The 60,948-nt window shown below is 36.1% G+C and overlaps 1 protein-coding gene and 1 non-coding gene across 2 annotated transcripts; one reads left to right on the top strand and one right to left on the bottom strand.

Moving 5' to 3' along the window:
- Window positions 1-8,012: 8,012 nt before the first annotated feature.
- Window positions 8,013-8,087, bottom strand: TRNAS-GGA (transfer RNA serine (anticodon GGA)). Its single transcript has one exon. It is a non-coding gene; the product is annotated as a tRNA-Ser (tRNA).
- Window positions 8,088-20,159: 12,072 nt separating this feature from the next.
- LOC149069958 (prolyl endopeptidase-like) lies at window positions 20,160-58,795 on the top strand. The gene is made up of 19 exons (XM_089250156.1): window positions 20,160-20,540; window positions 26,100-26,227; window positions 27,577-27,672; window positions 32,623-32,791; window positions 33,700-33,801; window positions 34,734-34,870; window positions 36,512-36,624; window positions 36,722-36,867; window positions 37,457-37,561; window positions 40,764-40,868; window positions 41,139-41,216; window positions 43,146-43,259; window positions 44,214-44,362; window positions 45,843-45,959; window positions 48,117-48,212; window positions 48,336-48,440; window positions 55,217-55,376; window positions 57,459-57,527; window positions 58,541-58,795. The coding sequence occupies exons 1-19, from the start codon at window positions 20,328-20,330 to the stop codon at window positions 58,604-58,606; spliced, it is 2,268 nt and encodes a 755-aa protein (XP_089106282.1). The 5' UTR covers window positions 20,160-20,327; the 3' UTR covers window positions 58,607-58,795.
- The last annotated feature ends 2,153 nt before the right edge of the window (window positions 58,796-60,948 follow it).

Raw genomic sequence — 60,948 nt, forward strand, 5'->3', positions numbered from 1 at the left:
GCTACTCGCACTTCTTACGCGCATAGATAACGATAAGAACGTCTCCTGCACATTTCAAAAGATCCGCTCAATTTAATTTAGCTCCGTAATGCGAATTTCCTACGCATTTCTAGTATGCAAGCCTCCTCTGCTTGTCAAAGGGTTCATTTGCATTCTGTGCAACAGGCAGAATCTTATCTCCTCCATTGTAACGGGTACCTTCTAGGCCAGAGGATGCGATGGTTCGCCACATTTCTGGAGATGCAAGTTTTCTCAAGCCTCCTACACATTTCTTGGAGTCCATAAACTTTCCAGCAGGGATACGACGACCTGCCACGTGTTTCAAGGAGTAAGCGCGCATTTTCTGCGCATTTCGGGGATTACGACAGTTTTTTTACGTATTTCAAGGGGTACGCATATATCAGCTTTGGACAGTAATATTTCTACTAGTACGAAAACCCTAGATGCATTTCAAGGGGGTATACGCACTTTCTGCGCAACGCCTCCACATTTCAGGATGTCCGTCTTTCGCATATGTAGAACGTTTCTGACGTATTTCAAGAAGTACGCGTTTCTCTAAGTCCGCACACTTTCTACATCGCCTATCTAGGGATACGATTGTCTTCTGTGCATTTCCAGGGGATTGGCGCATTTCTAGGATTACGCTAGTCTTTTAGGTATTTTAATAGTGGCATGTGTGTACATTTTCAGCGCATTTCTTACGCAAGCCTTCCAAGCATTTCAAAGGGTACGCACTCCTTCTAAGCATTTCTAGTATGAAATGCATATGCTACATTGCTAACGCAAGTACCCTGCGCATTTGTAGATTGTAGGTTACTTGAAGCTTAAAAGGTCGGTGAAAGACTGGACTAATGGAAAAATTGGAAAAATCCTCTCTCTGAAAATTATATACTTATTAGGGGAAAATAAATAGGAAATCTCTTGTGTGGCACCAGAATAATAGGATTAGCATCAATAATTCTTCGTATGGAGATAATCCACTTTTGAAGAAATGAGCAATGCGATCGTCGAGACGCAGGAGAAAAGTGTTCTGATTTGTCGACCGGAGAGATATATCTATGAACATAAATCTTTAGAACCATTTTTCTTGTCACAATAAAAGAGACAAATTTATAATAGCCTACTGTAAAAGCATTACTGAGAACAATTCCAAATAATCTCATATAATATTAGAATTCTGTTACAGGTATAATTTTATTTTCCAAGATTTGCTTACTCCGACTTATTTTGTCTCATAATATTAAGGTTCTATCTTATAATTAATCAAATTTCCCACATATAAAATTTCTGAAAGCATTCACAGAGCATTGTTTCTATAATTATACAATGTAAGATGCCCAGTTCCTGGTCATTATGTGAAAAGTTCTGTGTCAGAAAACTCGCGACTCTTAAAAGTAGGGCATTTACGCCGAAATATACACCCACCAAAAAAAATTCATATATATATATATATATATATATATATATATATATACATACATACATTTGCATATATACAATGGATCCCACGTATAATGTTCCCACTTGAAACGTTTTCCCGCTGAGTACGACCAGGGCCGCAACTAGATGCTTGGTCACCAGGGGCAAATGAGCATTTTGGTGCCCCCTTGTAATGTTGAAGGAGAGGTCTGAGAATATAATTTGCGCCCCCCCCGGTCCTTCCCCCGGGGCACGAGATCCGCTTCCTTCCTCCCCCCCCCCCCAGTTGCAGCCCTGAGTACGACTTATTTTCGTGGCCCAAACTCACAAATACTCATCAAGATTGCTCGTTTAAAGCGTTTTCCCTGTATACAATGTTTTTTCATGACGGTGTTTTGGAAAACGCTATAATCGGGTTTCCACTGTGTATACAGCAGCGGTTCTCAACCTTTTCTGACTCGCGGAGCCCTTTTCAGTGAATAATTTCTCTGGCGGAGCCCTGTTCAACTGGAGAAGAGCCCTTTTTAGTATATAATTTATATGGCGGTACCCTTTAGGCCTCTTTTTTTGTTTGTTTATCGAATTTATTGATTTATTTTATTATTCTCGAGTGGCCACGGAGCCCCTGGGAAGTGCACACGGAGCACCGGTTGAGAACCACTGCTCTAGAATACTTTAAGACATTCATTTTTAAAAATATTGTTGGTGCTTTGAAAATCGGAAGTGTCTTATGTGGTGATGCGAAGCTCAGGTATAAAAAACTAAATTCTTCATTCAGCTTTGTTCCTTATAAACTGGCCTGAAAGATCAAACTTCCAGTCCAGTAATTTTTTCAAGACCCAAGGAGACATCCCAAAAGATCTCCAAACAAGCGGACGACAGGTATGATCGTAAAAAATGAATTTTTCCACACTCCACTTTATAGTAATGTGCTGCCATCTAATCTCAAATTTAAAAGCGACTCTTGTGGTGATAATGAAGTTCAAAGTAGAAAAACTATATTCTTTATTCCGCTCAGTTCCTTATAAACAAAGCTCATAAACTGAACTGGAAATTCAAACTGAAAGTTCGGTTATTTTATTTGAGCATAAGGAGACCTCCAAAACGAAGAACCTCTTAATGAGCAGACGACAGACAAGAAGTCGGTTCCCTACAAGTTAAGCTCACAAACAGAACTGGAAGTTTGAACTGCCAGTTCAGTAATTTTTTCAGGACACAAGGAGACGTCCAAAACAAGTAACCTGGAGAGAAGCAGACGACAGAGATTCCGAGGCTTGCATCGAGCTTATATTACTGGAGGGAGCATCCAGCCACCGCGACTGCAGCGACATCAAATGCAAGGAAATCACGTGACTCGGTGAGAATAAAGTTCCCGCCCGGCAATTTGCACATAGAAATGTACAGTTCGGTCTCTAAATATTGGGTTTCAAAGATTTAAAGAAAGGATAAAGAACTCATATAAAGGTGAAAAAAGATAAAATTATTTATTTCATTAATAATGGAATCATTTCTTGAATTTTTATTCGTTAATTCTGGAATTATTTCCTTTATTAATTATTATTTCTGGAGTAATTGCTTTCATCAATTCTGGAATTGTTTCTTTCATTGATTCTGAAATTATATCTCATTAACTCTGGAATTGTCTCTTTCATTAAATTTGGAATTATCTCTTTTTCATTAATTTTGGAATTATCTCATCGATGCTGAAATTATTTTTTCATTCATTGTTTTAAACTCCCATTTATGCCATAAGAAAATAACGGGGGATCGTGTTTGTTTTCACCGAGTCACGTGATGTTTCGACGAAAGATGTTGGGGGACAGTTCTCAGTATAGCCACTATATAAGGGCCCTATCCTTCAACAGTCGCCTTAGTTCTCAGCACTGCCAAGGCGGAGACCGCTGATGTCATACTCTCTCCGGTTTTTATGTAGAAAAAAAATAATTATTTCTTTCCACAAAAACATTCGGACAATATGGATGATCGAATAAGTGAAAATACTGATTATGTGGTCTTCAGATAGGGTCACCAGATTCAAAACTGAAAAAAGAGGACGCCTGGTAAGAACCTTATGCAGTGCCGTCTTAACGTATGCTTCCCCCACCCCGGGCCGTGCCCGAAGGGCCTCAAGAGAAGAGGTGCCTCAGAAAAACGAGACGTAGTTGAATTTTTCGAGAATTTTTCAGGTAGGTTCCCCCAAAAAATCCCTTAGCTCGGGGCCCATGATGCTCCTAAGACGATCCTGCTTGTCAGCCCCCACCCTTGGGGAAGGGGGGTCATGGAATTCCAGTACTTGATTCCTTTACTTCTATTAATTTACATTAATTAAACAAAAATAGGAATAAAAAATTCGAAAAATGATCAAAGTTATCGAATTGCAACGTATATTTGATAAAGAGATGATGAAGCGCTTTAAAAGTATGACAAAACTTTATGTCTGTTCAATATGGTTCGAGCCACGATGAAGTGTCAGCAGGTGGACCATTATTGTTAATAATGGCTAATTATTATTAATAATTTATGAATTTTGTAAAATTAATTTAAATGTCATTCCCTCTCAATGGATTGTGTTCGATTACGATCTAGACCAGCGGTTCTCAACCATTTTTGACTCGCGGAGCCCTTTTCAGTACATAATTTTTACATCGGAGCTCTATTTGACTCGAGGAGCCTTTTCTGTATATAATTTTTATGGCGGAACTCCGTACGCCTCTTTTTTTTATTTATCTGTCAAATTTACATATTTATTTTCCTTGAGTCGCAGCGGAGCCCCTGGGAAGTGCACACGGAGCACCGGTTAAGAACCGCTGGTATACAGTATAGAATGGATCTCGTTCATAACGTTACCACATAGAATGTTTTTCCGCTTATACGTAAATTTATTTTTCGCGGTCCCAACTTTTCCGCTTAAAACATTTTTCCATGACGTTTTGTTGTGAAACGTTATTAGCGGAATCCGCTATATGCAGTGTTTATGAAAATTAATGAAGCAGATAATTTCAGGATAATAAAGTTTTGAGAATCACAGTTAAAAGTCACAGAATTGATCAATTCAATACTTTCGGAATCGTTAAGAGAAATATTTTCTGAATTTATGAAAACTCGAGACTAATCACAGAAATAATGTTAGCATTAATGGAAATTCCGAATTGAGATGAATTAAATAACCCTTCAGAATTAGTAAAAGAAATAATTTCAGATGTAATGAAAATTTCGAATTAATTTCAGATGTAATGAAAATTTCGAATTAATTTCAGATGTAATGAAAATTTCGAATTAATGAATGAAACAATTTCAGAATTAATGAAAATCCAAAAAATTGGGGAATAACATAATTTAAAAAGGAAGTGAAAAAAATAATTTCAGGATAAAAGAAAATTCCGATTTAATGAAAGCCTGCAATAAAATTTGAAGTCCACAGTTTGACCCAGAGCTCCGTTGGCACACCCATTAAGACTCCGCTTCCAAAAAAAAAAAAAAATTTGCATAGTCACCATACGGTGCCCTAAAATACTTATGTTGCCACTAAATATTTTGGATATAAAATCTAGTTGAGCATAAAAAAAGCGGCAGCAATTCCCAATCCCGTCGTCACAGTAGTGGTTTCCTATGGTTCCAGATGCGAATGCGAGACGATCTCCTCCGTTAAAAAGTCTAGCAACAGGCCTACAACGGTAAAATCTTCAATCATTGCATTTCACTGATAGTTCGTAAAATATATAGCAGATGGCAGCACTATAACAAGAATTAGGTGCACATCAAGGACACGCTCATTCCAACATGTACCAATTCCTTAGAAGTTCCGCAGAGGATGTGAACGAAGTGGATGCGTGGTGTAGTAGTAATTCCCAATCCAAATTTACACGGAATCCTCTATGATTATGAGACTCTTCTATGAAACCAAAAAGCAAGCATTTCTCCAATACAAATATTTTTATACATGCACATAATTATATCTAATATAATTACAATTCTATACATATTACATTTTGTAATAACACCATTGAAAAATTTTACCCCCAACTGCTACGGCGGAAGCCATGTGGAAAAGCTCTTGCTAAACCGTGAACCCGCTCTTGCATGGTTCCGGGAAAAGAGCACCAGTTGAATTTAGGATGCCACTGACATGTTGATAGATACAAGTAATAGTAGGACATAGAAGACATAGGCCTACATTAAAAAAATATCGTAATCCGTGATTAGACCAGTGGTTCTTAACCTTTTTTGACTGGCGGACCCCTTTTTAGTGCATAATTTCTATGGCAGAGTTCCATATAGAATCTTTTCTATTATTCATTCGTCGAATTTACTGATGTATTTTATTGTCCTAGAGAGGCCACGGAGCCCTTGGGAAGTGCTCATGGAGCACGGGTTGAGAACTCCTGCATCATTAGATATCTCCATTCTAACGTCTCATAAGGGGTCATTGAAGTATTACGTCAGCATCGATAGGGGTGTCGGATTTGTGACTTTTGATGACAAGGGTGGAGAGGGGATTTGAATGATGTTTACGTCATCAACCACTCTTTATAAAATATGAAATATTCTTAATGGCATCTTTACTGAGTGTGCCGGAAATGAGGAAAAAATCTTTCTCGGCCTGTGGACCACCTAAGTGCTCTAGGAATGTGCCGCGTTTCACTTAAATGATCCGTAAATACGCCATGAATCTGGGAATGTGCAGTCCAATTATGTGGGAAAGGCAAACAGAGTTATCCCGTTTCACCAATACCCGTTTACCATACATCCTGTTCATGGTCACCGTACTAACTAACTAACCTTTACTTTTGGGGACTTTTTGGATATAGTTATGATTTGGCTACTGTTATTAGAAACCCCGAGTCCCGATGTGATCACATTAAGCGGTGAGGACTGCAATTTTCTTCAAGTATCTAATGTAAGTATCTCTCTCTCTCAAAAAAAAACCCACAAAAGTTCCTTAAATATCATTCCACCCAGTCTGTCCTATCAGTGAAATTTACGAAGGGACTGGAAAATCATTGCACAATCAGCGAGGAGCAAAGAAAAAAAAAATGAAATACACAACAGCCCATATCTTCACACATGAAGCTGAGAATTTATAAAGCTGGTGGGAAACACTTTCTTATCAGTCATACACCCATCATAACATCCAGAGCTTATGGAGTTCGTCAAAAGGCACATTACCATCAAGATTCGAGTCCGAAGAAGAATATCATCATCCCACGAACGTGGATGGACTCCATCAAAAGGATATTGCAGAGCTGATGGCAATCATTATATTTAGTTCAGATTTATTCTCCTCTCATATAAGCTGATTCCTTCGGAGATATCCCGCAGTAAATTTCTTTGGGCTGTGGCGGCAACAACGACATCAACAGCAACAAAAAGAGAGAAGAAGAAGAAAAAAAACACTTATAGCCTTTCTTTTTCGTTTCAAATAGATATATCTTTGACTGTCATCTAGCATAAAACACCATATCAAGTTACTTTACGGGGGTCGGATCCGAATGTACCGCGAAAGAAGCCTAGCCTTGCTCATATGTGCCACGCTTTGCGCGTCACTAAATCACTTCTGAAACCTCATTTCGAGATGACTTTTGTGACCCGTGTTGACTCTTTCTTCGGTTATTCTAGAGACAACAAGGAGAAGAAGAAGAAGGAGTCGGCAACTGTGTGTACGAAAAACAGTAAAAACCCGCTCTCAAGTGCTTCAAATGTGACAGGAATCTACATCATCGCAAATTGCTTGGATCCTTCATACACACACCTCGTAATATATTTCTATATTTTTAGTACGGAATGGGATGGCGGTGCCCTCTAGCGGGTTTCTGGTGTTCGAAGGAAGTGAATGATTCACAATGATTCTTTCCCCGTCGGTGCATTTAAGGGTGGCGCAAAGTCTTTAAGGGATGATAACAGTTTTTGCCATATTTTTGCCAGTGGCAAAAATTTGAAGAATGCAAAATTTGAACTTTTAATTATGAAACACACACACACAAGTTCAAGCAACCTTAACTTTACTTTACAAAGGTGAAATACTTAAAATAGGTTTTTATGCCTCTGGAATCAGCTGTTTTCCTCTCAATTAAAGGAAAATGTTGAAGATAAATATAAATAACCATTTCTGCCAATCAGGCTGCCCATAAAAGTTATCAATAAAACACGTCGTTTCTTGGTGAAACCCAACAACATGAATGATAACATAGGAGTACATATAAATGAACATAGAGCAGTGTTTTCGCTATAGCATTTACCCAAATATCCCCTTGGTCAAACACAGAGGGAACCAAAAACCCAGACTCTACGCTGTAGCTGCTTATATTTTGCTTGCATTTTCATTATAATTTCTGCCTTTATTCTAAAACACATTCTTCGGACCACCTTTTGAATACTACTAATTTAAGAGATCTAGAAAGGACTAGTTTTTAAGTTGTGTCATAGTAAAATTAGAGTGTAGAAAATTCCTAATATTGATCATTGTCATCGACTAATCTCACATTCATATTGCAATTTTCAACGTCTTGTTAAGATTTTTGTTGAATTTTTTCTTTTCGAAGGTTTTAACAACTGGATGTTGCGAAGATATATTTTGGAAAGAGAGAAAATTCAACTGCCCCTAGCGGGGAATCGAACCCACGTCCTTTCACTTTCCGGGTGAACGCCCTAGACCACTAGACTACAGAGGCACCGAATCTCTCAATCTTTCCTTGGAGCTCGTGTACACTGAAAGGGACCGTACATGGACGGCCGGACCAGACTTAGGCCAAGCTCACAACTGCTGACGCTGCCACCAGATGGCGACTTACACAAGGATGACGTCACTCTCCGCTATCATACGAAGGTTTTAACAACTGGATGTTGCGAAGATATATTTTGGAAAGAGAGAAAATTCAACTGCCCCTGCGGGGAATCGAACCCACGCCCTAGACCACTAGACTACAGAGGCACCGAATCTCTCAATCTTTCCTTGGAGCTCGTGTACACTGAAAGGGACCGTACATGGACGGCCGGACCAGACTTTCTTTTGTTCGGAATAAAATTAGTTTTCAAATTAAGAACAAACATTATGGTAGCTTGCTATTTTAACATTGGCTGATGCAGTCAAATCTCGATAAGTCGAATGTGCAGCAGCCGACAAAAACTTCGAGTTATCGTTAGTTCGACTTATAGGAAATTCCGATTTCAGAGTGGGGAAAAAGAAAAATTTATCAAAATAACTGTGGTATTATGGTATGGTATTAGTAAAACATTTCACACTACTGGAGATGAAGAAGTTCGAAAAGATAAGTTACTCTAATTTAATAATATGTAATTATGGAATGAGAAATTTTTAGAAGGAAGCTATACAACCGTATTATGGAAACAGACACATACATGGTACTCGTATAAATAAAATCATTATATAAATAAAAAGTGTAAACAAGCTAATTTTCTGTCAAAAAATGCAGTGTTTTTTTGACTGCCTATCTGTTGTTTTTTCGTGAAAAACTTATTCACATTTTGTGAGCGAACAAATGAATCTGCTAAATTCTATTACTAAATGCTGAGTTCTATCGCTAAATGCTAAATTCTATCGCTAAATGCTAAATTCTATCGCTAAATGCTAAATTCTATCGCTAAATGTTATCCTTTGTTAAATGCTAAATGCTAAATTCCTTTGTTAAATGCTAAATGCTAAATTCCTTTGTTAAATGCTAAATGCTAAATTCCTTTGTTAAATGCTAAATGCTAAATTCCTTTGTTAAATGCTAAATGCCAAAAATTACACTTACTAAATGCTATTATTTAAATTTCTCTCATTCCCAAAAACTTACGGGAAAAAAACTTTGAGTTAAGGGAAAATTTTAACACTAAAATGAATCAAAAACCATGCGCTTAAAGAAAAACATCAATAATATTTATACAAATATGAAAAAATTGTGTAAAATGTATTAATGAAAATCTTATTTCTAACGATTGATAATTTCATAACATCCATAATACGTAACATGTATTTGTATTTTTTTTTCAATTTTTTGCCATTTTTACCAGTTTTTGCCTGGTTTTTTCCCCTTTTGCTACTGTCCCGGACGGCAAAAACCCAACCCTCAGGCTAGGATTGAATTAAGGAAGAGTCGTCAAACGTGTAGGTACATTTCATAAATATCTTGAGAAAGTGTCTGAGAAAAAAAGAAAATAAATTTGAATCTAGTCAACTGAAAGAAACTGATCAAGAACTGAAGGAAAGGGTTTTTTTCCCCTTTATACGTTTGCCTTCACTATAGGAGGGCCATTGCAAAAGCAGCTGCAAACGTACATGGATCACAGCGAACACTACGAATCAATTACGGAAATGTTTGTCAAACAAGGGAGTGGGGAGAGAATACCTTCCAGCATGCGCAAAAAAAAAAACAATGACATAAAAATCGAAGTCCCGATAACAATAAACGAGTTTTTTTCTCCCATGTTAGGGTATTGGTTTTTGTTCCGCTGTTTGCAAAAGTGATAACAATTCCCGGATGATAACATTATTCGTGATTTTAATGAGCGGCGTCGACTGTAGCTTCAAAATACACTCTCTATAAATTGAAGTTTGTCAGTTCCGAGCCCCGTACAGCTGTAATTATTCATCAGAAAATGTGGAATTTCAGGAAAGTCTTAATGACGAGCAGGGGCAGCTCGAGGTAAAATTTTCACCGGCGCGACGCATCGTTTCGGCGCCCCTCTGGCGTATAAGCCGTATCAGTTAAACGGCCGTGAAATCTCGGAATGTGTTCCCAAATAGATGAAAGTTAGCAAAAATTACCGCTTTCTCTGTGCGCGAATTGTTCTTAGTCCGGGATTACACTGTAAAAGCTTTATTATAGTTCTTCCATAAAGCTTGAGAAAAAAACAACCACAATAAGCCTATTTCTTATATTCTCTCGAATGTAACCGATAAGCGTATTGGTTCCATTTTTCAAGTTTTATAAAATATATTTCATAGAACTTTTGTAGTGCTGTCCCAACCTTATACATTCTCAGTTTGAATTAAAAATAACAATAATAATAATAAATATTTTTTTTTCGTTTTCCGCAAATATTTTTCTTCCGCCCTTTCCACCTGTAGCGGCGCCCCTTGTGGTTTTTCTGAGGCCCTACCTGGTAAACTCTGGAGAATTTCAACCAGTTATAATTTTTGTGAGGCCCTCGGGCCGTGCCCGACTAGGCCCATGCGTTAAGACGGCACTGCACACACCTAAAGGCGGCGTATCTGTTTCGACAGCATCATGGGCCTCTGGGCAAAGGAATATTCCGTCTTCCGAGACCCCTTTAGTTAAAACCTACACCGTTCAATAAAACACCATTAAAAAAGCAACCCATAAACAGTGCTGTCTTAAGGCATGGGCCCATCCTGGCTCGGCCCGGGGGGCCCATAAAACACGTTGAATGCATTAAAGTGGTTTTGTTTTCGTTAAAAAAAAACAGTAGAGTTGTTCTTTGTATGCACAGGCGTTCCATCTTTTGTAAATAAATGTAAGTACCAAGGCTGAGCCACTGAGCTATAAGTAAAGTTTACTTATAGCTCAGTGGGCTGAGCCCCCTATATATTCTAGAAACCTTGTGGCTGAGCCACGACCACCTAGATAACCTAGTTATATAGGAGGTCGTGGCTGAGCACACATACGTAGGGTTAGGCTTACCACCCGTTCTCCTTTAGTTAGGAGGATATGTCCTTTTTTTAATGTCATTTCAAGCGTCCTCCTGCGTTTCGGAAAATTCTTTCTTGTCCTTTCCAAGTTTCCGGAATAAGTTTTATTTTTTTTCTGGGGAAATTTTTTTTCTTACTTTGAAACATATTTCTTCACTGATATGAGTGTTTTGTGTTTTTTTTTTCTTCCCCACATGCATTCACCAATAGCCGTCGGAATCCCCAGAATTTTTTCTGTTTTTAGTGTTTTTTAGCCGTGCTGTTTTAGAGTTGAGGAAAATTATTGTTGTGGCCGGCTTCATTGATCGGAATAGTGGCGCCATCTATTGAGGAAAATTACGATAATTGATGTCATTAAAGGTGCGTGCGCAAACGTCCTCCTTTCTCAGTCTTCGGATCTAGTAACCCTACTCATACGAATGGGCGGTGATACGCGGGGGGGGGGGGGGGCATTGCCCCTCCAGAATCAAACGTGGAGTCGGCTGATCTAATGTATGTGTATAGATGAATTGATATCATCATCGTGCGCCCCAGCAATAATGACCTTGCCCCCCCCCCCACTTTCAACTCAATACCCGCCTATGCTCATACGTCCTCTTTTTTAAGTTTCTCAGAATCTATAAACCCTACACAGTGGATCCCGCATATAACGTTCCCGCTTAGCATGACTTATTTTAGTAGTCTCTCAACTTTTACCAGTACTCATCAAGTTTTCCGGTTGAAAGCTTTTTTCCCAATCACAACGTTCTTTTATGTATAATGTAGCAGTTATGGTTAATTGGCTATGGTAATGGGGCCTTAACAGTTTTCGCGGGAAGGGTATGGACATCCGACAACTCATACGTTGTTGTAAAATGTACAGGAATGCCGGAAAATATCCGCAAACCGAAATATATACACATATATAAATAATTTAAATGTAAATTAACACAAAAATTAATGGAAATTTTGAATGGATGGAAATTGGGAACGGAAGAAAATTTTAAACTAAGGAAAGAAATAATTTCCTAACTAATGAAAATTGGGACATGATGGAAGAAATAATCTGGAAACAAATGAAAATCTAGAGTTAATGAATCAAAAGTAAAAAAAATTATTGAAAAAATATACATACATCCACAGAACACCTAGAAAATTCAGAACTAAAGAAATAATTTTAGATTTAATCAAAATTCAGAATCAGTGAAAGAAATAATTCCAGAACTAACGAAAGATATAATTTTAGATTTAATGAAAATTCCGAATCAGTGAAAGAAATAATTTTAGATTTTTAATGAAAATTCAGAATCAGTGAAAGAAATAATTCCAGAATTAATGAAAATTCAGAATTAACGAAAGCTTTCGTTAATTTGGGGTGCTCTACTTGATTTGGGGCTCTGGGGGTCCCTTCGGCCAGTAGCGCATTTATTCACATTGGGTGGCGAAGTCCTCTTCGCGAGACGAATAGTTTTTCGTGATAGTATATAATGTGTGTTATATAATCATCGGGAGGTGGGGGGCATCATTTGCCTTTATAAATCTCATAATTATCATTTGAAATTATCATGATAATGTAATTAACCTAAATACTTAATTGCTAGAAAGAATAAAAATTCATGTACGATTCATTGAAAATACAGGGAAAAAAACGAGACGTATTTTTTCTCAAAAGTAGGGATGAAAATTATTGTTAGGAAAATACAAATAGAAAAAATACTGTCAAAGAAATTATTGAAAAAAAAAAATGTTTTTCACAAAATACGGGTCATATGGTGACACTTTAAGCGTAATAATTGAATTTCAATACTTCAGTATGGAACTCGTGCTGTCATCTATTGCAATCCACGCTACTAAAGAAACCGACCTTTTCGACACTAGAGGATAGCATAAAGTACTCAAAATCATTAGAAATCTGAAACATGGATTTGTTTTTTTTTTTCCCCTAATGAATCACGCATACTAGTTTTTTATCTGTTTTTAAAAATTGATAACGATTAGCATTGTAACAATTTTTTTTGTGGGAGGAGTAATATTTTTGAAGTCCAAACCGTCTAATCTAGTCAAAAGAATGCCAATATCAACAAATCAAGCATCTTCCCACATTAAATCAACACCAGCTAGAGCAGCTGAATCAACACTGCTCCAGCTAGTGTTGTCTAAATGCTCATGCACAAGAAGTAGCTCCGAATGTTGGTTGGCGACTGTTGATCGGCGCAAAAATTTTTTACTGGCGACCTGCAGATGTTTAACATTTGAAACAGCACATGAAACTCGCATTACGAAGGTTGTTTGACGGTTCAGTTCCAGTGCCGTTTTAACGCATGGGCCCACTCGGGCACGGCCCGGGGGCCTCACAAAAATGAGATCCGGTTGAAATTTTCTAGAATTCACCAGGTAGGGCCTCCGAAAAACCACTTGGCCCGGGGGCCCATGATACTCTTAAGACGGCCCTGTTCAGTTCCCTCTCAAGCTTCTGAAGTTCTTTTTTTTATCTCCCTCCCATATTCGTTTGTGTTGATGATCTTGAATTTATTTTTCCTCACCGTAATTCTTTTTTTAAATCCGTATACACAAGTTAAAATGCGGTTCATTCTTAATGCTAGTATAGGGTTACCAGATTCGAAAACTGAGAAGAAAGATGCCTTCACCACCTACTCACTCAATAACGTCACTTTCCCCAATTTTCACAATATATGGCACTACTGTTCTGGCAATTAAAACCGGCCACAACAATGAAAACAGAACCGCTAGAAAAAGCAAAAACAGAAAAAATTCTCGAAAATTTGACGGATATTAGTGAATGGAAAAAAACCCGACAAAAACACTCATTATATGTCAATGAAGGGCATTTGTCATATGCATGTCAAAGTTGAAAAAAAAATTTCTAGGAAAAAAAATAATAATTTCGGAAACATGAGAAGGAGGCCAAAAGGACGAATTTTGCGAAACGTAGGAGGATGCTTCAAATCACATCAATAAGAAAAGAGCATGTCCTCCAAAAGGAGGACGCCTGGTAATCCAATGTTAGTTTAGATTCACTTGTTCGCAAAGGTATAGGCAGAACGCAGAAACGATCTTTGGGTTGATGGTTTGAAACCCCGCTCGCAACAATAGTTTCCTACCCCCCCCCCCCCACCTCTCCCTCTGAAAACGAAGTTTGTGTTTTTCGGAGCCCTTTAGAGGTCGGGTCCCCGGGCACGTGCCCGTTGCGCCCGCCGTTGAATCCGCCTCTGCCCCCCCCCACCCCATCAGAAAAACTAAAAAGAATTACAAACCGATTCCATTATATATATATTCCAATTTTTTTTTATATTTCACTTCCAATCACGAGGTGTACGGGGTTGGGGGGGGGGACACAAACAGTGTCGTCTTAACCCATTTCTTTTTGACTGACGTTGCATTTCGCAACGCTTTTTGTTTAATTTTTTTTTTTTACAAATACTTTTCATTCAAATTTTTGTATTAAATGGGCATTTTTGTGAACGAGGAGGTCTAATGAAGGCCTATAGTATTTTTTAAAATTTGTTTACAGTAAAATTTGATTTTTTATGATTTTTTAAAAATGAAATTTTCAGAAATTTTATTCCGATGATTTTTTTCTGTCTAAAAATTTTTTTCCTCGCCTTGTGGCAGGTGCGGTTGCACCGGGCCCCCGTGCTTTGAGAAGGGCCCCACCCTCACACAAAGTTATTGGAGTCTTTTACCAATTCTTAAATTATTTCTAGCATTAATTCTGAGTTTTTATCAATTGTGGAATTAGTTCTTTCGTCGGTTCTGGATTTATTTCTTTTATTAATCCGATATTTTCCATTTATTCTGGAATTACTTCTTTCAGCAATTACTAATTTTTATCAAATCTGGAATTATTTCTTTCATCAGTTATGAATTTTCATTGGTGCTGGAATTATTTCTCTCATTTGCTCAAAATGACCTTCAGCATTGAATTTTCATCAATTTTTGTGCCGATTTACATTTGGTTATGTGTTAGAAATTTTTTGTATGGATATTTCTCAGCATTCCTGTACATTCTGAAATAATAGATGCCGATTCCCCCCCGTAAAATATATAAAATCTGGGCCTTTTTTGTTGCCCAGAAATAGTTGAGATGCACCTGGCCACAGTGCCGTCTTAACGCATAGACCCGCGGGCCTCAAGAGAAGAGGGAACCTCACAAAAATGAGAACCGGTTGAAAATTTTCAAAAATTGGTCCGTTAGGACCTCAGAAAAATCATTTGGCCCGGGGGCCCACGATGGCCTTAAGGCTGCTATGCCCGGCCACGCTATAATTTTCATAATGAAAATAGATTCACTAGGAAACGGAGTATAAAATTTGCGTTGCTGCAAGCCACTGAACATAGTCGCGCAGTAGCGCAAATACGCACAAATGTCGACTATTTGCGCTTATGCTCGAACCGTCATGACAAAATCTTTTGAATTCTCTCTCTCTCTCTCTCTCTTGCATTCTTGGATCAAAAAAAAAAAAAACCTACTAACCAAGCATTCGGTGATAAGTCTGATTGTAATTTCTAGTCTCTATGTAATTTCATCTGAAGAAATTGCCGATTCGTCTTTGCACGTGCACAGAGTTGCCAAATTGGCGTTTTTCCCGCAAAGTTGGGCTGGTTGTTTGAAAAGGGTTCGGCGCGAAAATTATTGTACGGTTATTGCCAACAGTGAAGGGCGTAGCCAGGGGGGCCTCCCCCCCCCCCGAAATGTGAGAAAATGACCGAAAAAAGGGAAAAAGATGGCCAAATCCATTGTTCTGTCACTTTGGTCCTCCCCCCCCCCCGAAATGAAAGTGGTCCCCCCCCGAACGAAATTTCTGGCTACGCCCCTGCCAACAGTGTTCGTAGGAAATTTCTCCCAATTTTTCTTCTTCTTTGCTTTTGAGAGCAAATTTTTCTTATTCTTCACTGCCCATCTCATCTGTTGTTACTTCCTGACAGGTGGACGGGACAAAACTAGAGGGCTAAGCGGGTAGTTGATGGGCCTTTAAGGCCTGTGAAAATCTTTCCGTCGCGGAAAAAGTGAATGAGACCCCCTATGGGTAGAGATCGGGGTGAGGGGCAAGAGGACATTGCTCCCCCCCCCCCCAGCACGAAAGATGCATATGGGTGATCTATATATAAATGCCCCCAGAGCTACAAATATGTTCCGCCTATCCCCTTTGCCTCTATAGGGTTCAAGATCATTTGGTTTGTCATTCTTGAATTTTTTGTGTTCAAATTCGTGGTCACTAAATTTTGTAGCCCTGCACCAAGAACTGAGTTCTTGAATACTAATTTAACGTCCAAACATTGGCATGTCTTGTTCCATCTATCGGAAGACAGGAAAATGTCTGTCATCAGAAAAATGAAACCGATTATGCAACAGCTGCTGACATCTAATATTAATAAAAGAGAAAACAAACTGATCATTTAGTGTCATCCTTGAAAACCAGATGGCAGTAAACTTCCAAAAAAAATATTTTTCACACTATGATATCATATAGGTCAGAGCCGCACAGCTTTCGGGTGAAACTACACCAGTCAAAACCGATCATATTTACATCAGTAATGTACCTATGTCCATGGAGGAAAGAATAACAGGAGGTGACATCAGGAACGAAAATTGAAGCCGTTGTGGCAACCCTATGGGCTGACGAGTAAGCCCAAACAAACCGCTCTTTTCCCTATACTTAACATGTGTTTTGCCGGATCGAATTCTTTTGAAATATTAATAACTAAATAAATTTAAGCACCATGACCATTTAATGCGCCTTCAGGTAATCTACATGATCCAATAAAGGGGAAAGATAAAACTTTATCCTTGTATAAGGGGTTTTTATATTTTTAATTTATTTTTGAAAGGGGAAGATCATTTTTCACTCTCAACTCGTCATAAGTTTTTAGTTCAGTGCCTTCAATTCATTTTAAAAATTTGATGCATCACATTAATGTCTATGGGAATATGATTAATTAAAATAATATGAAGCTGCAATAAAATGCAATTTCATAATTTTTTTCTTTTAACTGTTTATTTTGCCTTTTTGTTTCGTTCATCATTATCATAGATCCGGGACATTTCGAAAGTGTTTGAGGCCCGTGGGCGCTCGTCTTAAGCTTTACATGAGAAATTTTGATTTCTGAATCAATCCTGAGGTGCTCGAGCACCTTCTGACAGGACCGTAGCTAGGATTTTTGGCACCCGGGGCAAACAGCATTTTGCCGCCCCCGTGCCTCAAACATGGGCGGAGATCCGGGGGGGGGGGGCAAAGGTGGAGTCGACTGATCTAATGTATATATGAGCTGACATCATCATCATCGCGCCCCCCCCCAACAATAATGACCTTGCCCCCCCCAGACTTCCAAGTCAATCGCCGCCTATGGCCTCAAAGTACTGGAAGTGCTCGAGCGTCGTCCGCCACTGTGTATTTATGGTTTTGCTGCCTGTAGGCTGTACAAATTTCGCCACCCTTCTTCCGTTCCACTCTCATATTCTTGAATACGTATCACTGGAAATATATGCCGCCCATCCGAACTTTCCGCTATGTAGATGTATTGAGAAAAAAATATTAAAAAATAAAAAACTTTTTGTTACGAGCCGCGATAAGTCATCTCTCTGGCCTATAGTGTTTGTAAAAATAATCTGGGCTGTTTTTTTCCCTCTTCATTTTGTACCAATTACTTTGCTTTTAAAGTGGTATGTGTACGAAAATTTAACACAAAAAAGTTTCGAATTGAATTTGAAATATAAAATTGTGTCTGTGTTCGAGTTTTTGCCTGGAATGGAGAAATATTTCTACAATATTTTAATATAAACAGCTGAAAGGCATTATATATGCTAATGTTTTGCATATATAATGTTTTTCGCAAAACAAGTCAGATTTTTTCAAACACCGCTTGTTAAGTGTCTTTAAACATTCTATTTCTCTCAGCACTGAGGTATTACATGTTTTGGCATAATATTTTTAAAATTAAAATGCCGAGAAGAAATTTTGTGGCACAAGATATGAGTAAATTTTGGTTATTTTTGCAAAAGGTTCCATGTTGTTGAAGTTAATATTCGAAAACAAATAACAACTAAAATTATAAAAGCTCTCGTTCAATTGTATAAATATATCCAAAGAATTTGAGAAAAAAAAATCGAGTTCCTAAAGTGAATAGTAAATTTTTAAATGATTTTTAAAAACGGGGATGTTTCTCATAGGAAAGCATGGGAAGCCACGGTTTGTTTGGGCTTACTTGGTCCCTTTAATAGAGCGATCACTGGCTTCATCTGGCAATCCAGATTCCCCATGGTTGCGCTGGTGGCGTCACCTGTTATTCTTTCCTCCATGACCTATGTCTATAGATAATTTCGTACTTGTCAGAGTACGATATCTGCACAACCATTGGCAAGTTTTTTCTTCAACTGGCTCTTTTCAATGAAAGTTTGTTGCATCGCTACCGCATCAGCAATGTCGTCAGAAAAATTCCATTTGGGATTGGCAGCAAATCCAAAAGCGGGCCACCCATGGAGGAATGAATAACAGGAGGTGACATCAGGAACGAAAATTGAAGCCGTTGTGGCAACCCTATGGGCTGACGAGTAAGCCCAAACAAACCGCTCTTTTCCCTATACTTAACATGTGTTTTGCCGGATCGAATTCTCTTAAAATATTAATAACTAAATAAATTTAAGCACCATGACTGTTTAATGCGTCTTCAGGTAATCTACATGATCCCATAAAGGAGAGAGATAAAACTTTATCCTTGTATAAGGGGTATTTATATTTTTAATTTATTTTTGAAAGGGGAAGATCATTTTTCACTCTCAACTCGTCATAAGTTTTTAGTTCAGTGCTTCAATTTATTTTAAAAATTCGATGTATGACATTAATGTCTATGGAAATATGATTAATTAAAATAATATGAAGCTGCAATAAAATGCAATTTCATAATTTTTTTCTTTTAACTGTTTATCTCGCCTTTTTGTTTCGTTCATCATTATGATAGATCCGGGACATTTCGAAAGTGTTTGAGGCCCGTGGGCGCTCGTCTTAAGCTTTACATGAAGAATTTTGATTTCTGAATCAATCCTGAGGTGCTTGAGCACCTTCTGACAGGGCCGTAGCTAGGATTTTTGGCACCCGGGGCAAATAGCATTTTGCCGCCCCCGTGCCTCAAACATGGGTGGAGATACGGGGGGGGGGGCAAAGGTGGAGTCGACTGATCGAAAAAAAAATCGAGTTCCTAAAGTGAATAGTAAATTTTTAAATGATTTTTAAAAACGGGGATGTTTCTCATAGGAAAGCATGGGAAGCCACGGTTTGTTTGGGCTTACTTGGTCCCTTTAATAGAGCGATCACTGGCTTCATCTGGCAACCCAGATTCCCCATGCTTTCTCAACGGAGGCGCTGGTCGCGTCACCTCCTGTTATTCATTCCTCCATGCGGGCCACCACATGTGACGAAAAAATTCGGACGACTTTGACTAGCGATTTTAAAAAATATTATATCTATAATATGCTGCCATCTGTAGTGTAAAAACTTACCGACAGTTTTTCGTTTTTTCTTTAAACACTAGATGACAACATAAATCCTACTTTTTTTTTCGCATACTGTTGAAATCCAGTAATTAAGTTCTCGAATTACTCCATAGGTAGCAGCAAAAGCACTCATGGACTTCAAATCACAGTAGTACAATGCTGACCATATGAAGTTCAAATACTTTGGGCTATTTTTTTTTCTTTTGGCTACTTTTGAGTGAAGTGACCATACGTCCCGTATTTCCCGGGACAGTCGTGTATTTTCTGTTTTTTTGGCTGTTACGACTTTTTGGCAAAAGTGTCCCGGTTTTTCCCGTATTTTGCACGAAGCCTACTTGAATTTTTATTCTTTATTGAAGTCAAAGATTGATATTATTTTTCAACTTATAAATTATATTATGATGATTACAACTATAAATGAGAATGTTAATCTCCCACATTTGTCTTAACGAACGGTTTTTTTCGTGGAATTCATTTTAATCCATTGCAATTAGCAGTAATGCTGCATTTCCCGCCATTGTGATTTTTCCGTTATTTCAACAATATTTGGCAATTTTGTTCGGTTTTGGTGTCATTTTTGGCGATAATTGGCGATGTGCCGTATTTTGAATCCTAATTTCACGTATTTCTCTTGAGAAAATATGGTCACCCTACTTTTGAGGATGATTTTGGCTGGAAATATTTTACGGATCTCTTTACTCCACGCATGCGCATTGAGACAGGTGTTTTACTTTTGTGAGACACTCGTGTGTACTGTGCCGGCGGTGTATGATTAATAAAGTATTTAGCCGCAGTTTGATATTTGTCGTCAGAAATTTCCCATCGAGGCCGTTTTGCGGGAGGAAAGCGTCGCCGTCTAGCGTTGGACGAATACAGAAGAAGTCGTCTGCATCGCCCGGTTGCGAAATGAAAACTCCGCCGTTCCAGTATCCATCCGTTAGACGTGACGAGTCAGTAGTGGATGATTACCACGGCAAAAAGGTGAGAAATCGTATTTAATAATAAAAATATTATTACTGTTGACGCTCGTTATAACGACGATTCCACTACAACGACCAGCAGGATAAGTTTCAAATGATATGTCATAGAACATCTGTCTGTATACAATGTATTTGTAATGTACCTCAGTATGTTTCATTTTCGATATAACTATCCTTCGTTTTCGACGGGCGGAATGAATGGGGTCGTTATATCGAGCGTCGAATGTATTAAGTGATTGTAATTTTTTAATGTTCTGATAATTGTGTTTCTTGAATACGAAAAAAAAAAAAACTTGAATCTCCAGGGTCACAACTAAGATAGAGCAGGCAAGTTTGGTGCCCTGGGCGCAAATTTCCCCCTTTAAACTCTCTTTCAACATTACCGGGGAAGGGGCAGTGCCGTCTTAACGCATGGGCCCACCCGGGCACGGCCCGGGGGCCTCAAGAGAAAAGGGGCCTCACAAAAATTAGATCTGATAAAAATTTTCTAGAATCTACCAGATAGGGCCTCAGAAAAACCACTTGGCCCGTGGGCCCATGATCCTCTTAAGACGGCCCTGGGAAGGGGCGATGGTGGTTCTTAAATACGTGCTTGCCCTGGTTGACCAAGCATCTAGTTGCAGCCCTTTGAATAAATTTTATGATACATATCTTTAGATACATACAGACAAGAGCGTAGCAGGGGGAGACTTGGGGGTCTGCCCCCCCCCCTCTGAAATATGAGAAGAAAATGACAGAAAGGGAAAAAGATGGCCAAATCTATTGTTCTGTCACTTTAGCCCTTCCCCCCGAAATAAAAGTGGTCCCCCAGAATGAAATTTCTGGCTACGTAGCTGGATAATGCACATACAACGCCGCAACCTATAACAGGATACAAACAGGGTCAGTCCTAGAAATTTTGCCGCCCCCTTGGAACGACTATCTGAAAGGAGCTCTTTCTTCTCATCTATTACCTTCATACAGTGGTTGCCAAAGTGTGGGTTGCAACCCCTCTTCCCCGGGCAGAAGGGTGGATCGTGCTGATGATGTAGAGCAGTGGTTTTTGCCACCGCTGCAATGGTCGAGTGGTCATAGTGACGAACTCGCATCGCGAGGTCCCGGGTTCAAACCCTACTGTCGCCGTAGTGGTGGTCGGCTGAAGTTTGTTTTCTGTGGTTCCCAACTTCAAGGTGCAAATGCAAACCGATCTCCCTATTAACAAGTCTCGCTGCAGAGAGCAGCAGGACTACAACAATAAAATCTTCAAGCATTACACTTCACTCATAGTTTGAAAAATATGTGGTACATGGCAGCACTATAACAAGCATTGCACAGAAACAAGCTTCACAACACACACACACACACATTCCAACATGTACCAATTCATTAGAAGTTCTGCAGAGGAATATGGACGAGGTACATGTGTGGTTTAGTAATAGTTTTTTTTGCCACCAGCTCCCTTGCCATGGCAATATTTAACCACCGCTTCCCCCAGGATAGTCTAAAAAAGAACTACCATTCGCAGCACTATATAGGCAATACTACCCCAGGGGTGTAAATTTCACCCTTTTAAACCTCTTTTTCAATATACATAAATGATAGGTGCGGAAATGCATGCCTGCCCCAGCTGACCAAGCATTTGAGTCTGTTCAAGACAAGAAAAATATAATATTTTCAAAGTATAGTATGAAACCCGCTGCAGAAAAAGGACAAAGCTCACAGCTTTTTATTGCACTTTGTAAGAAGAGGAGTCTGTGTCAGACAATTCCGATAATAGATTGAAGGTGTATAGCCGTGGTTCTCAAATTTTCCTCACCTGCGGCTTTCTTGCCCTAGTCAATTTTGATCTATGGCTCCCCAGAATAGTCTAAAAAAAAACACTCCAAGGTTCAACAACGAACAGGCACATATAGATATCGCGAGCTCCCCTGCAACGTCGTTGACAAAAGTTAGTGATGTCCCCTAGGAGCTGTGATGTGCCCTTTGAGAACCTTTCTTTCAAACTGAGCACAACTCAGGTCTATCACCATGGGCAATTTATTACCTAGTGAGTTGTGCCAAAAGTGTAAGTGTGTGTACCTAACACTCGTGAGTATGTATCTAGTGTTGCGTCTGATTTTTCAGTTCTGCCTGCCATCTATATTTCAGAAAAGAAGTGAGTGAAGTGCGACTTCATGTCTGGTGGCAGCTCTGTGTTTGGATACATAGATAATTAGATTTTTTTCTATAGTCTACACGAGTAATCCTAGAACAAATGTAGTTATTTTAATTTCATGCATTAACAATAAAAACTTTCTAAAATGCAGTCTTTGATTATTTGAGTTGGAAAAGTATGGGGAAAAAATTGGAAAAGTTATTTAGCCTATAGAGGGCATAGTAACTTTTTCGGAGGTGTACGTCGTACGTAATTATGCATAGATTTTTTTAGGTACCATTCAAGGGTTAAACTATTGGCAGTTGAATATTTTTTCTCAGCTAAGTGGACTACGACCAAGACGGCTAAACGAGAGGTGCACAGCCTCCGGTCCGTGAAAGATGTTATGGTGAAAAAGTATCAGTAGTAAAATTCTGATCATATTTCCTTCAGGAAAAACATATCGGGATCTATGCTGAGCCATCACCAATTATCGTCAAAAAAATTGTCAGACGTAAGTAAATTATCTAAGGACAGCCAAAGAAAAAAAAACATTGCTGAGGGAAAGTAAAGATGATAATTAGCTCAAGAAATTGTCAGACGAGCAAAGTTGCTAACAAAAGAAAGAAAAACTGTCATAGGTGAGTAAAGTTGCCAAGAGTACGGTGTGGAGAAATGCATTAAAAGTGAGGATAAATCGCCAGTGTGGAGAGAAAGTCTACTTCAGCTCACAATCGACGAAAATGTAATTCATTTAAAAAAAATCAAAATTTTGTGAGGTGAGAAAAATGTCAGAAAGCATGGCGAGAAGTTACCAAGAGTGAAACTAAGTCATGCTTTTGGACCTCTTGTCCTTTTTCCTTTCCTTTGGGGACATCCTTTTTAGCTTGTTTGCATTCTTTCTTCATGGGTGGCCATGGTTGGCCATTTTCTTCCATTGGTATTTTTTTTCTGTCTTTTTGTTATCATCCTTTGGTTTCTAGGTTGCCATTTCCTTTTTTTACTGTTGATTATCATCTGAAGGTGAAGTCATTAGTAATAATAGGCTTTTGTGAAGGCTTTTGATAGGCTTTTGAATCAATTCATTCAGTTAACATTTTACTGCTTTTCTTTTTTTTTTTTCTTGTCGATACAATGTATCATGTAATATAACATTTTCCCAGTATGTTAAATTCAGTTTTTCTTGTTGGAATATCTCATTTTGGATTTTGTCACCTTATAATGATAACCTTGTACATGTCAAAAAGTCATTTTCAAGAAAAGATTTATGTAACGGTTTTGATTATAAGGGGATGATTTGTGTTCTATCAGGTTGTACATTTATATTTGCAATTTTTATTAATTTTTGCACACTAGCAGTTATAGTTTTTATTTAGCAAGCATGTTTTAATTGAGTCCAGAGGCTGTTTTGGACCAAATGCAGAGGTTTTTTTACCCTGACCATTGTATTATTAAAAGGGAGTCCTGGGATTTTATTTATAACGCAGAATTTTTTTTCTGGAATCATGTTTTTATTTATAGCCTGTTCATTTTATATGTCGATCCATTTTCAATCCAGTATCTACTTGACTGCACACCAACTATGGTTATATATTGCCATTCAACAATTTCCAACCAGTGGAGTTCGGTGAGAAATGAAGGTGTGCCATCTCTCTCTATGGTTAGTCGCCTCAGGCTTGGTAGGTAAAGAACTTATTTTCAATGTTCTGACCTTGGATTTGAACCTGTGGACCTTGTGTGACAGCAACCTTTGTGGTGGAACATGAGCATCTTACTACTGCACCACTGACACTTATTCAGTATCTGTCTACGACGATATATATTTTTAATCTTGATCCATTATTGAGATGAAGTAAGAATGTTGTTTTGTTTGTTATTGTTTTGTCTTACATTTTTTTTAACAGCCATAGTATTATTTCTTTTTGGCAATTTTTTTTTCCATTTTAAAGAAAGATGTCGAGACCGTGACTTCATTGTGGTGAGGTGACTTATACTTTCGCACATTTTTCTCACCAAAGAAAAAAAAAGGCAACACATTGCCAGAAAAATATTGTGCAATAGCTGTTCTAGACAAGGATGTTTAGAGATGTCGTGAGTTTGATACCCTTTTCATCCTTGTCAGAAAATTTTCTGATGCAGAGGTACAACAGAAACTGCGGCAACGTGACTACAGTAAAAAGGTTAATACTGGAGGAAGTCCCATACACCGCGGGGTACGCACACCAATCTCTTGGCAAGTCAAAAAACAATATGTCAAATTCTGCTATTCGGCAATAAATTGTAGGCCCTGGTCTAAATTGGCTCTCATGTGCAGAAAATCATTGTGGTGGGACAAAATTGATCAATTATGTCGATTAAGTTTTCTAGATATTCTCTGGCTAGTGAAGGAGCTGACAAACAAACAGGCTCCATCCAACCCAATGATTACAGTCTAATTACACATAGATGGTTCAATCTTGAACCAGATGTGTAAGCATCTCATATTTCCCCCTTTTTTTATTGTCATCTTTTTCTTTTATTGTGAGCCAAAGAGAGCACCAGCAATTGGTAATGAAAGTAGCCCACCTATTAACGTTACTTGCACTAGCAGAGCAAGAAGAGTTTTTACTATAGAATGTGCAGTGAGCCCCTCTCCCCTCCAAGATGGGCCTTGAGTACAATATAATCTAAACTTGGCTATGCGCATATATTTTGAAACACATTTCCCCTTCACTAGACTTTCAAATCAATTCACAATTACAATATATTTCATTTTTATGTCATCCTCTATTTATTTCAATTCTTTTCTTATTGTTATTTTTTTTACACGAAGCAGCATTCAAATGAGATGATCAAAACCAGTTTCATCAAATAAGCACAAAGAAAGTAACCATAATGCAAGATTTTTTTTTACTCTCCGAAGGGAAAGGCTAAGGCTAACGGATTAACCTTGATAGTCAGCTGCAATTTGTAACATTGCTTTAACTGGGGTAAAAATGTAAGACCCGGGAAATGCAAGCCTACGTTGCAAATTCACACAAAAAGGTAGCGCTTCTGTATGTGTCCATACCCGTGTTGGGCTTTTTTGAGCCATTTCCATAGTAGTCTGAACTCCAGAACTTTGCCACTGGACTTATCCCGTTGCAGAGATCTCTTCCACCCCAGCTTCGTGGCAAAGTCTGGAACATAGTAGTCTGCAATCTGATACGTTTTCAGGGACCAAAATTTTGCCATCACTGTAGCTTTAAACTGAAAAAAAAGAAAGAAAAAAACAAAAACAGAAATCCTGATAATTGTAAAGGAAGTTTTTCCAATACAGTTCGGTCCATGCATTGCAAAAGTGATAACATTGTCCATTCTAATAAGCACAGTCTGTTGTATATGCATGGAAACCAATTTTCCTTCTTCTTAAATATTAGTGTTTCAGTGTTATTGAATAATAATTCTATTCCATTGTGCCTTTTGAAGGTCATTGACCCCTACCGTTGGTTAGAAGATCCTGATTCGGAAGAAACGAAAGCATTTGTTGAGGCTCAGAATGCAGTAACTGTACCATATCTGGAGAACTGTCCATACAGGAAGCAGCTGAAAGAGAGGTAAGTCATGTCTATATGAATATTTCATTTTTATAACCTTTGAACAAATGCATACAGTCAAACCTGCTTATAACGTTTTCCCGCTTAGTATGGCATATTTTCATGGTCTCAACTCTAAGTAATTCTCATTAAGATTTTCCACTTGCAACGTTTTTCATGACTTTTTTGAAAAATTTTATAAGCGATATTGACTGTACACCTTATTTACTCACGCATAGGTTGAGGTATGATTTTAGAGATCAAAATAATGAAAACCAGATTTATTACTGCTAGTCTTTATTTCATTTATTCCCATATAATGGTATAAAATGCAAGTATTAAAGCAAACACACATTTCCTAGCTCTATCATCTGTCGTCTATATACTAGAGCCTTCCTGTTTTTTTCACCCTCACATGTCCTCCAATCCATGCAGGGCTTTGATATGCAAACCATGTGACCCACTTCTAAAGATTGGCCCAGCAGTAAGCTATAATTGCACTGTGTGGTCATATCTGGTGGAAGTTCGTTTTCTGAAATTTTCTTGAATGCAAGCCGGTTTCCCATTTGAAAAGTTTCTCCACAGATTGCTGGCAGACCTTCAACACGATACTTGTGTAGCATGGGAAATTCAAGCATTTATCTTTTCTTCGAAATATGGAACACTGCAAAACATGACTGCACAGCAAGCACACAAAATAAGCACATTTCTGACAACCTTAATTATGTGGATGCATGCACAGACTCAGAACACACATTCCAGCAGAATTCGGCAGAAGAATGTGTACAAGGTGCATATACAGTGAAGTAGTAGTAGTACAATTGCAGCCTGATATAGACAGCTAAAAAAAAATTACGCAATGAATCCTTTGCTCTCTCAAATAGGATGACTCAGGTTTTTGAAGCTGTGAAAATTTAATAGAAACCTTGTCCTACACTCAAGTAAATATAGTATTCAAATTTCACAGTCTATTTTTGTCTTCAAAAATCCATAAAATTTCTGTGTCCAGTCTCGATCCTTCAGTGTTCATGGCAATATTTAATTCAGGCTCTTTGATATTTATGTTCAATTTTTCGATATCAAGTTCATAATTTTTAAAATTAGAATAAGTTTTTTAATGTGTGCATATACAGTAAAACCCCTCTTAAGAGACACCCCGTAGATGCTGTCACACCTCCTTTATGGCCAAATAATAATATCCCTGTGTATAATAAAAGTACCCTTTCGAATTTAGGTACTCCTTTTCTTTGATTAATGGTCACCCCTCTTTTATGGCCAAATTTTTTTGTCCCACTGGATGTCCACAAAAGAGAGGTTTTACTGTATGTTTTACATTCTGTATTTAGTAGCAACTTCATTGTTATTTACAGGATTACAAAGTTGTGGGACTACCCTAAGTATGGATGTCCCAGAAAAGAAGGAAAGTGGTATTTCTTTTCGATGAATACAGGCTTACAAAATCAGAGGTATTTAGCATTACTAAAGTATTTAATGATAAATGTGGGCTCACACTAAATATGAGCAAAAAATAATTTTTACACCGGCATGAAAGTTCAAAATTAAGCCTTTAACGCAGAGCAGCGGTTCCCAACCTTTTTCAGTCCGCGTACCCGCACCCCCAAATCCTCCAGGCATTCCATCACCCTAATCTATGTCACCCATTAAAGATTCTGAAAACTTCTCCAAAAAAATTGTATGTTGAATTAAATTGTCTATCTTTACATAATATAGTTTTTTATTTTTGAAGTAAGCAAACAAACACAAAGATTCGAAGAAAAAAAAAAGTATTTGGGCCTGTATTTTTAATGTATTTTAATGCCCACAAATATTGCTATACTATACAAAAACATTTCTATACTATTTTTTATTTACTCACACAGTTATCCAATGCTATGGGTTAGAGTTAATACTTACCAGGGTTGGTAAAAAAACCGGTTTTTTTGAAAAAAACCAAAAACCGGGTTTTTTGGTTTAAACCAGTTTTTTGTTTTAAATAGTATTAACATTAAAAACAATGAAATTTCTGAAAAATCATTCAAACTTCCAATAATTAACGAAAATAAAATGTTTATTAATGTAATTAACACTATTCCCATGCTAATTAATCAATAAATATTTATTAAACTGTAACAAAAACCAACTTTTGCCATTTAATTATTTTTTGCTTAAATCAATGGATTACTGTGTAATTGAAAATTCTTTTAATGTTATTATTAATCATATAATATATAAAGGTTTTTCTCCAGTTACTTTCAGTATACTTAATTACAAAGCTATTTTGTCAAAAGTAATAAAAATTAGGTGAATATAATGCATTTAATGATGCATAAATAATGCAGATTAATTAACAATGATTTACGATATACAGGGTGATTATAACTAACGTTCTGATTTCAAAACACAGTAAAAAAAGAACGATTGTCAGAATGACTTGAAAATTGACATGAATATTCCTGAAAAAATTCAATTTTATTTGATAAAGGGGAAAAAATACTTAAAAATGTAAAATTAATGACATCATCCAACATGTGGGAAATTTGCTCGCAGAATGGAAACGATAGCCAGTCAAGGCAAAATTATAACTTAATTATAGCATTGCACGAGTCCATAATTCACGGAAACATCACAAAAAAAATGAAGTAATTGAACAAATAACTACAATTTACTCAAAAAATGTTAAATATGTTGTCCACCGCGTGTTCTGGCTATGAGGTTGAAAGCACAAAAATTCTTGTTCAACAGCAGAATCGGAATATGCCATGGTCATAATGTGGATGTGCTTGCAATTCAGCTTTATTAAACCAAGCGCGCCCCCTTTCCCCCGTTCATATTCCTGAGGAATGAGGAACTTCTAATATATAGGGAATGTGCTGGAGATTACAATTCATCAAAGTTTGCAATCTGACCACTGTTTATAACATTTTGAGGTACCCCCACAGCCAGTAGTTGCAAGGGTTAAGGTGCGTCCTGTCAAAATGGGTCTTCAGCAGCTGCTTTGCTGGTATTGCAATGTGCATCTTGATAGAAGTTCTATCCACACACTGACGCTGTGGAAGTGCCGAAATGATGTGGTTGCGCAAAATAGATTATACTGCTGGCCAAGTACAGCATCATTTACTTGCACATTTTGCACTTTTTTCTTTTGCGAAAGAAACGTCCATTGCTTCAGGAGTATCCATGCAAATTTTCAGGTCATTCCGATCAGTACTTATTGTATAGTTTTGGAATCAAAACTTAAATTATAATCACCCTTTATATAGCTGATTATTTTTTATAAATCTGTTACTACTATACAGTAGAACCTTGATTAACTGGGCTTAACAGTGTGTGTGTGTGTGTGTGTGAGAAAGTATAAAAAAACAACTATTGAATATTAAGACTGGGAGATATACAGTAGGAGATGTGCTACTTCTTATGGGAATGAAAATGTATGTGAGGTAATGTAACAACTAGTACACTGGTCTTTGTCCTTTAAGGACAGCTGGTGTCTTTATTGGATTATAGGACCACCTGCCCCTACCATGATGGTGTCACTACTGTAGCTGCTTCTTTGTGAAGGGAAAAAGAAAGCCTGTGAGATATGTAATACACCACTACATTTAGATGTGTGATGCAATCCTTATTCATGAATTTGCTAAAGATAGAGCATCATAATGTAGCCAAAGGTTAGAAAATGTTGTAAGAATGAGAAGTTTTGGCTTATGTATAACTTTAAATGACTAAGATACTTCATATGAAAAATATATATATATTCTGGCCACTTTTATGAGACTTTTTGAAAAAAACCACTTATAAAATCTTATGTCATTTAAAGATATACCGTCAGAATGTACCCCAAGAATATAAAATGAGGTAAAAATGAAACATTTTGGCTAATAATGAACAAATATGGTATTTTTCAGGGAAAAAAAATGATATTTAGGCCACTTTTATCTGATTTTTTGAAAAAAACCAAAGTGGTTTTTTTAAAAAAAAACCAGTTGGTTAAAACCAAGGTTTAAACCAACGTGGTTTAAACCAAACAACCCTGATACTTACAGAGCTCATTTTCTAAATTCATTTACAACAGAACACATTCTGTTCTCTTCTCACATTCTTCTCTACTTTGTTGTTCTTTATTCTATTTGTCTAACAGCCTACTTTCTGCAAAAATTATTCTCCAATGGCGTTATTTTATCAGGATCATCCCACATCGCAGAGGAGAGGTGGCCTTTCTTGCATTTGCACCTATACTATATTTAACGTCTAGTATTTTATATTAAAATGAGCATTTCTAAAATTTGTGCTACCAAAAAGCAAATAATACACAAGAGCTTCTTTGCATTAAACTCAAAAGAAATCAGATTTTTAGCAGTGGTAGAAGGTAGAAAAAGATTTATATAACAAAGAACATAAATTTTATATAATGCTAGTAATACTCTGTAATATTATAGACAAGACGTTATTTTATAAACAAAAAATTTCAAATCAATTCAATGATTAGTTTAAAAGAATGTTTAGAAAAAAACTAATTTTTTCTAAACATCCAGTGATACTATTTAAATCTCATTTGGGCTTGAAGGGTTAATGAAAGTCTTGTAGGGTCCCATTGGCCCACCCGTTTGGACAGCACTGGGAATAAGTTGTATTTTGTTTTGTCAAATAGTGCTTGATCTTGTGCACACACACACACACATTTGAGAGTAATCAATGAAAATACTTAAATCTTCAGGACTTGACAAATCACAGGTGTTACCATGCCAACCAAAAAAAAATTGTATTGGCACCTAAAATTTTACATGTTTACTAAATCTCAGTCAGACAACACAATATTTTGAGAATTATGTATGCGTGTCTGCCAATGTAGAAAGAACAAATCACTAGTCCTCAGCAAAGTTGAAAAAATATTATTTTGGACCATTTTTCTTGAAAATAAATGTGCCTGACTCCTAAGAGATTTGGCTAATGCCAAATTTTTTTTCTTGATTTGTTAAACCTTGTCTTAATCTCATAATCAGTCTACTTTTATTTCCATTTATGATAATTCCTGCATGTATAACAGACAACTGTGCTTTTTTCCTCTGGCGTTCTTTTTGAAGAAAACTTTTTTTTCTGGTGTGTACTAAATGTACAGACAATGCTCGCAGGGGTGGGAACTCTGCGCCAATTGCGCCAAAACTAATATCTTGCGCCATCCTGCTCCAATAGCGTATTTTCGCATTTTTCTGCACCAAATAGCAAATTTTGCTTCAGTATGCCCGGAATTTTGGAAAGGACGCCAAAAAATTTTTGTTCCTGCTAGCCACCAAACGTTTCTTTACGAGAAGAGCGTGTTTTATTCCACTATACTTAAACTATCGGCCCCTGATCGGGCTTTCCATCGCGAAACCCCGATATTGTCTGTGATCGTGGAACTGAAGATGGCTTGCAATGCCTTTCAGCTTTAAAATGCAAATTCGAGTGTTTCCGTTTAAAAAAAAAAGTCGTCACTGGAAGCAGCAGAACTTACTGTAGTCGATTGTCATTGTGCTAAATCTCGATGTTTCGTGAAAAAAATTTTCATTCCGGGAGTAAAAAGTGCATGTCCGCCGAATTACGAATGTTAGTTTAGAAACTTTGCAGAATATCGCCAATGTTGCCAAATAACGAGCGTTAAATCGTCAATATCGCCAAATAACGAGTGTCAGATCGCCAATCTCGCCAGATAATGAGTGCTGAATCGCCAAACATCGAGTTGATTCTTCCGAAATTCTCTCCTATTTTGCAACAATTTCTTTCCGAGTATAAAAAAATTAAAAACTTATAAAATTTTTTTAGCTCATTTGAAGTGCTGCTGTTCAAGGCAGCAAATAGTGCCCTCAGTAAGCAAAAATCATCTTAAATAGACGAGTGCAAAAAATTTTATGACAGCCGCTATTTCAAACAAGGTGTCAAAAGCCTAAAACACAAAAAACAAAAATCAAGCTGACGAAAAGATATTTGATAACAAAAGACAGTGCAGTTTTATTTTGAAAAGGGTTGAGGGTTAATGAAAATATTCTTGTTAATTTCACTGTTCCAATTTATAAATATCTGCTCCGAATCCCATATTTTGCTGCTCCAAATCTCGAATTTGCTGCTCCAAATCCTGAATTTGCTGCTCCAAAACTGCTCCGAATCCTGAATTTTGCTGCTCCGAAATGGACTTCGTCACTTCCCACCCCTGTGCTCGTTATAATGACCCCATGCTATAGCAACCATTCTATTATAATGATTGATAGGATAAGCGCCAATTTTTTTTCATGTAACAACTGTCCTATAGTCTACATTTTTTTTCCAATATAACATCAGTCTTGATAGAACAATAGGGTCATTATAATGAATGACGACTGTGTATGCATTTTTAAATACACATAGTAATCCACTATTTTTAATTGTGCCTATTTGATCTGTTTCAGTGTGATATATTTTCAAGATACTCTGCAAAGTGAGCCCAAAGTCTTAATAGATCCAAACACTTTTTCTGAAGATGGAACAGTGGCCATCCAAGAATATGCTCACTCAGAGGATGGTGCTTACTTTGCTTATGGTATCAGTGAGAGTGGCTCAGATTGGATAAAAATCAAGGTTGAGTTGTATATGTATTTTTTTAATATGGAGGAAACTTGCAAAGATCTTCATGCACCACAAAGTATTCTGCGATAAAGAAGTTATATACCGTATATACTCAAGTATAAGTCAACCCCCCCCCCCCCCCCACTTCAGGACCACCAAAACTGCAATAAATTGAAAACCCGTGTATAAACCGACCCCACAAAAAAACTATTTTTACTGTACTAACTGTTTTTATTGTACAATCTGTAAGTTATCATGTAGGAAATTACAGTAATTCACAGGTTTTCTTAAATGAATATGAGTTGTTTGCTTGACAGAAAAAAAAAATTATGCAGCAAATACTGTAGGATTGTAATTATCTGAACCTTTATTAACCAAGGTTTAGCTTATTGGAGGTACAGTAGACTCTATAATCAGCTAATCTGCACTACTTTGACCCATCCAGTAATCCAGAATTTTTTAGGCAGGTTCCCTTGGAGCATATATATAGATGAGGCAAACATCTCACTGTATGCCTGTGTGAAAAAGTTTATATTATTTATATAAAGCTTTAGTGAAGAAAACCTTTACTGTCTTCATTAGATCATTTTATTACAATATGCAGTAGTAATTTTCAAATAATTTTTCTGTAAGCACGATTTCCACTATTTATGGTTTTAATTTAATTTGTGATAATTTATGGTTTTATTTTATTTAACACCAAAATTCTGTAAGTTCCAAATTATCCAAAATTTAACTTATCGTTAGGTCCCATTCACATTAGCTCAGATAATCAGAGGATCCCCTACTGTACCACTACCAGGGAAGAAGAAAGAAAGAAGCATCTCCCTATTTTCCCTTCAAATCAAATTTCAATAGTTTATGCTGATTTTTCACTAAACTGTTACAAAATATTTTATTTTTGAAATTTATTTTTAAAGGTGAGGGATGTGGAGAAACTGGAGGATTTGCCTGATGAATTGATTAAAGTCAAGTTCAGTGGAATTGCGTGGACACATGATCATAAAGGATTCTTTTATTCTGTGAGTGATTGCCATCTGCCATTTTTTTTGTGAATGAACTTCTGTTGTATTCAAATTAATTTGCATGACTCATGTAATATCATGTATCATGCTACACAATCAAATTCCAGAAAAACTGCTTTACCACATTAGTGATGCGCTCTAACAACTGCAGTAATCTATGGAAATATTTATTTTTCAAATAATTTTTTTTTTATCTTGGTTAATGTCATAATTTTGCAATTTAAAAAATCTTAGATATTACATTGTTTGTGATGCATAAGTTTTAAGGATATAAATATGCTAAAGTTGTGTGTGTAATGCTGGACAATGATCCTCTTGTCATCATTTTTTTTTCTTTCTTGATCTGATTTATGTCCCTTGAAATGAGACATCCTCCCCAACGTACAAGTAATGCCAATAACATATTTGACAACCTTTTACTAGCCTCAAAGAAGCATGATTCAATAACACTTAATATATCTTTTTTAAATTCATTTTTTATTCATTTCAATTTCAAATCAAGATGATGGGGGGGGGGGGGATTAGCCAATAGGTCAGTAGACCCATACTGGTTGACATAATTCGAAATTTATAATGAGTATTACTGAACATAATTACATATTATTCATCGTAAATGACAGAAGATAAAAAATGAAAGAAGAAATTGCATAAATTCTGTGAGGAAAAAAATTTAATTTAGAACGAAATGAAATTTCTATGATTCTTTCTCATAAATAATTATTTTTAAAATTATTAGCAATAGCAGGAAGTGCAATTTCATAAGACACTCATATTGCATGATTTTCATTGTAGCATACGTAATTAAAAATTGGTAATAATATTGTAATATGTAACAATGGGGTTGATTAATAAATTAACTGGAAAGAAGCAAACTTTTGCATACGATTTTATTTTTTTAATCATGATCTTTATCATTATTTGTCTTTCAGGCTTACCTTGACCTTGCTGCTGATGGTACTGACACTACATGCAATGAAAACCAAAAGCTCTATTATCACAAAGTTGGTACGAAGCAATCTGAAGATATACTGGTAGCAGAATTTCCAGAGCATCCAAAATGGCTTGTGTATGTTCCTTTTTCATTCCCTTATGGCATGTTTGTTCCATATACAAGCAGTTCAGGATAAGTCAAACTCTGATTATTTGAATGTGCTAAAGTATAGGTTTTCTTTCTGCTTCAAGACTTTCAATATTATTTTAGTTTTAAAATGTTTCCATAACTTTAAAGGAAGAACATTTTTATAATTATTAAAATTACAGTAAAAGTCCATTATAATGACAGTTCACAATCAGGGGGGAAGATTGTCATTATAACTGACTTCTTGTTATAAATTATAGTTTCTTTGACTGTAGAAACATAAAAATGGGGAAAAAACACTAGATTAATTTACTTTTCTTTTTCCCTTTATTCTGAACTACTTTTGCTGAAAGAGTTAATTGTGCTTACACGTACACAATGTTGATTGTACAAAAGCAGAAAAAGTTGACGATGGAAGCCTGCATTTTTTTGTTACTTCATTTTTTTTTTCCACATTTGAATAAAATCAAGTTTTGTTTTGATTGCTAAACTTTTCCTTTCCACAGCAAAAAATAAAAATACTAAAAAAATCTGAGAATATTTTCGATTCTAATCGGAGACAAAATTTTTACGTTGAAAAAAAAGCTGCAAGTTCTCAGCGAAACACAACTTACCACAATGTAAATGATTACGACTTGTTTGACCTGTGTCCAGTTTTGGAAGATTTCAAAAAGAGGAGGATGGGAGAGGATTTTTCCAGGACCTGCCCACAGATAAAATTGCTTTTTTCCTACCTATACAGATAAACAAGAAGATAATATACAGCATGTGATCCTTTTATCTATTGGGAGAGGCATTGACATATCCCGTTTGTAAACACCTATGAATAGGGTGGAGAGATTTTTAAAAAATGCCCCGCTTTTCGGTTCATTTTATGTGTAATTCGTAAATAAAGGGGAAAATAAAGCATGCTTTTTGAGAGTTGTTTAGGGAATGTGTTCTAAGATTTTCGTTTATAAATAACTCTCTATAGGCACATATTTTTTTGTTTCTTTAACATTAGCTGTTAACAATTAGTTGTGAATTACTTTGAGATTCTTGTTATAAGCTGTATAATAACAGACTTTTACTGCATTAAGAGTTTTTGTGAAAGTATAGTTATTTTATATGGATGGGTAATCAATTGGTTTGAAGTTTTTATAATTCAAACTTTTTTCTGTTCCCTTCAGCTTTGAATTAACCAAGCTTGACTGTATATAAAATTGATTTTCTGTATTATGTGTATGATCAGATAGATTTTGCTGGGAACTCTGATAGAGCAAAAAAACTTGTAAAGCCAGTCATGGCACAGGTTGTCTCTCCCATGGGGGATAAGCAAAACAAGACCAGACTTCTGACTTAAATGATAGGCTTTTTTAAAAGTTCTTCAAAGATGGATGAATGCCCAAAGTTATAATTTTCTAGCAACAATAACTCCTAGGCCTCAACAATAATTTTTTTTTGGCTTTAATACAAATATTGTATTGCATAACCTTAAGCATAATAAAAAAAATTGTGGTTATCATTTTTCTAATTTTCTGAATAATTTATTTTAATTTGCTCTTAATGGGAAAATGTGTTTACTTTGCTGCCTCAAATGTTTGAATTCATGAAATTCAGCTCACATTAGAAGACTTTTTTTTTTTTCAGCGTTGCGGAGGTCTCTGAATGTGGGAGGTATTTGATAGTAAAAGTTGAAGAAACCATTCCAAATTGTATGCTCTACTATTGTGATTTGCAATCTTTACCGAATGGAATTGCAGGTGTTGTCTTATCTGAGCTTCTATTTTCAAAACTACTCTTTGGGTTTTATGTCTTAATTCAGTGGGTACAGACTAATGTTGCTGTTTTATTCTTCAGGGAAACTTCCACTTAAATGCATTATAGATAAATTTGAAGCGGAATATGATGTTATTGCAACTCAGGGAAACATATTTACTGTGCGAACAAACAAGGATTCTGCAAACTACCGACTTGTCAACATTGATGTTACTAATCCTGGCCAGGTGAGTTCAGTCAATTGAAATTCACCATCGTGTTTATATTCAATCATGACCAAATTTTTTCTACGGGATACTTTGGAATACAATCATACCTCTGTATTTTCACATATAAAACATTTTTTATTAGCAATGTCGCAGAGAAATGTTTGACTTGCATGTGCAGTTTAGTATAGTAGGCTAGTTAGATTTATATCGCTGTACTTAGTCATTTTAGAACCTGTCATTCCCTTTTAAAAGAAAAAATAATGCACCCATGAGAGCTTTGAAGTTATGAACAAGTAATTCTAGAAAGCCCAGAAAGGAATTGACTGGATGAGTTCCGTTCTTGTCCATATCAGCACTTGTCAGGAACTCTAGAGCAATTTATCAATAAGTACATAGGACCCTTGCATTTACATCCTCAGCTGAGAATACAAATAACAAAATTTTCATGTTTGATCAGATTGAATATTTGATAAGCGGAAGGATTATGTAGAATCAATACAAAATGAAAACCAGTTTGTGAAAGGATCAACTTTCATGAACTGCACTGTCTTCAGACCAAGGTTTAGTACTTTTATATTCATATGAACTTTTTTTTAATTCATCATAGGAGAATTGGGTCGATTTAATACCTCAAGATTCATTGGATGTATTAGAATGGGCAGTGTGTACTGATGAAGACAAACTTGTGGTCTGTTATTTACACCATGCAACGGTGTGTATGATTTTGATTTTGTTAATGAATAATTGTGTTTTTTTTTATATTTTTCTTTCAAAATCAATAAATTTTTTATGGCAAATACTCTGAAAATATGTGAATATGCACTAAAAAATCCCCAAAAGTCACTAAAAATACCAAAATATGTATTAAAACTGAGAAAATATATATTAAAATTGAGAAAAAATATATATTAAAATTGAGAAAAAATATATATTAAAATTGAATACCTCACAAAAAAAATGTCTTTTAAATGTATATTTTCTATATATTCCTTAGTGCATATTGATTTACAAAAACTTCTCATGCAAATGGGGGGGGGGGCATGGGGAAGAATGCTTTCAGTCCAAAAAAATGTAAATTAATACTTTTGCGATTTCATGTAGCTCAATATTGTTTCTTTCAATCACATGAAACAACGAAAGCAAAAATGTCAGTCTGCTGTAATAAAGAACAAAAGATAATAAAAGCATAAGGGGTGAACAATGATCTTTTAGTCACAGCATGCAGATGGGAAAATTGTCAGAGTCCACCATATGTACAGTAGAAATGAATTTGTGATGTGCAGCGAGTGATATCACATTTCTAAAGAAAAACTACTTTGTTTTTTGTGTCCTGAAAAATTTTGTTTTATAACCTAAAAGTGTTCTCTTTCCCCTCCCTCAACCTATCCTTCAAATAACTTTTTTTTTTTTTTTTTTTTTTTTTTTTTTGAGTATTCTGGTTAGTTTAGCTGCTCAAAAATAGAAAACATTTTGCTCTAAAGAGAAATTAAGTACAGTCAAATCTTATTAGGGGGTCACACTTGGGAGAAAAAAAAAGTGATCCCATAAACAGAGTGACCTGTAAAACAGAGTGAGCCATGTGAGTTAATTTGTTATTTATGTTAATTATTTCTCCCATCCAAAATTGAAAAAACCAAAAATGGCTCCCTCTCCCATCTGCCCAACATTGTTACATTATTTCAGATATGCAAGAGCTACGCCAATCTGTGTGAAATGGTTCTCTGGCTACTTGGTGCACTGAATCACTGAGCATCACTGCCAGTTCCAGTTTATGGTACACAGAGATGCTTCTAACGTGCTATAGTGCATACCCGGAATTTAGGAAAAAAACACTTGTTAATTTTGTTAGCGTGAGGGATACTTTTCTACAACAAAGAGAAAAAAGTACAAAGGGGGAAACCTCAGTGCAATTTTTTCTTTCCCACCATCTACCATAATCATGCTATGTTATGACCTTGGAACATTGAACTACAGGAAAACCCTATTTTCCCCTATACTCAATACCTTGGAAAGTAGTTTTTACTGATTTGAGGTACAAAGAAATTCCCGTACAGTTATTAGTACAGCCCATGCAGGCTATCAAAGAAAAGAGTGATGAAATATCTACATGTGTCCTTGGAAGGCTATATACTGAATTTTCTGATTTCTGAGAGGATTTTTTCTCCCATGGTTTTACGAAAATAACTGTACTTTAGCGGCTTTCTACCTGCATTAAACCGTAGTGTATCTGCAAAGTAAACAAGATTACACATGCTGCTTTTTAAAAACTGTATAGGATTGGATCGCTGATCGCCTGCTCAAATTATCAAAGAGATCATTGGATCTCAGATCACTCGAATCTGACACTTCAGCTAAAATATCTGCAGTTTTGCATCTATTCACTGTGTAGCTATCATCTGCGGTTACTGCTCATGACAATTTCACATTGTGAAAATTCAGGTTCTGACCCGCAAACACACAGGGACGGTTTGAGGAAAAAAATCTCTACCTATGCAGGACCTATTTTTAGCATCGTATTTCATTTGTTAAAAGCGATTCCGCTGGCATTGAACAGTAAAATTTAAACAAATCACTTTAAAAAGGATGGACAACACAGTAAAACTGTCTGGTTCACCTATCCTTATTTACATCGAATCCTGTAATTTACCCTTTTTGCACTGTGCTTTTGAAATTGGTCTCAAAGAAGCGTCATTCTTAAAAAAATGTATGCCTTCAAAATTTGCTGTGCATTGTCAAAAGAGAGTTAACAAACTCTGCACTTGGAAGACTCCAAAAAAAGAATTTTGTATATATGAGGAGAGACAGAAAAGAATTATCTGTGGTTGCTAGTACACTGGTTTGGCAAAAAATTGGTTTTGTAACTAAGCCATTTATAATTTTGCTTTGACTTGAGTCAATCTTATAGGATACCGAAATACTGCTATGAAAAAAAAAGTTCAAAATTAAAAAAAAAAAAAAAAATTATGAAAAAAAAGTTTTTTGCAAAAAAAAATTTTTTTTAGGGATTTTTTTTCATTATCTTGTAGGATACTGAAATAGTGCTATGAAAAAAAGTCAATTTTTATTTTTTTAGGGATTTTTTTTTTATTATGTTGTCTGAAGGGATTGCCCTCCCCTGTCCTACTGGTTAGTCCTGTGTTTTTCCTACTTTTTCTAATTTTTTAATAAGTGGGAGCCCTGAGTCTGTGTTTAGTCCTGTTCCATTTTTAAAATTTCTGCTCCAAAAATGAATGTGCTGCTCCAAAATGGATGAGGGGAATTGCTTCCTTTATTGTTGGCCCTTGAGAAAGTGGTCTGGCACCTCATTTTTGTTTTATACAAATACAATGAATGTGCTGCTCCAAAATGGATGAGGGGAATTGCTTCCTTTATTGTTGGCCCTTGAGAAAGTGGTCTGGCACCTCATTTTTGTTTTCATATATTATTTTTTTTCATTGGTCAAGACTTGATTTATATGCATTAATACTGAAAAAAAGTATGCATGCACCAAAATATGTATGTGCACATGTGCGTTTTGTATATAAAATGGGGCCTAGTGATTGACAATCATACATATGGGATAAAACTCATAATTGTGTGAGAAATGTATGCTTATATTCTGCAATTAATTGTTTGTTACAATTTCTGCAATTAGGACTTTTTTTTATAAGATGTCGGTATATTCATGTCTACCTTTGCATTCTTTGCGCTTTGAAATCCTTAAAATGTTCATTAGATTCAAAAGTGTAGGTGATGTTTATGCACCCTATCATGGCAACCATAGGTTCAATGTGCTATAGAAAAGTCAACTTTCTGTTGCTCAAAACCTTTTATAGGCTTCTTCTAATATTGTGATAGTGAAATTAATAATTAATTGCTGTGAATATAATGTGGGAAAACCTCTACATCAAATTGAATTTTGTGTTTGTTTTCAGAATGTATTGCAGCTCCACAAGTTGCAGACAGGAGAGAAGATCATGGATTTTCCTCATAAATTGGGAACAATTGGTGCATGTTCTGCAAAACTGAAACATAATGAGGTAAAGTTTAATTAAAATAGTTGTATTTTGTGTCCAAAAAATAAATAAAAAGGTTTAATCCTATTCAATGTTTACCATGTGTCTTGTTAAAAAATTTGCTATTGATTAAAAAAAAAATCAATTATTGCACTGAAAAGTTTTATAAACAAGATTTTTTTAGTGTTTACTAAGATTTGGCAAGTATTACTAAAGCTTCTTTTGTTAGATACATGGTCCATTTTTAGTTATTTTATATGCTAATGTTTTTTGTTTTCTTTTCATCTCTTTCAGGTGTTTTATAACTATGAGTCATTCCTTTCCCCTGGAACCATAGTCCGTGTTCTGATGGGAGATACCATTAAACATGAGGTGGGTGGACATTATGGTTTCTGTAATTTTTTTTTTCAGTAATACAGTTGTTGCTTGTTCAGGGTTCGTACGGTGCTTAAAAACTCCTTAAAAAGTCATTAATTTTCATTTCTTTTTTAAGGGCCCTTAAAAACTCCTTAAAATCCTTCTAGCTGTTCCTAAGAAAAAGTCTACTTTATCCCGCTCTTGATTTTATCCCCGAAAATCGAATTGTGGTAACTGCAGCTCCTTATTCAAATTATCGGCCCCTCATCAGGCTTTTCATCATGAAACCCCGATCATATCCTTGATCGTACAGCTGAAGATGGTTTACTCTAGTCCAGTGTTTCTCAACAACCGACAGCGGTTTCTGTTTTCAAAAAAGAAAAGAAAAAAGTCACCACTGCAAGCAGCAGAAATTACTATGGTCGATCGTCATTGCGTCAAATCCCGATGTTTCGTTGGAAAAAAAAAATTCATTTCATTAAAAGAGCTAGTCTGCCGAATTATGAAAGTTAATTTGTAAATTTCGCCAAATAACGAGTGTTAAATCACCAATGTCGCCAAATAACGAGTGCTAAATCGCCAAACATCGTGTTGAATGTCCTGAAATTTGCTCTCATGTTGCAACAATTTCTTTCTGAGTACAACTAAAAAACAAGAAAGAAAATTTAAAAACTTAATTTTAAAGAATTTGTGTATGTGGTGATCCACTTTGAGTGAGAGATGAATAAAGAGTTGCTGTGCAAATATAATTTTGTAAGAAAAATCTGTGTCAGCTGTGGATTTTTATTTTGAATAATTGGGGAAAGGGGAATGAATATCACTTTTAGAATTTTTAGAATTTATGTGATGCTGTTATGAGTTATATTTTTGACAGAAACTTCAAAGTTTTAGAATACTGAGCTGACAATAGAAAAGTATGTATGTAGATTGATTATTTTATGAATTCTTATGATGCTGGGTAACAAATCAAAAGTTGTAATTTCTGAACCACTTCTACATCTATATTTTTAAGAAGAGGGACAGTTTGGCAAATAAATAAATTTGCATATGTGCCCCCCCCCCTTTTTTTTTTTTTTTTTTTTTGCTGTAAAACTTAATCTTTTTATTGCTGAAAAGGTTATGAAGTTTGCCATGACTCCTGCTTGAAATTCCTTAAGTCCTTAAAAACTCCTTAATTTTTATTTAGAAAATTTTGTATTAACACTGTTGTTATAACAACCATGTGTAATTGCAACTTTTCTAGGTGTACAATAAGTCCAGTTTTCCTATTTATCCTGTGTGTTATTTTTCACCCAATATAACGACCATTCCAACTAATACAATGTGCAAAATCGGCTTTGTTTCTTTTTTGCAAAGAAATGGCCAAAATTAATCAGAGTTAAAAAAATGAATAATAAAATATTTTATTTCCTCTGAATATGGAATTCTCTCAAGAACCTTGTTTTATTTTTCAATCTTTTGATATAACCACCTCCCAATATAACTTACATTTTCCGTGGAACAACAGTATTTCTTATAATGAACATTGACTGTATTTCATTTCCAAATTATGCTCAAGTGGGCATAGTTTCCTTCAAAGCCTTCAGCACCACAGTTAACTTTAGTGTCTTAATAATGGTTGGAGAATTGATAAGATAATCTTTGTCTTTTTTCAATGAACAACTCATAAAAAGATGTTTAACATTTGTAAGAAACATTGGATTTTCCATAAATAAGTGTTTGTCAAGATTTCTCTATAGCTGACCATTTCATTCTGTGTATGTAATCAGTTTGACTCTTGCATTCTAGTTAATTCATTTTTTCCCCTCAAAAATTTTTCACAGCACCGGGTTGTATGTGCTATGATTACAAAAAATATTTTAAATCAATTTATTGTGCAGATTTTATTTTTGGTAATGTGTTCTATTATCATTAGAGCTTTAAAAATGTTATTTTATTTCCCAGATTTTCAGGGAGATAACTATCGAAGGATTTGATCCTGAGAATTTTAGAACAAGCCAAGTATTCTATAAGAGCAAAGATGGAACTGAAGTGCCCATGTTCATTATTCATCATAAGGTAATTATTTAGGTGCAACACTAATCACTTTAATGCAGTAAAAATATCTCTGCTTTTGTGAGCATTGTAATTTATTCTGGTTTCAAATTTCCCCCTCACTTAATTAATCTTATGCGTCAATCCATGCCTAGAAAATTTACAGTATTTACTAGATTCTAATATGCACATAATAGTCCATACAAATAAGTTCAATTCTGGGAGGGTGTATATCATATATACAGTAAAAACCTCTTTCACTGACAAAAAAAATTGTTTGTGAAAGGAGGGGGGGGGGTGACCATTAATCAAGGGGTTTGAAATGCATACTTTTATTATGCAAGGGGAAATTATTATTTGGCTGTAAACGAGTGTGTGACTGCAACTGAGGGATGTCTGTTAAGAGGGGTTTTACTGCAGTTTGCATGCTAGATTTGAGTAAATGCTGCATTATTTATTGCTTCAAATTTGTCCTGACATTAGTGAAAACAATTGAACTGTTATTTAGTTGTTGATTGTAGTAGTCATTTGAAGGGACTTGGTTTCAGGCAGTTATAAGCTAAAAGCTTGTACATAAGTAATGAGGACCTGATTTATTGCAGAAATTTAATTAATACTTTCACTGTATGTATACCATCTTTGCTATGCTCTTCATGCTGATAATGCCTATGTTCGTTTTTTAAATTTCCTGCAAATTTTTGATTTTTTTAATGATTCATTATTCGTTATGAATTTTGGAATTCTACAACATTTTGAATATAAAAAAAAATATTGGTTCTTCGAGATAGATTTTGTCTCATATAGGTGCCAGGGAAAGTGTTAAGAAACAAACTTCTCCAAGCTTTTGTGTATTAAATGAAATATATGTTGTGTTTATTGTTTTTGATAGTTTCTGCACATTTTATACTTGTTTCCTAAAGCAAGTTTTGAATAAAACTTGTTGATAAAATGATCCAGGAGCTTGTTTTTTTTCCCCAGGATTTGGTAAAAGATGGATCTGCTCCTGCACTCTTGTATGGCTATGGTGGTTTTCTGATAGGTCTGTCTCCTTATTTTAGTATATCAAGAACAATATTTATGAAAAATTTAGGTGGTGTTGCAGCTATAGCTAACATCAGAGGTGGAAAGTAAGTGTTTTCTTTAGGCCTATTCAATGACTTTGCATGTTGTGATAATGTTCCTTAAAATAAAAACTTGTGACATACATATTTTCCTACATATTATCCCCAAGATAAGTTTATATAAGAACAATGCGAAAACCTGGAATTCCTTTATAACAAAATTTTGTTATAATGAAGTGATTTCTCCGGTCTCTTGGGGTTCGTTTTAATGGGATTCGACTGCATTATGCTTTATCACAAAAGGGAAAAAAACCTAAAATAATCACATGTATACACCACCTTCTTGTCCTTGAATGTTTTCCTGACATTGAAAAGTTAACTAATTCTAATCTATGTAGAAGAATTGAATATAAACTTGCTCTGTAGCAGTCACAACAATGGGCACCCAGTGCATGTGGCAGCAGTCATTCATGGCAATAAGCTGCAGCTGCTATTAAAACTTTTTTTTTGAAACTGCTATTAAGTCCCTCTTCACAGCATTTTTATAACTATTACTTCATCAAAATGAAAGAGGAGAGGGTCATCTTATAGTCAGGTAAAGACAAGGCCGTAGCATGTTTTCCTGGGACAGACTTTTATTTGGTGCCCCTTGCAAGGGTTTTCTTGTCCAGAAAAAAAACAGGGTTGTTTGCCCCCCCCCCCCCCTCATTTTCATACTTTCCAACTACTATTGAATGTTCAGTTTCTACCATAAAATATGAAATTGTTGTGAATTGTGAAAAACTGTGGAAGTTTGGTTTTTTCAAAAGTATTTGCTTGTGGTCGTAGATTTCTCTGAATTCTGTTGTCCTATCAAGTACAAAATTATGTCAAGCGAAGACTACATCTCCAAAGAATGAATATGGAGCTGAATTTGAAATTGAAGCAACCTTGTTGTTGATAGTCATTGTAATGGTTTGTTTTGTTTGGCTGTCCACACATTTGCAAGTTAAATCCCCAGGTGGGTCCTTGTACCAAAAACATTTTAATTGCTGAATTGAAAAAAAAAAACAAATGAAATAGTGTAAACTATTTCACAAAAACCAAAGAACTTCCACACACACACACACACATTGATTTCGTGAAGAAATATTCATGGCAAACAGGCCAAACAAAAGGCTACTTTAAAAACTGGGTGAATGTCCAATATAGTCAGGTTGAAGAAAAATGAGAAAATTGATTTGAATTTTTAAAGAGGGGATTCATGAGGGGAAAAATTGGGGTGGGGCCTCTTCTGTCACTATGGAGAAGCTTGTAACTGAAGTTGGCATGTATCCATTTTGCAGATCATTTCAAACAAGGAACTGTCAAAATTTCTAAGAAATGTGCGAAATAAGTGCACTTTCTTTTGTGTGTGCGGGCCCCCAGGGTATTGCTCTATCCTAGGTATGGGCCTGGGTAAAAGCCATAGGTTTTTAAAAAATTTCCGAATGTATAAACATATGAGTATAATAATGATATCTCACTGTGGAGTTCTGATTTACTTATTTGTTTTCAATACTTACAGTGAGTACGGTCAGAAATGGTTTGATGGTGGAAAATTGGCAAACAAACAAAACTGCTTTGATGATTTCCAGGCAGCTGCGGAATACCTAATTGGCCACAAATATACTTCATCAAAAAAGTAAGCCAAGGAGAAAGATGTAAATTGTATTGAATTGAAGAGATGCCTGCCTGTGTGGATGGATATGTGCATCAAAACCCATCTGAAAAAGCTTTTACGATGAAAAATAACTTCATTTGATAATGATAAATTTAAAACATGTTTTTTGAATGTTTTTAAGAATGTAGAGAATCTGTATTTTTTCTTTTTTTTTTTTGCATCAATCAAATGCTGTCAAAATTTTTTAAATAATAGCCTCCAATCTGAAATAAGTTTTACACAGTTTTATACAAGTTGTGTTTGGAAAGTAAAAATATAATGGCTGCTTTGTATTCGGAACATTTTTGTTTTGCAAAACGTCTACCATAAATTATTCACTAGCGCATGTGCTGTTTCTCTATGTGACTGCCACCATTGTCCCAACATTTATTTAGTCCAGACCATGTGTTTTAAAACTTTTTTTCCCTGCGATGCCCTTTTCCCTAATTTTTGGTTTGTGAGATTTGATTTTTGAGAACCCAAGGACTTTAACCTACTGGTTGGCCATGATTAGTGATGGCTTGCACGGTGTTATAGTTTTTGCAACAGGAAAATATCCCTAAAATTGCACTCTTACCAATGAAAATCCCTAAAATGTTTTAAAAGATTCCTTTTACATTTATTGTTGTGCGGAATTCGTATCCGCGCGATAACCTCCAGAATTCTCATTCTCCAAAGTTGGCAACTATGACTTAATCTTTTTGAGAAACACATTTGTGACATTCCTCTTTGCTTGTTTTGAAGTCTTGAAGGTGTTGCCAATATGCAATGGCATTAGCTGTGATGCTGGAGGCATGTCATAGATCAGAGAAATGACTTTTGTGTCCCAGAAAACAAATAATTTTATTGAAATTGAGGTTTTGGGCTTCTTGGCTTTTGATGAATGTGAATGCACCATTTCTAGCGATTATTGCTTATATTCATAAACACCAGTCTTTACTCTAAAGAATTCATAACACCACATTGTTACATTTTGAGGATTTGGTTTCCATAAATTGTGATTATCTCTTTCTGAATATCCAGTGGGTGCTCATACATTTCAGGAAGCATATGACAGAGTGCACTTCGCAATTGGCTCGATTCAAATCACAAATACCCTTATAAACTTGCTACTTGAACCAGACTCGGCACAGCAATGACAAAAGTCCATGAAAGGAAAGCTAAATAATCGTGATCAAAGTCAGCGTTACCAGCCATTCATAATGAAACATTACTTTTCTGCTTATACCAATTGTTACTTTCTGAATAACCCTCATATTTTTTTTAACTCCCAGGCTGTAGAATTAATTGGGGGAAATGTTTCTCCCAAAATGGCAGTGAGAAAAGAAAAAAAACATTTTTTTTTCAGTTTTTGTGTTATGGCACTCAAACTTGTATATTGCAAATACAGTGAAACCTAAGGCAGATGCAGTATGAGATAGAAACCAGTCTCAGATGGAATCAAAAAATAGTCCCTTCATTGATTAATGTTTGAATATGCACACCCTTTTATAAAATGGAAACCTGTCTGAAATGGGATATTATTTGCTTCTTGACATTTCGTTTCGTACAGGATTCATTGTATAGAATACAATTGAAAAGAAGGTGTCATGCAAAGAATCTAGGCTCAAACCCATCACAGACAAAATATCAATTACCGGGGGTAGGCAGACACTATACCAGTACTCACCAATGCACACCCATCCAATACAGTACCATCAAATAAGTAAGAGAATAGAGAAATAATGAAAAAACTAGAATATATATATGCATATGCCATCTATATGTCATTTAACAAATTTTGTCTTAAAATAAAAAATTGTAACCACATCCCTGGATGATTGAGCATGTTACTATGCTGGTCATCTCTCTGTGTATGGGAGCATTCTGGGAGTTAAATAAAGTATATTTAAGGTGTATAATGCTGGGCCAAAACTTTGGTCTTTTCCAGATTTAGATAGTAGATGTAAGCAATTAAATATGAGAAACAATGATTTTAGATCCTCATTTTAATCAGTACTTATGTTGATCTTAAAAGTGATCAATCGGTAAGGAACATAAGCACTGATTAAACACAGGTGAAAAAACATTAGTTCTTGTTTGTCTTCACAACCAGGTTCAATCAATATGCATTATATCATAATTTTTGGTTTTATACAGGCTTACAATCAACGGAGGCTCAAATGGTGGCCTCCTTGTAGGTGCATGTACAAACCAGAGGCCCGATTTGTTTGCTTGTGCTGTTGCTCAAGTTGGGTGAGTAGGACACCTATGATTTCCTAATAATATACTGTGGGTTTTGTGTTTCAAAGGGTATAGAACATTTTATTTTCTGTATTATTACAGACATATTTCAATGCAAACTTGTATTTCTTTCAGTGTACTTGATATGTTGCGGTTCCACAAGTTTACCATTGGTTATGCTTGGAAGTCGAATTATGGTTGTTCTGAAGAAAATAAAGAAGAATTCAACACACTATACAAGTGATTTTTTCTAAATTGTTTCTTGTGTTTCATGTGTTTTTAATCTCGAGTTGATACGCACCAAACCTATAAGCATTGGCACACTTGTGGTTTGTGAACTTTTTAGCTATGTGTAATAGAAAAGATTCGAATCTCAGTTGAAGTCATTGGCCTGAAACTCTTATTGGGTCCATGGATGTAAGCCCTCCCAATATTTTAAGTAACTTATATAACTACACCTGTATCTGATGCTTTTCCTTTTTTTTTTCATTGCTTTGAAATGAGCTTTAAATATAGATCATGTCCCAATCTATATCTATAGCATGACAATGGACTGAACAACAAACCCTCCCACACAGCAGAGTATACCGAAAACAGTGACTTATGTCGTAAAAAAACATAGTACAGTAAAAGCTCCCATAATGGTTACCTATGAACAACTGCCTTATTTTCTTGGACCAGAATGCATTCCATCGGATTTACATTAAGATTAACCTCTAGTAAACTTTCCCACGTTGTCTTCTTATCTGTCATAGGTCCTTGGCTGTACTTCTACTGTGATTTCAGGGTGAAATAATTGGGTTCTGAACTCCCAAAAGAAGAAGAAAACACTAATTTATTATCCAACATCCCCAACGAAACCATCATGTCTTTTCGGTACCAACTTTTACATTACTCTCATTCTTCAAATGTCCTTTTTCCTCATTCTCTTTTCTTTCGGGACGTTCGCTTCTCCCAGGCCTTCTTCCACTTCTTTTCTCCTGAACCTTACATCATCATCAAAAAGCACATCCATCATTTTTTAAATGATGAGGCTTCAAGAATGTATCCAACCCTTTTTCTCAACGGTAACTGTGACAGGACGTCGGCATTACCTTGCATATCACACTTTCGGGTCCCCTGGGCCTGACGCTGTCTGGTAGGTTAGCATTATATCATGCAGACCACCCTTGAACAGCAAGTAACATTTGTTCATCCAAAAGTTAATGGGATGGTGGTCACGCCACTGGCATACGCGAAGGATGACCTTTCCCTGCCTTAATTCCTTTGGCACGCCACTGTTGACGATTGAAGACTTGGCCATTTGGCTACTGGCTTTCTCAGTCTTTGGCTGCCGGTTTGGAGCTCTGTTGGTTTCTTTGGCAAATGGATGCAAAAACAATTGTCAGTCCGATTGCGTGGACATTCCATGCCTAGACTGAAACCGGTTCGGTGCCGATATCCTCCTCTTGTCAAGATGTCCATCGTCATATCGTTTTGAGTTCATCTTCTTCAGCTGCAAGGTCTTGCTCTCAGACTTGTCCCGATTGGTCTTCTGCACATCTGAGAGGAGAGGTGCTACCTTCACACCATTCTCAGCGACGTCGCCACCACCTTCAGAGTGATCACTTTCTGACGGATTCATGGGTCTTGTACTCAATGAGAGCAAACGTCATCTTCACCACATTCCCGTAGAGGCAGCGCTTCGTACATACATCTGGTATCTTAGATCCTCAATTGGCGACTACACTGTGCTCTGGCATAAACTGCAACATGGACTCGGGTGCCACTTCCTCGAACACCATGTTGCAGGCTAGGATCATTTTAGCACATCTGGTCTCCTTGGAAGCAGGTATGGGCACGACTCGGTGCACTTTAGTACCTTCTCCATTGACTTGGAGTTTGTTTGATTTCCTGAGACAGTACAGAATGACCCTCCAGCCGAGTGGTCAGGGTCTTGATCTTCCTAAAGGATGAGACCAATGTAACCCTCCTTGTTCTTCCAAATGTGTTTCAGCAAGTTCTTCGTTAGGTATGTCAAAATTGCTGTCATTGGACTTGGCCTTCTGTTCGCGATCAACACTAGAATCTGCAGATGAGGTACACACATCGCTCTTACGGCTTTGCTCATTGATCGGACTTAGAACTTTTAAATTTCCCAAGAGTGTGTCGTATGCCATCGGACATATAAACATTTCATTTATCAAGCAACTCAACACTGCACAAGTAATTAACACGTATCTGTGTTTTTGCCATTGCTGATCTTCGTCATGCATATCTTCAGATAGGCTATCTCACTTTCACCAAATGCGGACTTGATCCTTATTCTCCCCTTGCCTTCATTGTCATCGATCTTAACCAAATCTGATGTAACGACTGAGATCTAGACTTCAGAATCGACTGTGTCTCTTATTATCTTCTGACCACATTTCAAACTCGTGGTCTGCGGTGTGTCAGTGTTCGCACCAACACCAGTTGCCGACACCATGATACATGCTTTTAGGACTGTGGTCACTTGTTATGCTCCACACGCATAACAAGTGACTGCTGGGAAGTGGACCCGATTCGTGGATAGAAATAATTTTATTGATTTTCCAGTCGTTCGGGTAGCAGAATTTAGTGAAACATTGAACACGATTAAAAGATAGTCGGCGACTTCATCAGCACAGAATTTAAAAATAGAATTTGGGATGTCGTCTGGACCAACAGAATGGGGTTTCAGTTTTTTCAATAGTTTTAGGATACCTTGTTTGGAGAAGGATATTGGGGGCGAGTTGTGGATAGAATCAAAAAAAGAGTATTGGGGAGGAGAGGGGTCTATTGGGCAAACCGAACCAGAACGCTAAATTGAATTCAACAGCTATCTCTGAAGGAGAAGATGTATATTTATTTGAACTTCTGAGGGAAGTGGGACCAACAGATTTAGATGTCTAAGGTAACTCCAGAATTTTGTTGGATTGGTTTTTAAGTAATAGGGTAGGGAATGAGAGAGGTATTTGGACTTTTGGACAGAAATGAGGTTTCTGAGATCATGGGTGGAGGCTGAAATGAAAGATTTGAGTGAATTGGATTTGTTGGTTTTATATTTCAAAGCTGTTCGGTAGATTTTCCTCTTTAGATGAATAATGTCTCTGGGGATCCACGGATTAAAAAAATACTTGGAAGAAACTTCTTTTAATTGGAACTGTAGCTAGGCATTTGTCTATAATACCTTTAAAAGAGGTCCAGAGGGTGTGGATATTGTTAAAAGAGGATATGGATAGGAAATCATTGAAGTGAGAGCGAAGAATATTTCGCATAAGTGAATAATTTGCCTTGTTGAAATTACGTTTAGGGGTGAGTTTGTAGGATGGGATAGAGTGCAGGAGGGAAAAGTTAATGACTGGGATTTTATGGTCGGAGCAACCCTCAAAGATGGAAGTGGAAAGGATTGAAATATGATTGGAGGTAGCAATGAGATCTAAGGTAGAGCTGGAGTAAAGGGTGGTTCTTGTGGGTTCTAAAATGGATTGGACCAAGTTAAATTTAAGGAAGATGTCTAAAACTTTGTTATTAATTCTGTGATTGCCGGACAGGGATTTCATATTTTTCCAGTCAATCTCAGGAAGATTCCAGCCTCCGGAGATAATAATAGAATGTGTATTGTAAAATTTTTCAAGAATAATTTCCAGTTGTTCAAAAAGGTGGAAATCAGGAGAGGGAGGGAAATAGACAGAAAAGAGAGAAAAACCGAGAGTTTCTATCTTTTCGAAAAGCATTGTAATCTGGTGGTAAAAATTCGGAATTAGAGATTGTATTATTTAACCATGACTCTGTAACACCTAGAAAATGGGGATTATGGATGAGTAAGAATGATTCTAGAAAATCTGTTTTATTTTTCAGGCTGCGAGTGTTAATATTTCCCAATTGAAAGATATTTTTTAATTTGAAGGTTGTGTAGACGGAGGGGTTGCTCTGGGGGAGTAGCTTAAAGGGGGCACCGAGGAAATATGGGAGGAGAGGGAGGGCAAGGAAGGGTTCGAAGGAGCGTGAGCGGGGACGAATATTGTTAATATCAGGATCCCAGACATATTTGGTGTTATTGATGAGTGCAAAATTGTGAATAAGTTTTACTTTAATGCCTTCGTCATGGAAATTTTTGACTGGCTCTCCAAATTTGACCACGAAGCTTGCGTGTATCAAAGGAGAAATCTTTTGAAATAGATATGTTGCTGTGTTTTTAAGTTTGGAGGCATTTTTTAGAATCTCACTTTTGATTTTAAATTTGTTGAATTTTATTATGGAAAGTCTGGATCCGTGGGTCCTTTTGGAGCCTATTCTATGACAGCAGTCACTCTCACTAGGTGAAATTTTTATGTCAAGGTGATCAGAACAGCATTGGATGATTTTGGATTCGAGGGTGGTAGGGGACTCGAAGTCAGATTCTTCAGGAATGTTTTGGAAAATCAAGTTATCTCGGCAAGAACAATCCTCAAGATCGATAACTTTGTTGGTAAGGGAAGATTGCAGTTCAGAGAGATTTGAGGAGAGGTCATAGACTTGGTTTTGAAGTTCCTCTACGGGAGAAAGTTTCTCCTCAACTGCACTAAGACGCTGGGATAGATCGCTTAGCTAATGACTGAATGAGTCCTGTTTTTGGGTGAGGAGGGTAAGTTTGTTAAGAATGGCTACTTGGGTGTCTTGAATATTACGGAGAACGGATGAGTTATCCGAAGAAGTCGAAAATTCAGACGAAGGATTTGATCTATTTTGATAGTGTGCTGGGGAGTGGCTGACCCTAGGACCAGCTTTGGATTCGATATCTCCCGCCAGTAATAGCAAGCTAGCCAAGTGGGAAAAAAGGAAGAGGTTCTGAATAGAACAAATTCGAATGGCGGTTACAAGTACCAGAGAGAAAAGTGTTTTTCTTTAAAACACACATATATTTTAAATAAGAAATTGATGGTGGAGCAAAAAATAGTAACACACTGTACATAAAAATTTTAAACGTCGGATGCAGGATCGACACAAAGAATATTAAATTGATAAAAATGAAATAAGTTAGTATGAAAATATGAAGCGAACTAACCTGTGGAAATAGACTTGAATAAAACATTGTTTTTTACAAAATGTCGATCCTGCATCGTGAATGTCCATGGGTGACGACACTTAAATACAAACGGTGAAACGCTCACTTCAATAACGAAATCCAGGTGGCAGCAGTAGTTGAGAGATGAGACCACTTTTGTAGAGGGGTGGTTTGGCGGCTATGTTCCGAATCAAATGGTGCCGTCATACGGGGCTTGTATCAGGAGGAGATGGCGGGAAAAAACCCAGAGATGGCACGACGAGTATTTTTTCCTCCCAGAAGTGAACAGTAGAGTAGAGTCAATGGTTCTCACAGGTTCATCACCAGGAAAATCTGTAGAAATAGACTAGAATAAAACATTGTTTTTGACAAAATGTCGATCTCGCATCGTCCCGCACTTTCCTGTATGGCATTCAGTAATTGCATGAAATTGAACTCTGGTCGAACTTCTACCCACAAGTTGGTGGCCATGGACTTCAGATCTTCCTTGTTCCTTTTTGCCAAATACACCCATCTTTATTTATCGTCTCAATACTGCTGCACAATACTTGCTTCTCTTCCCTAGACAGGATTGCCCCTCTCAGCACCGTAGTCTGGTTGACTTCACGAGAAAAAAAACTGTGTGTGGGAGCTCGCTGCTGCTGCTATCCTTCTATACAAATCGGGGTGGTTCCACTGTGGTATGGACACTCTTTTCCTAATTCACCTCAGCCTTGAGTTGTTGAAGCCACGGTCCTGTCGACTGCGCCAGCAAACTTTCCCCCGTCGTCTTCTTATCTGTCGTAGGTCCTTGGCTGTACTTCTACTACTACTTCAGGGCAAAATAACTGGGTTTTAAACTCCCAAAAGAAGAAAACAACATTTATTTCATTTATCACCTAACATCCCTCCCAACGAAACTCATGTCTCTTCGGTACAAACTTTATCACTACTCTCATTTCTCGAAAACGTGTCCCTCTCATTGTATTTTCTTTCTCTCGCGATGTCTACTTCTCCCAGGCCTTCTTCCACTTTTTTCTCCTGAACCTTATACCTCTGAACAACGATTTCCGAATAATTTCCTTGTTTTGGAAATTAAAATGAAAAAAAAATGAGAGAGAAGCATTTTTTTTAATCACAAAAAAATAATTACTCAAGATTAGCTTTGAAGTTTTCCTTTTCTTTAGTCCTTAGAAATAACCATGGGTTTGTTCCTACACCAATGGGTTTTCAAAATGTTCGTGGATCCCGGATGCTTGTTAAGGAGATGTTAATGGATGTGCTAGACACATTTCTGAAGAAAGCAGAAATTTGGGTTTAGACTTAGGCAAGTGGCTATGTCACAGACCAAAGGCGCTAATTGAAAATACTGCCCTAGATAACAAAAATAGTTGATGGCATTGGAGATGAATCTGATCTGAAGAATGCATATCCTAGGGATTAATAATCCTACAAGGATTACGGTGCAACTGTACACATTTTTCTTCATGAAATTTTTTTAATGAAATTAACAATAAAAAATCACAAATAAAGTTCTCTGTTAAAATTTCTCACAGCTTCAATACAAAATAAATGTCTTGTGCAACAAAAAACATCTTTTTCTAATTAATTATAGCATGGGCTGTTATAATTTTAAAGCAATCAAAAAATTTAATCCATATTTCAGAAATACTGAACCTCTGAACAACGGTAACCTCCCAGCAATGGCTACATTTGGTACCGTTGGTGGTTGTTGTTAGGAGGCTTCACTGTAACTTAAGTAAAGTGTATAAAACACTATTATGGGAATTTCTATAGTATGGCATTTGCAGTCGTCAGGACTCGTTGGAAAACAATGCAAAGCGTTCTGCTTCCGGGAACAAGCCTATCAAAAATTTAATTTTTTTCCCTTCTATTCTAAGTAATTTCTTTTGGGAGAACATTTCGCTGAGTGCAACTTCAATTAAGTATCTGTCATGATTATATAGCAATAAATTTCAATATACTTTAGGTATTCTCCTCTTCACAACGTCAAAATACCAGAATGTGAAAACGTGCAGTATCCTGCTGTCTTGTTGACTACGGCTGACCATGATGATCGAGTTGTTCCTTTACATTCTTTGAAATTTATTGCCGAATTACAATATAAACTTGGCAAGTGTCCAAAACAGGTGAGGCATATATATATATCATGTATTATAGAGTGAAAATTACGTCCTCTTATTTGCTTCTCTATGTAAACAGGAAGATATTTTTTGCCTCATTATACTCTTGCTGTATTTGATTCATTACTAAGTTTTGTTCCTTCGTGATTTTAGAGTTTTGCATTCATGTTGAATGAGCAATCAAATACAGTTATACCTTGCAAGACATACTTGATTTCTTGACCCACCAAAATAATTTGCAATTATAATTTTCACTGAAATACACATGAAGAACAGTTTCATGTTTTTGTATGTTTCTAATGCACATTTGGTAAGCTTTATATTGGTGTTGGGTGTTAAAAATGTGTTTCTTGAACAATTTCATTTCTTTTTGGAAAACATTGTGGAATCTAACAGACTTAATCAATCTCTGCTCTTTTGTTATTTTTGTAACTTCTATCATTTTGTCATTCTTTTCCATTTTTTCTTGTTTGTGATGTCATTCTTCACACTGTACAGTGCTATTCTCATCCAACGATTTAGAAATTTCATTCATAGATACCATCTTGTCATGACAATTCAAACATTTGCCATACATACAGAATTTAGACTCTCTGCTACACGTGATATCATCAACTATGGTTTCAGGAGATGTTGTTTGGATTAATCTCAGTTTATATAGTGCAATCAATTTATATTTCAAATTACTGTGCTGCCAACACACATAAGCATGTTTCCCTATTTCCAACTTTCTTTTACTTCCAAAATTTTTTGTTGAAATTGAATGGTAATTTGATGTTGGTATAAATCTCACATTTATGTCTCTCACATTAGTGATCGAGTGTATCCAGTGAGACTTGGGGGGGAGGGGATAGAGTCAGAAAACAAAAATAATATAGGGAAATAATTGTTCTGTCCCTTAAAATACAGAATGTATTGCCATATTGTGATATAATGAACCTTTAACCATACTAAAATGCCCCTTTATGCCAAATCTCCCTGGATCTGTGCCTGGCAGTGATTTTGATGATTTGTACTATTTAATTTTCGTATTTAACTGAAAAAATATGATGGGGGAGAATGTGGTAAAGGGTTTAAATTAAATAGAGTAAGTTATTAAATTTAACTTAAAGTAAAGTTTTCTTAGTTAAGAGGTTTTTAAATCATAGTTTCCATTCTGTTGCGTTGGTTGAGTTTTTGGAAGATGTAACAGAGTGGACAAATTAGCCTAAATTATTTTTTTTCCATTATAAATTTAAATTATTTGCGAAAACTTTTATTATATTTTGAAGCATATCATGTGCTATCACTAGATGCTGATATAGATGAAAAAAAAATCTTAATTATTTATGATAATGACGTAACAGAGTGGACATCTGACAGAGAAAAATCTGGTACTGAAGACATAAAATGAATATTAAGTCATTTTGCAAAAGTCAAATCCAAAATTGTTGATCAAGCATTTAAAGTAAACCTTCCAATGAGCTCAAAAGTGTTATCAGATTTAATCTGGTATAAAAATATATTTTCCAAATGGCCATAATAGAGTGGACATTTTAAAATGGGAAAAACTTAGGGACATGAACAAAAAAATAGTTTTTCATAAGAAAGAAAAAAATTTGTTTTCAAAATTTTATTGTCAATTTTATTCATCTATGGCACACATATGAAAATGTGATTCCAGGTTTTCTAAAACAAAATTCCAGGTTTGCACCACATCTCTTTGTTTAACACTGAAGTAGGGACAGCCAGATTTTGACATTTTGCTACAAGCAATGATTTAAAAAAAAATTAGATACCATCTGAAACAAATTAAGAAACACTGCATGACAGGGAATTAAATGAAGAACTAGAAAAAAAATTAAAATTATCACCAGAGTGCTCTGAAATTTTGTAAAAAAAATTACAAAGTCTCGGAAACAGTTTGTACACCTTTTTTGGGAATGACCCATATACTGTATATTAAATAGTTAACTATTGAAACAGCGACCTGGGGGCAAATGGACATTACAATTAGCCGTTATTAATTATTTCTGGTGGAAAAATTCTCGTAAAAAGAAAAAATTATCAGTGTGCTTCATTGATTTATCGAAATTGCTTCTGTTTCAGACAAATCCTTTGATGATTCGTGTGGATGTGAAAAGTGGTCATGGTGGTGGTAAACCAACATCTAAAAGGGTAAAGACCAGTATTTACACTACTGGCCATCCAAAATGGAATATCTAGAATACATTGCGCTATATGTTTGAAATTCTTACCAGAGAAAGTAAACATGTAAATGAGTAAATTATCACAAAAGGAAATGTGCTTTATTTCATATTTCGCAGGGGACTTATTCCATAAAAATATCGACCACAAACATTGAAAGTCAGTTGCATGACCAACTCAAATTTTCTTCAAATTCGGTGCATGTAGTGTTCAGGTATGAAAATACTTAAAATTTCAATGACCTGCTCTGCATATTTGTAGACCTGCCTGAATTTAAATTTTGTGACAAAAACAAAACCATTGAAAAACCAAAAAAAAAAATTGTTTTACAGCACAATGCATTCAAAGTGTTGCATTTTGGATGGCCAGCAAGTATATTTCCAGATTCTGTACAATTTAAATGTTTGCGATTATATTTAAAAGTTTACTTGAGAGGAAAACTATTTCGCAAATTAAATTTTAACTGCCGTTGTATGGTTCAACATGACACTTTTTTTCCCACAAGAGACAGTAAAAATAAATCTGTGCATAGATTTTATTCTTTAAAAAAAATTTGCTGTTCATTGAAAATAATTTTGTCATTTATTAAACGTTTCCTATTGTACGTTTGTGTGTTTTAATACTGTAATTTCTTGATTCATTAGGATCGTTTTCTTTGATTTAAAATTTGGTGGCATTGTCGATGTGCTACCAGAAGATGTTCATTGTTGAAATGAATTCGAGAATTTCTTCCATACTTGTCTCATCTAAATCAACAAATCCAACGGATTTTATCATTTTAATTATATCATATTTCTAATTTGCAAGCCCATTTTCAAGAATAAAATCAAACAAACTTTTGCTTGCCGCAATTTCTAAAATTAAATTTTTAAAATTGTGTTATATTGAAATTGTGTAAAGCGGAAGCGAGGGATGCATGTACTGTACTTGACTTTTTGCTACTTACCAATTAAGTGGTATGTATTGTGTTTTTCCTTTCGTAGATCGAGGAAGTCGTGGACATGTATTGCTTTATGATCAACAGCATGGATCTGAAATACATTGACTGATTTTCTCAACATTAAAAATTATTTGCAGCCTTGTTTGTAAGCACGAAGTTTTGTATTTTTCACTACTTTTTTTAGCATGATTTTCATTCATGATTATGTAAAATAATCAATTCATGTATGATGTGGCTCATTGCATAGTTAATAATATTGGTTTCGAATAAAAATAGTTTCTTGTAAACAATTGAAAAAGTGGTTTTATTTGTATAGAGGAAATCATTTATACTTACTACTATGTTCAAAAAGTTCAAAGACTATTTTATTATGGAAGAATGAATACAGATATAACCTGTTTATTTATTCAGCCTTTTTTTGTCACATCCTCCAGTGCCTTCATTGCTACTTGCTGCACTTTGAAACCTGAGACCGCTGCCCATTAAGCAAATCTCTTCATTTGAGGAAAGAGGAAGAAAAAGTCACATGGTGTAAGATCAGGAGAGAATAAACTGGTTGTGGAAGTGTCAGAATGTGTGATGTTTTGACAGGTAACTGACGTCAGGAGGAGCCTGTGAGTCCTTAAACGTCTGCATGATACAGTGAGACACCAGCGACTAGATCTTTGGAAGGCCAAGTCATGGGTGCTCCATCACGCCAATACACTAGCTCACAGGTTCCCTCCTGGTGTCAGATTACCTGTCAAAACATCACATTCCAGTACCTCCACAAACAACTTCCTTACCCTGATGATGTCCCATGTGACTTCCCCCCCCCCCCTTTTCCTTGAATAAAGAATTTGCTTAAGGGGCAACGATTTTCAGGTTCCGAAGAACTGCAACAAGTAGTGACAAAGGCACTGGAGGATATGACAAAAGGAGGCTTGCAATCCGCATTTACATCTTTGTTTGAACAATTTTCAAAAATGCATAATTGCACAGAGTAGTTACTTCAAAGGTAAAACCAAATAAACAGGTTCTATCTACATTCATTCTTCTGTAATAAAATAATTCTAGGAACTTGAATGTAGTAGTATGTGTATATACATACTACTACATTGCATACATACAGTATATAGTATGTATGTAACAGTATATACTACAGTATATACATACACATACTTGCAGATTTTTTTCTTTCATGCACATACAAACTAGTTCTGACCGCATTACCACTTCACCTTTTGTTATGCAACAGGGCTTGACAAATCACAAAAGAAAAAATTTAGGAGCTGGAATTTTTTTCCCCAAGAAAAACAGATTCAAAAACAATTTTTCAACTTTTCTAGGAATAATGAGATTTTTCCTACATTGAGAGACATATGAATTACAAGAATGATCTGTTTTCTTTCTCAGACCCCTAGTTTAGCAACCGCACATAGAATTTTAGGCACCAGTACCAATCTTTCAGTCAACCTGGTGCAATAAATCTAGTTGCAAACCCGGTTTATTATTTTTCATAAAATTAGATCATTGGCGGTTGGCAATGAACAAAAACGTAACACAAAATTTTCCTCTTGAACATTTATTACAGTTAAGTGTTTATATAACATGAACTTTCAATAACACAATGCAGTAATTTTTAAAGTTTAGCGCAAATAAATGTTTATTACAAGTTTATCATAGTTATTAAATTAAACTGATCTCATCCAATCGACATCTGTCAGACTAGAATATTTTAAGAAGTCTGTTCTCACACTGGAACCACTTTCCCATGTCATCACAACACCAATGTCAAACGGCTAGGAAGTCCATGTGGATCCCCATCACCTTTACACAGAACCACAAGAATCATCAGAGAGCACTGACGAGTCAGTCCAGGAAGAGAACGGAGACGGTTATGCCGTAATTATGATCGTTGGTACAAGTAAACTTGATAGAGGCATCAGAAGGATTTTTAGCGAGGAAATTGTATCAATTGAGCACCACAGCAAGGGTGGCGAGGCAACCACCAAGGCAAGATTTACCTAATTCTATCCATTTCAACGTCCAAAGAATTGGGAAGAGCTAAAAGCACTCTGTTTTCTCTTGCCGTTATGATTTGAACAAAAGCAAAGTAGTGGTGATTGTTCACAGTACACAACTGGTATTTAAGGGGAACTTATCCCGATCACACACATGCCCACAGGAGTCAATCAGCTTCAAAATCATTGAGGTCAGCCAAATTTACATATATACTGCATTCAATATTGAAAGATTGTGACAAACGGAATCTGGCAACATGGATCGGTGGCGGTGTCAAGGTAAATATACACTAAAATGACTAGATAAGAACTTTTCTCTGCCTGGATCTATGGATATGTTACACTGCATCAGGATTCATGTCACATCTTGCCATACACAAAATTCCGGAGGCATGGCAGCAATCTCTGAGTATTCAATCAGCCTCAATTCACCAATCTTAATTGGTTT

The sequence above is a fragment of the Pholcus phalangioides genome, unplaced genomic scaffold, assembly GCF_987345545.1.
Source record: "Pholcus phalangioides strain wild (caught in Gottingen) unplaced genomic scaffold, Ppha-v1.0 ptg000022l_1, whole genome shotgun sequence".
Lineage (NCBI taxonomy): Eukaryota > Metazoa > Arthropoda > Arachnida > Araneae > Pholcidae > Pholcus > Pholcus phalangioides.

What these genes read in the sequence shown, in the direction of transcription:
- LOC149069958 (XM_089250156.1), top strand. Translation starts at nt 20,328, where the DNA reads ATGATTAATAAAGTATTTAGCCGCAGTTTGATATTTGTCGTCAGAAAT. An exon ending in CAAAACTGAAACATAATGAG is followed by an intron (nt 40,869 to 41,138) that starts GTAAAGTTTAAT and finishes CATCTCTTTCAG; the next exon opens with GTGTTTTATAACTATGAGTC. An exon ending in AAATATACTTCATCAAAAAA is followed by an intron (nt 45,960 to 48,116) that starts GTAAGCCAAGGA and finishes GGTTTTATACAG; the next exon opens with GCTTACAATCAACGGAGGCT.